Source organism: Bufo bufo, chromosome 9 (assembly GCF_905171765.1).
Source record: "Bufo bufo chromosome 9, aBufBuf1.1, whole genome shotgun sequence".
Classification (NCBI taxonomy): domain Eukaryota; kingdom Metazoa; phylum Chordata; class Amphibia; order Anura; family Bufonidae; genus Bufo; species Bufo bufo.
In genome coordinates, this window is record NC_053397.1 from 71891798 (window position 1) to 71963886 (window position 72089).

The 72089-nt window shown below is 45.1% G+C and overlaps 1 protein-coding gene across 1 annotated transcript; it reads right to left on the bottom strand.

Annotated features, from left to right (window-relative positions):
• Positions 1-5804: 5804 nt before the first annotated feature.
• Positions 5805-39402, bottom strand: LOC120979792 (the record flags this gene model as incomplete). Its single annotated transcript, XM_040408749.1, has 3 exons — positions 5805-6413; positions 37081-37701; positions 38137-39402. Coding segments are annotated over 3 exons (2496 nt in total), but the record flags the coding sequence as incomplete, so codon positions are not given.
• Between the last annotated feature and the right edge of the window lie 32687 nt (positions 39403-72089).

Sequence of the window (72089 nt, forward strand, 5' to 3'; positions counted from 1 at the left end):
TTACGGGACCTCTCTCCTCTGTCTGGGTGCCGGGGCCTAAATATGTGACAGTGGCCTGTTCCAGTGGTGGGTGACGTGAAGCCTGATTCTCTGCTATGACATGAAGACTGATTCTGTGCTGACATGAAGCCAGATTCTCTGTTACGGGACCTCTCTCCTCTGTCTGGGTGCCAGGGCCTAAATGTGTGACAGTGGCCTGTTCCAGTGGTGGGTGACGTGAAGCCTGATTCTCTGCTATGACATGAAGACTGATTCTGTGTTGACATGAAGCCAGATTCTCTGTTACGGGACCTCTCTCCTCTGTCTGGGTGCCTGGGTCTAAATATGTGACAGTGGCCTGTTCCAGTGGTGGGTGACGTGAAGCCTGATTCTCTGCTATGACATGAAGACTGATTCTCTGCTGACATGAAGCCTGAATCTCTGTTATGGAACCTCTCTCCTCTGCCTGGGTGCCTGGGCCTAAATATCTGACAGTGGCCTGTTCCAGTGGTGGGTGACGTGAAGCCTGATTCTCTGCTATGACATGAAGACTGATTCTCTGCTGACATGAAGCCTGAATCTCTGTTATGGGACCTCTCTCCTCTGCCTGGGTCTAAATATGTGACAGTGGCCTGTTCCAGTGGTGGGTGCCGTGAAGCCTGATTCTCTGCTATGACATGCAGACTGATTCTCTGCTGACATGAAGCCAGATTCTCTGTTACGGGACCTCTCTCCTCTGCCTGGGTGCCTGGGCCTAAATATCTGACAATGGACTGTTCCAGTGTTGGGTGACGTAAAGCCTGATTCTCTGCTATGGCATGCAGACTGATTCTCTGCTGACATGAAGCCAGATTCTCTGTTACGGGACCTCTCTCCTCTGCCTGGGTGCCGGGGCCTAAATATATGACAATGGACTGTTACAGTGGTGGGTGACGTGAAGCCAGATTCTCTGCTATGGCATGAAGACTGATTCTCTGCTGACGTGAAGCCAGATTCTCTGCTATGGGACCTCTCTCCAATTGATATTGGTTTATTTTTATATATTTTATTTTTATTTTAATTCATTTCCCTATCCACATTTGTTTGCAGGGGATTTACATACATGTTGCTGCCTTTTGCAGCCCTCTAGCTCTTTCCTGGGCTGTTTTACAGCCTTTTTAGTGCCGAAAAGTTCGGGTCCCCATTGACTTCAATGGGGTTCGGGTTCGGGTTCGGGACGAAGTTCGGGTCGGGTTCGGATCCCGAACCCGAACATTTCCGGGAAGTTCGGCCGAACTTCTCGAACCCGAACATCCAGGTGTTCGCTCAACTCTAATCACAAACCCGCCTCTCCAAAATCCAGGGGAGGGATAAACTAACATCATTGGTTGCTTCATTAGGTTGACACCCTTCACCTACACACATCTAATCAAGTAGTAGATGCCTTTCACACTGTGCAATGGTCTGATTCCAACTTTAACCCCTAAAGGTCTATATGACCTATAAGGAGAAATAAAATGTACATATATTTTCATGTTAAGCACATTACTGATAAATGTACATTAACTCATTTTTTTTAATTCAAACCAGCTGGGACCCTACTGTTCAGTCTGAAAATCCAAAACGCCTCCCGTAAGAGGAGTTTTTTTCGGTGGTCACCTCCTCTTGAGGGGGCAAAGACCCTCTCTATTGCAAAGGCAGTGAAACTTCTGACCCTACGGGCATGCACCTGCACAAAATGTCTCGCTGCATTTGAAATATTAATTGCATTGGGATTGCTAATATAGTTCAAATGCTCCAAGAGCCTACTTTTGAATTTCTGCATGGTACTACCTATATATATCAAATCACACTCAGTGTAGCGGACAATGTATACCACGCCTGTAGTATTACAATTGATGTAATTTTTTATTGGAAAACTAAAGGAGTGGTCCGAATTATCAAAGGATTGTATAGGGATCACATAATTGCAAGATTTACATGGATTACCTCCGCACTTTGTGAACCCTCTATAGCTGAGCCAATTTTGTCTTCTACCACTATTGTTAGCTCGTGTGTTGGATGCGAACATGGACGGTGACAGAGAGCAGGCCAGCGTGGAAGCCCTCCTTGGCACTATTTTACAGCCAGATTTCAGTGCATTATATAAAATCTCGTCATCATATAAGATCGGAAGGCACCCCTTTATAATGGAACATATTTTATTGAATTCCTTACTGTATGTTATAGACAAGATCGGACTGTTGTCCCGCCTCCTGTCCCTGTGCCCAATCACATCCTGCACATGGTTCATGGTATTCCTCTTTTCCTGTTTGGACCCAAAGAGCATATCAAATCAGTTTTTTTGCATCGCTATATTCCTACCTCTCTGCAACATCCAATCGGGGTAGTTCCTTGCTTTTAACCTTTTATCGACTGCACTGAATTCCTCCTTGAGGTACATAGGTGAACTGCAATTTCTTGCGGTCCGTATATACTCCCCCACAGGGATCGCTTTAATAACATGCAAAGGGTGGTGATTTCTTGCATTTAAGATTGAATTTCCCGCTATGTTTTTCCTATATGTTCGTGTGTGCACAATCTCACCAGGACATCCATGGAGTGTCAGATCCAAAAAATTGATCCTGGATTCATTGACTATGCATGTGCAGCACGCCAATCCTGCAGGGTATAGCGACAGTGAGGTCACGGTATGGGCAATCGAGGGTTACTCACTTTTCTGAGGAGAACCCTGGGCAGGCATGCGGCAGTGAATGGAGAGGCAGACACTAGTTCCTCTGGGGCACACTCTGTAGATAGGGACCAGGCCTGATGGTATGTGAGGTGCCCTGGGTGTTGTAGGTGTTTTGAGTGCCCTAGGTAAGGTCCCTTTAAGATTCGTGACGCCAGTGCCTGTAACGGTGGCACACCGATTTGTAGGAGGATTAAATGAGTACACAGTTGGTAAACCAAACGTTGCTTTACTTGGTGGAAAAATAGTCCAACTTTGTACAGACAGTTACAGTTGATAATGATGATGCAGTCCCTTGAACAATACTCCACAAGCAGGTTTTCTTTCAATAATGGCAGGTATTAATCATGCAAGATACTTGGAGGGCAAACAGTTAATGCTTTGCAGTGCAATGCTGCTCTATCCCCTTCAGCTATTCTAGCTGGCTGGATCCCAAGGCCCGGATGCCTAATTGCTGGCTTTAATCCTTGGTATATAAATCCTTCCTCCAGTATTGACCCTTGCTCTTTACTTTATAGTACTTCTGCCCATCAGGTTACTTATCTGAACTTGTATTATCCTTGCTTGGTAGGGAAGCTGCAGGTTTCTCCCAGGAGGTTCTGTCCTACTACTGGGGTATCTCCACTGAGCTATTCCTAGCCTCAGGAGCTTCAGGTTGACTAAGTGACTCCTCTAGTCCCCTGGAATACACTAACTTTCCCCTGTCTGGGCCTACCTATATATAACTAGGGCTCTCTAGCTCCCTCTAACACCTGGGAGGCTAAACTGCACCCTGACAGGCTTGACACCCAGATAACACAGGGAAATACAACACATGGCAGTAAATGCAATAGACAATGTTAACCTTGTGTAGCGCCCACCTTTACCTAGTGGGACACTACATACCCCCACGCTATGACGTTGCCCGTCCTCAGCGCAACATGGAGGGTCCGCCCATCTGGAAGCGGCAACCTGAAAGACAAATGAGAACATGCATACACAGCAATCACTACAGTAACAATATAAAAATCGACAAACAGTGTCACTGAAAGGAATGGTGAAAAGGGGCGTCGTTCTCTTCTCTCAGGATATGTAAGGGAACAGGGGCGCTGACCTGGTGAAGCGTATCAATAAACCAGGATAGTCCATAAAAATGTAAACAAACATAAGTCCTTGGAGGCTCAAAGGATCATGAGTCCGTACCCAGGCTTGCAAAGGGTTAAACAGGGGTTTCCCGTGAGGGGCTACCTGGGCCCATAATGTAGTCTCCAAACCTCACAGGTGGGTGTCCCCTGGTAGAACGGGTGGACCTCCTGACTGGCAGGGGTTCTTCCTTCCTGGACTCAGGAAGGTCAGAGGAGCCCACCGCCTTTGGGGCTACTTCAGGAGCTCTCTGGGGTAAGATGTCCTGAGGCGGAGGACTAACAGGAACGGGAGCAGGAACCATTAAATTCAACCAGGGCGTGAGGAACCAGTGGAGCGGCTCCTTGTCATGGATTAAGTTCTCCACAGCCTGCATAGGGTCCATAGGTGGAGCCGGCAACTCCGCTTCAGAAGGCTCAGGCTCCATATCCTCTACCGCTGGTTCTCCTTCTATACAAGGCTTGAGACAATTCCTATGAACGATTTGGGAACCTTTTCCATCTCTGGAGACTTGATAAATATGTGCTTCAGAATTGGGGATAGCAGAAATAATATAGGGAATCCTTTCCCATTTGCTGTCCAATTTGCTGGTCCGGTGGTTGTTTTTTAACCACACCTTGTCTCCAAGAGCCAGGGGTTCCGCATGGGCAGCCTGGTCATAGTCTTTTTGCTGCCTTTCTCGAACATTCTCCATGCGTTCATGGACGATCTCCTTAGCATTGAGGAGACGTCTTTAGTGTTCCACTACCCAATCCGTCCTTGGCAGTGGGTTGATCACATCCGGTACTTGCACACCCAGGGAGTGATCCGCAGGCAATCTCCCTTGTCGGCCAAACATCAAATAGAATGGGGTGTAACCGGTGGAACAATGAATGGTGTTGTTGTAAGTGTACATGAGCTGCGGCAACAGAGTAGGCCAATCACCCCTCGTCTCAGGGGGTACTGCGCTCAGCATTTCAATGAGAGTCTTATTCATTTTTTCGCAGAGTCCGTTACCTTGTGGATGGTAGGCAGTGGTCCGGACTTTCTGGCAGTTATGCAGCAGGCACATCTCATGGAACAGCTGTGACTCAAACGCAGACTCTTGGTCGGTGAGGATCCTTTCTGGGCAGCCGTAGGGCAGTAGAAAATGCTTCCAGAACGCCTCCGCTGTAGTCTTGGCTGTCAGGTCTTTCACAGGCACTGCTACGACAAACTTGGTGAAGTGATCAATAATAGTCATGGCATAAGTATACCCTGAGCGACTCGGCTCCAACTTCACATGGTCAATAGCAACAAGTTCTAAAGGAGTTTTACTTACGATAGGATGGAGAGGCGCCCTCTGGTCATGGCGTTCAGTTCGCCCCACAGCACAGGCAGTGCATTCTCGGCACCATTTCTCAATATCTTCTCTCATCCCAATCCAATAGAATCTTCTGCGAATGGTGGCCTCAGTCTTCTGCACACCGAAGTGTCCGGACTGGTTGTGATACATATCCAGCACCAGGCTGGCATCCCGACGTGGTAGGAGAATTTGATACACTCTATCACAGGACACTGGATCCAGACTCCTTCTGAGCAACAGGCCTCTTTGAAGGAATAGTTGGTGGCGATGTCTCCACAGTCTCGCTAGTTCTGGGTCTGCACTCTTCCTGCGGATTCTCTCAGGGATTTTCCCACTGGTAAGGAAGTCAAGCAGTTCACCGAGGACTCTACTTTCGGACTGGAGCTTAATCCATCTTTCTTGCTCGCCTCTGGACTCAGGACCATCTGATGAGGGAGGATCAGCAGCAGGGAGATCTTCAGTACGGATATTATCCTGCTGGGCAAATTTATTGTAGAACGCTGGCATTTCCACTTCTTCCCAGGCATCTTTTAGTTCATCTGGGGCCTCTGTAGTGGGAAGCCGCGACAGAGCATCAGCGTTATCATTGGAGCGGCCTGCCCGGTATTTCACAGTAAAGTCATAGTTGGCAAGGCGGGAGGCCCATCTTTGCTCCAGTGCCCCTAATTTGGCTGTATTCAGATGCGCCAGGGGATTATTGTCCGTGAAGGCAACAAAGGTTGTGGCAGCGAGATAGTCTTTGAACTTTTCGGTCACAGCCCACACTAAGGCAAGAAACTCCAGCTTGAAAGAACTGTAGTTCTGGTCGTTCTTTTCAGCTCCCTTCAGGGATCTGCTGGCGTAGGCAAATAACCTCTCTTTGTTATCTTGCACTTGAGCCAACACGGCCCCCAGGCCTCTTTTACTGGCATCCATGTAGAGGTGGAATGGCTTCTGATAATCTGGGTAACCCAGAACAGGGGGTTCAGTCAACTTCTTCTTTAGGAGTTGAAAGGCAATTTCCCGTTCTTCGTTCCATTCAACAGGAATAGGAGTTTTTGGGCTCTTCTTTGGATGCCCCCTCAGGAGTTCCTGGATGGGATCCGCAATTTGTGCGAAATGCGGGATGAAACGCCTGTAATACCCTGCAAAACTGAGAAAGCTTCTCACCTCTTTCACGGTCGTAGGAGTAGGCCAGTTGCGGACAGCAGCAAGTTTATCAGGATCAGGCTGTACTCCTTCGGCACTGACAACGTTCCCGAGGTATTTGACCGAGGTATTTGGTTTCAGCAGGTGGCACTTGGATGGCTTGATTTTGAGGCCATATTTAGTAAGAACTTGGAACACCTCACCCAGGTGTTCTAGGTGGTCCTCATACGTCTTGGAGTATATGATAACGTCATTCAGGTATAATAGAACAGTCTCAAAATTCCTATGGCCTAAACAACGTTCCATCAGCCTCTGGAACGTTCCTGGAGCGTTACACAGTCCAAACGGCATATAATTGAATTCAAACAGGCCCATAGGTGTAGTGAAAGCAGTCTTTTCTCGATCTTCTGGGGCCATGGGTACTTGCCAGTACCCACTGGTTAAGTCCAAGGTGGAGAAATAGGCTGATGACCCCAGGGCAGTCAAGGACTCTTCAATGCGTGGCAATGGATATGCATCTTTGTGGGTGATTATATTAATTTTTCTGTAATCCACGCAGAACCTTATGCTGCCATCTTTTTTTCGGACAAGAACTAGGGGCGCAGCCCAGGGACTATGACTGTCCCGGATTATATTAGAGTCTTTCATCTCTTGTATCATCTCTTTCACAGACTGATAGGTAGTAGGTGGTATGGGCCTGTATCTCTCCTTAATAGGAGGATGAGAGCCAGTGGGTATGGTGTGTTTGATTACACTGACCTCTCCGTAGTCCGTGGAGTGTTTGCTGAAAGCCTGGTGGTGCTCCTTCACCAGCTTCAGGACTCCCTCTATTTGTTCTTTTGGGGTGGATTCGTTCCCCACATGTAGTTCTTCCCACCAGGATGTCGTAGGGAGGCTGCTGCTCTGTGTGGTCTGGAACGCCTCCGTGGCAGGCAGACGGATCACATCCTGGAAAGACACTTGAAAAAGCTGAGCAACGGGGCAGTGTTTAAGGAGAGTAATGGGATGATCACCAAAGTTAATTAAACGGACAGGCACTTTACCTTGAGACACGGTCACCAGGCTCTTGGCTGTCCGTATGAAGGGATGATTTTCAATGGTAATAGGTTCCACTAGGGCTTGATAGTCCTGGCCCTGGATCCCTAACACAGCACGGCACCAAAGGATGATCTGGGAGTTTGGAGGCAGAATTACCGGCCGGTTATCCCGGATCCGGACAGTACAAATTTCTCCTTTTTTGTTGGCGAACCTTTGTTGAGCACACAGCACACTAATAGTCTTTTGAATAACTCTTCTGGAAGCAGGTGAGGCTGAAGATATAGTTTGATTTAATGCGTCAAGCACTTAGGAGTAACAATTTTTTAGAACGTCAGTCCCTAAGATCACAGGGTGTCCTCCTTTATCTCCTGCTTGTACCACAATCACGCCTTGCTGTGGCAGGGTGGCTTCTCCCACCTGAAGGGTAGGTTCCCAATACCCATGCACTTTCACTGGCTTACCGTTGCTGGCAATGATATCTAGCCAGGACTCTGGTGGCTGGGTGAGGAGACTTGGATCCCAGAACTTGTCAAAGGCAGGCCGTTGAATGGTAGTGACCTGTGACCCAGTGTCCAACAGGGCTTCAAAGGGTATCCCGTTGATACATATATAAATTTTTGGACGGGATCCTACATACTTAGGCATCCAGCTTGGATCCTTTGGACCTACTGTTCTACCTCCCGAGGGGCGGTCCTCTGCCTCAGGGGTTGCCCGTTTAACTGCCAGCACATTGATTCGGTATGTCCATATTTCTTACAATGGTGGCAGACAGGCTGTTTTCTACTTCTGGGCCGGTAACTCGGTCGCCCATCAGGTTCTTTTGGATATACATCCCAAAAGGCAGGTGGGAGCCTTGGAGGAAAAGGGCCTTCATCTTCCAGTAACAATGGTCTCTCCCACTCCTCGATTTTCTTACACACCTTCTCTAAGCTTAGAATAAGATGGTTCACTTGCTCCATTAGTGCTGCCACTACATCTGTGACTGGAGCCTGGGTGGCCTGACTGACTCCTGCAGGCCCCACATTAACAGTCTTTGGCTGACAAGCCTGAGGTTCAGGGAAGGCTGCTGGCCCTGGAGCAGGGTTCTGGCCTAGTATACTGATGGCCAATTCCTTAAAATCCAAAAATGTACAGTGGGGGTGTTGAGCTGACAACATCCGTAGCTGGCCCTTTAAATGCTCAGTACTTATGCCCGCAATGAACTGCTCTCTAAGAGTCCGGTCCTGGTCCTCAGCTTCTTTGGGATCCACTTGGACTACAGCTCTCAGTGTCTCTTGTAAGGACAGGGCAAAATCGCGGAGCGACTCTCCAGGCTGCTGCTTTCTGCTGAAGAAACGCATTTTAATTTCTGACACCGTTCTGGCCTCAAATGTGGTGCCCAAGCGATCAAAAATCTGTTCCAGGCTATTCTTCTCAGAGCGGGGCCATGACATGACTTCCCTGCGGGCGGCCCCTTCTAACTGAGCTAGGAGGATCTCCATTTGTTGTTCGGCAGTTATGGGATAAAGCCGGAACAAGGCCAGTATCTGCTCCCTAAAGTCCTTTAACTTGTGGGCTTCCCCTGAATAACGTGGGAACCAGGGGGCCCCAAAATAATACGGCATGGTTAACGGCATCAGGCTTGACGGTGCCGCGGCGGCAGGGGCCCTAGAGTCGGCTGTGGGTACTTCAGAAGGCACGACTGGGGACACCTGCCCGATTTTCTCAGGTGCGGACATGGCGTTAATATGTGGGTATGGCCCTTTAAATGTAGTGGAGCGGACCGGAGCGGCAATGGTAATAACTTTTTCTAAGTAAAGTCTTTGGTCACTAAAGGGATCCTCTCCGGTGCCCTGGCAGGGGTCGGGAATGTTCCAGTAAGGTAATCGGAAGAGCCGGCAAAAGTTTAAAGTCTGTACTTACTCCGGTGATGCTCGCTCCAGATCTCGCGAGATGCGTGGCTACGGGCGCTGAGCGTTCTGCGTACAGCGTCAGCAGGTGGGCGCGGTCTCTCGTAGCTCCGGGACTCAGGTAGGCGGCACATTTTCTTCCAGACAGGGCGGCGTTCTTCCTCCTTGTTCTTTTTCGCGCCAAAGTCCTCTTTTTCGCACCAAACGGTTCCACAAGGCGCACTTGTTATCCAACTCAGGTGAAGTGGGCAAAATCGCTGTCGATTCACTGACAGCAAGCGGTGGCTTTCGCAAACGGCAAACAGTCCAGACAAAAAGCACAGTTTCACACAGCGAATTATTACAGTTCTTTGGCCCAACAATTTTCAATAAAGCAATTAGGGCTTGGTCACTTTAAGGCATATAATAGCACACAGTTTTTGTATCCGCAATGGCGCAGGAATGATCGTATCCTGTTCGTGACGCCAATTTATGCAGCACGCCAGACCTGCAGGGTATAGCGACAGTGAGGTCACGGTATGGGCAATCGAGGGTTACTCACTTTTCTGAGGAGAACCCTGGGCAGGCATGCGGCAGTGAATGGAGAGGCAGACACTAGTTCCTCTGGGGCACACTCTGTAGATAGGGACCAGGCCTGATGGTATGTGAGGTGCCCTGGGTGTTGTAGGTGTTTTGAGTACCCTAGGTAAGGTCCCTTTAAGATTCGTGACGCCAGTGCCTGTAATGGTGGCACACCGATTTGTAGGAGGATTAAATGAGTACACAGTTGGTAAACCAAACGTTGCTTTACTTGGTGGAAAAATAGTCCAACTTTGTACAGACAGTTACAGTTGATAATGATGATGCAGTCCCTTGAACAATACTCCACAAGCAGGTTTTCTTTCAATAATGGCAGGTATTAATCATGCAAGATACTTGGAGGGCAAACAGTTAATGCTTTGCAGTGCAATGCTGCTCTATCCCCTTCAGCTATTCTAGCTGGCTGGATCCCAAGGCCCGGATGCCTAATTGCTGGCTTTAATCCTTGGTATATAAATCCTTCCTCCAGTATTGACCCTTGCTCTTTACTTTATAGTACTTCTGCCCATCAGGTTACTTATCTGAACTTGTATTATCCTTGCTTGGTAGGGAAGCTGCAGGTTTCTCCCAGGAGGTTCTGTCCTACTACTGGGGTATCTCCACTGAGCTATTCCTAGCCTCAGGAGCTTCAGGTTGACTAAGTGACTCCTCTAGTCCCCTGGAATACACTAACTTTCCCCTGTCTGGGCCTACCTATATATAACTAGGGCTCTCTAGCTCCCTCTAACACCTGGGAGGCTAAACTGCACCCTGACAGGCCTGACACCCAGATAACACAGGGAAATACAACACATGGCAGTAAATGCAATAGACAATGTTAACCTTGTGTAGCGCCCACCTTTACCTAGTGGGACACTACACATGTAAAGCGTAAGTTGTAATCATTATCATTTAAGTAGGCCTGGAGGTCTGGGACAGCAGACACATCGCCCGCCCATATCATGAGCAGGTCATCGATGTATCTGCCGTACCAGAGCAATCCAGAGCCAAATGGGTTGCCCAAATTATAAATATGTTTCTCCTCCCAATATGCCATAGTCAAATTAGCCAGTGAGGGCGAAAATTTGGCCCCCATTGACACTCCACGTGTCTGGAGATAGAGCACACCGTCGAACATAAAATAATTGTGTGTAAGCAGAAAAGCAGCAATCTCACATGCATAATCAATATAGCCATCATTAAACCCTGTATATTTCTGGAGGTGATATTCCATAGCTAATAAAGCGACCCTGTGGGGGATAGAGGGATACAGTGCCACTACATCCGCGGTGATCCATTTAAAACTAGCTTCCCATTTGAGATAGTACATGGCTCTTAAGACATCAACTGTGTCTTTAAGGAAACCTGGTGTGAGCCTGACCAATGGTTGTGAGATATTATCCAACCAATTGCCCGGGCGCTCGGTCAGGGATCCCATACCCGACACTATTGGGCGCAAAGGGGGGGGGGGTGGACCTCCTTGTGTATCTTGGGCAGGGCATGCATAATTGGAGTCACTGGTGCATCCATGCAAAGATACCTGAATTCGGTTTCGTCAAATAGACCCATGTCCCGACCTTTATGGATCAGTGACATATATCTAATATTAAACTCTGTTAATGGGTCCTTATATAATTTCCTATATGTGGATGCATCAGATAACATGTCCAACATTTGTGACTTATATACAGCACTGTCCAAGACTACCACCCTTTGTCCGCCATTTTGATTACAATCTCATCACACATTTGCAGCTCTGTGAGGGCCTGTATCTGAGAACGGGTTAGATTATCAAAACACCTGACCTCATTAGTCTCCTGTTGTAACCGTCTCAGTTCCTTTTCTAGTACCTCTTGGAAAATATCCATGCTGCCAGTGCGTGACATTACTGGATAAAACCGTGGATTACGTGTTTGTAATTTTCTCCCTGGTTTTGCTGTTTCCATGATTCCTTGCTCCTGCTGCAGCCCCGCAAGACAACACAGTGACACTTGTTCATTAAACAATAAATCTTTGTACACTGTGTGCAGAATTATTAGGCAAATGAGTATTTTGACCACATCATCCTCTTTATGCATGTTGTCTTACTCCAAGCTGTATAGGCTCGAAAGCCTACTACCAATTAAGCATATTAGGTGATGTGCATCTCTGTAATGAGAAGGGGTGTGGTCTAATGACATCAACACCCTATATTAGGTGTGCATAATTATTAGGCAACTTCCTTTTCTTTGGCAAAATGGGTCAAAAGAAGGACTTGACAGGCTCAGAAAAGTCAAAAATAGTGAGATATCTTGCAGAGGGATGCAGCACTCTTAAAATTGCAAAGCTTCTGAAGCGTGATCATCGAACAATCAAGCGTTTCATTCAAAATAGTCAACAGGGTCGCAAGAAGCGTGTGGAAAAACCAAGGTGAAAAATAACTGCCCATGAACTGAGAAAAGTCAAGCGTGCAGCTGCCAAGATGCCACTTGCCACCAGTTTGGCCATATTTCAGAGCTGCAACATCACTGGAGTGCCCAAAAGCACAAGGTATGCAATACTCAGAGACATGGCCAAGGTAAGAAAGGCTGAAAGACGACCACCACTGAACAAGACACACAAGCTGAAACGTCAAGACTGGGCCAAGAAATATCTCAAGACTGATTTTTCTAAGGTTTTATGGACTGATGAAATGAGAGTGAGTCTTGATGGGCCAGATGGATAGACCCGTGGCTGGATTGGTAAAGGGCAGAGAGCTCCAGTCCGACTCAGACGCCAGCAAAGTGGAGGTGAAGTACTGGTTTGGGCTGGTATCATCAAAGATGAGCTTGTGGGGCCTTTTCGGGTTGAGGATGGAGTCAAGCTCAACTCCCAGTCCTACTGCCAGTTTCTGGAAGACACCTTCTTCAAGCAGTGGTACAGGAAGAAGTCTGCATCCTTCAAGAAAAACATGATTTTCATGCAGGACAATGCTCCATCACACGCGTCCAAGTACTCCACAGCGTAGCTGGCAAGAAAGGGTATAAAAGAAGAAAATCTAATGACATGGCCTCCTTGTTCACCTGATCTGAACCCCATTGAGAACCTGTGGTCCATCATCAAATGTGAGATTTACAAGGAGGGAAAACAGTACACCTCTCTGAACAGTGTCTGGGAGGCTGTGGTTGCTGCTGCACGCAATGTTGATGGTGAACAGATCAAAACACTGACAGAATCCATGGATGGCAGGCTTTTGAGTGTCCTTGCAAAGAAAGGTGGCTATATTGGTCACTGATTTGTTTTTGTTTTGTTTTTGAATGTCAGAAATGTATATTTGTGAATGTTGAGATGTTATATTGGTTTCACTGGTAAAAATAAATAATTGAAATGGGTATATATTTGTTTTTTGTTAAGTTGCCTAATAATTATGCACAGTAATAGTCACCTGCACACACAGATATCCCCCTAAAATAGCTAAAACTAAAAACAAACTAAAAACTACTTCCAAAAATATTCAGCTTTGATATTAATGAGTTTTTTGGGTTCATTGAGAACATGGTTGTTGTTCAATAATAAAATTAATCCTCAAAAATACAACTTGCCTAATAATTCTGCACTCCCTGTATATATTCTCCTCGTGTAGACCTGTTTCTGTCAGCGGGGGGTCAGCAGGAGCAGGGATATCATGGAAATGCCTAGACACTGTCAAATTACGGACAAACTTGTTAATATCCAATATAGTATTAAAAATGTGCAGACGGCGCAAAATTAAGGCCTAATGATAAAACGAACTCTTGTTCTCTGCTCAATACTATATTAGATAAATTCAACACATTTAAAAAGTCATGCGTTACTTGGGTCTTGTCTGAAGTCGAGTAGCTCTTGGATACTGTTTTCTGATGTTTCCTTCCTGCTCTTGTTCTTAGTTTTTTGTCCCACCTTCCGCATTCTTTTTATCTTGATTTGTTTTATATTTTTTATAATAAGATGGCTTATTCATTTCACCCTGAGATGATGTAGGGGGGGAGGGCATAGATGGTTCATCCCCACTACCCCAGTTACATCCGAGCAGTCCGAAATATCAATGTCCAAAGAAAAACTGACCCTGGATGGCCTTTTTGGTAGTTTGAATTTAAAAAAAGAGTTAATGTACATTTATCAGTAATGTACTTAACATGAAAATATATGTACATTTTATTTCTCCTGATAGGTCATATGGATCCATATATTATGGAAATTCAATGGTATAGAAAGAGGTCATATTAGTAAATGTCACCATATGTTTTTATTTGTGGTATGCCATTCACACTATGCATTCCCCCCCCCCCCCTTGTACGGATTCAGAGCAAACTGCTTGTACAGACCTTTAGGGGTTAAAGTTAGAATCAGACCATTGCACAGTGGGAAAGGCATCTACTACTTGATTAGATGTGTGTAGGTGAAGGGTGTCAACCTAATGAAGCAACCAATGATGTTAGTTTATCCCTCCTCTGGATTTTGGAGAGGCGGGTTTGTGATACATTTAAATTCTTGTGCTTCATTATGAAATGCTATTACGACTCCGGACCCAGTGTCCGAAACGCGTCAACAAGTCTTGTATACCAGGTGGATGTGTCTGCTGTAAGCATTATATATGAATAAAGAAGAAGTTTTTAGAGGACCTCTATGTGAATCTGGAGCCGTTCTTTTCTATTTTCGAGCTGTCTTGCATTGAAATCTGCTGCAATGACCCGGTTACTGCGTTCACCAGACATCAACACAATTTCTATCCGCTCCTCACGTGTTAACCTCGGCGACATGTCAATGGCTGTAAACAAAGAGAAACTTGTAAATAACTCATGAAAGAATAAGTTTGATACAATGATTAGTATAGAAAAGTACATTAGAAAATTATGTTTAAAGAAATATTTCATCAAAAATCCTATATTAAATGGAGGTACCCCAATAGAAAGTCGAAAGTATGTACATACAGATGTGAAAAGCAAATCAGCCAAATACCCACGTCAAGAAATTGGTGAGGAGATGATGGCCTTTAGACAGGCTGTAGAATTTGATATTAGGAAAATAAAAATAAATCAAAGTAGAGATAATAATCTATCAAAAGCCGAAATACAGGCAATAAAACAACTGCAGAAGGATCAACAAATAATAATACGTCCGGCAGACAAAGGGGGAGCAATAGTGGTATGCAATAAAGATAACTATAATAAAGAATGTACCAGACAGTTGTCCGACACAATTACGTATAAGCGGTTACGTACTGACCCTACTGTAGAATTCCATAAACAATTGGTAACATTATGTGAACAAGGTCAAAAATCAGGTATTCTATCCCAACAAGAATTTCACTATATCACTAACAGCCAATGCAGATTGCCAGTATTTTACTGCATTCCTAAATTACATAAGGACCCTATAAATCCACCAGGGCAGCCAATAATTTCTGGTATTGGTTCGTTGACAGCAAATCTGTCACATTACATAGATAAACTATTGCAACCAGTAGTCAAAACAATTAAATCATATATAAAAGATACTACTTCAATAATAGATATGGTTGAGAATATACAATATAGTCCTGGATGGATTATAGGAACATTGGACGTGCAGTCCCTATATACCGTAATAAATCATAAACAAGGAATAAAAGCTATGGGACAGCAATTACAACAGAATAGCCAGGTACCTATAGAACAGATTGAATATTTGCAGACAGTTACCCAGTATATTCTAGACCATAACTATTTCTGGTTTGACTCAAATATATATCTGCAGATATGTGGTACTGCAATGGGCACCAGGTTTGCCCCCAGCTACGCCAATTTATTTATGGCGAATTGGGAACGAGAGGTTATTGACCCTAAGCTGGGGACAGACCTGGTACTCTGGAAAAGGTATATTGATGACGTCCTCTTTATATGGAAAAATGACCAGAAATCATTGGATAAATTTTTAGAAGACATAAATAAAAATGACTATAATCTACGGTTTGCAGGAAAGACCAGGCAAGAAATGGTGGAATTCCTAGATCTAGAAATTAAAATAGAGGAGTCCAAGTTGATCTGCAATACATTTCGGAAGCCAACATCAAAGAATAGCTAAATTTTGTATAGTAGCTGTCATTTGCCACAATGGCTCTTAAATGTACCGACAGGACAATTTAGAAGAATCAGGAGAAACTGTTCAAAATTGGAAGTTTTTGAAAAGGAAGCTGTAGACATGAAAAACCAGTTTTTGGAGAAACAATATCCAACAGAGGTTTTGGAAACAGCATTAAACAAGGTCAGACAATTAGACCGGCAATCTTTCTTTGATACAAAAATAAAAAAACAGAAAGATGAAAATATAAGAATAATTGTCCCGTTTAATACTCAACATAAACAAGTGAAGTATATACTGAATAAACATTGGCATTTTTTGAATAAAGATAAAATAATAGGCCAATTGATTCCGGACTTTCCACAAGTTATTTTCACCAAAGCCCCTAATTTAGCACTTATGGTAGCACCAACCATCCCAAAAACCAATAAAAATAAAGTAGATTCATCCATACAAAAATGGACAAATACTACAGGTTTTTTCGATGTGGAAAATGTATGGGATGCAAAAACACTATGTTCCCTAAAAAGAAATCGGCAGTGAAATCTACAACAAATAATCATCAACATACAATTAAAGATTTCCTTACATGCAATAGCTATAGTGTCATTTATGTTATACAATGTCCTTGCAAGAGACAATACGTGGGAAGAACAAAGAGACAATTGAAAGTTCGCATAGCAGAACATATCTCCAATATAAAGAAAGGTTACGTAAAACATACTCTGTCAAATCATTTTAAACTTATACATAACCAAGACCCTAGTGGACTGGTTTTTTCGGCTCTGGAAAAAAATAGAAACAGACTGGAGGGGTGGAGATCATATTAAGAAAATGTCAAGGGTTGAATCAAGATTCATCTTTGACTTTAATACTCTACTACCAGCAGGACTAAATGCTGAAATCGAAATATATGGATTTCTATAGCTATGTTCCAGGGGGGGGGGGGGGGGGTCCTTGACCGGGGAGAGACCCGTGAGTATTTTATATCTCCGAGTCTTCCCCCGGTGATGGACTCCCTCCTTTAATATTTACAAATGTTGAAGCTCTCCCCCGTGCAAACGAATTAAAATGAAGAATGAAAAATTACAAATAAATATAATTAATACTAAACTAATAAAATATCTATCTGTCCTATTTTAGTGATATATACAACTATTGAGTATTTTATTAATATATAAAAAATATTTTTAAATTTTTACTTTTACATTTTTAATATAACATATTTGTTTTATATAATTTGTTCTATATTAAGGTGATTCTATTGAACTGAACTGCCTATATAAGCTTGATAATGATTGATATCGAAATGATATTGAGTCAAAACAAAAACGCATTGAAACCGCAACACATAAAAATTGTAGCATTCAAACCGCACAAACACTGTGCGGTTTTCGATATTTTGATACTATTTGTATCTATTATTCTGTATCTACACCAGCATGAATGAACAGTATGAAATAGACTGGTATATGCAGAGTGAAGATGGAAAATATAAAATATAAAATAAAAAATAAGAAACAAAAAGTCATAACTTCTATAAGAATGTATTGTATTCTATGAAGGTGTTGCGGTTTCATTTATATGCGTATTTGTGTTTATATAAAAGTTAGTCATTTCCATGGAGATTTTAGCCACTGATGAAGGAGTCATAGCCAACTCCGAAACGCGTTTAGTAATTATCCCATGGAATAAAGTACAGTACCGGAGGACCGAAAGCGCTTAAAGAAAAAGAAAATAAAGAAGCAAAGGATCGGTGATTTTCCATCTTGAATAAGCAAAGAAAAGCCGGATACCTGTTTGTCTGGAGAGTCGGCTTTGTGGCTAAGTCCACTCCTGCTGAATATCTGTCTAAATGCAGAAGGAAGACACTACCGACTGATCTCCAACACAGTACGGCCATATAAGAACACCGAGGATCCTGAAAGTCGCATCATCTTTACATGCTGGTACCTGTGTAATAACTGCCTACCACACGTGGGATGCCACCTGTGACGCAGTAAAAGCCGACATCACTGCATCATAAACTGTGAGTACAATAGCTTCGGCTCTTCTCTATTAACAGGCAGCAACAGTGTAATACTTTAATACGGATAGCGACTATTGAGTCGCAACAGTCGCAAAGACATTGGTGACTATTTAAAAAGACTCTATTCAAATAACGGACTCACTCCCCACTTCATGTATTGGAGCATCGATTGGGTTAATTAACCCATTTGGAAGGACATTATTCATCTCCTTAACGCACCTTGGTATATATTTAGTAGAACTATTGGAACCTTTAGGCATAAAGTGTAGAAGTTATTTATACAATACTGCATATATTTATACACACATTATTGCAGATCTATTTATTGTATTTAATAGTTTTACTATTTACCATGTTTATATTGTATTTTTAAGAGTGCAATTTTTTATGAATTTTTTATGAATTTTATGACATTTCTATTAATTGTTATTGAATGGTTATTTAATAGTATATCACTAATAAAATAAAATATCGGTCTATTAATCATCCGTGTGGTACCTAATATTGGTGTGCCCTACCATTTTTCTCCTTGATTCTACCATTGCATTTAGAGGATTGGGTGAATCCTCTTGGTAGGTGCACCCTTTTCCACTCTTGATTATACAGGTGAGCCCTCTCTACGCATTTATTTTTAGTAATGTGCTTAACATGAAAATATATGTACATTTTATTTCTCCTGATAGGTCATATGGATTCATATATTATGGAAATTCAATGGTATAGAAAGAGGTCATATTAGTAAATGTCACCATATGTTTTTATTTGTGGTATGCCATTCACACTATGCATTCCCCCCCCCCCCCCCCTTGTACGGATTCAGAGCAAACTGCTTGTACAGACCTTTAGGGGTTAAAGTTGGAATCAGACCATTGCACAGTGTGAAAGGCATCTACTACTTGATTAGATGTGTGTAGGTGAAGGGTGTCAACCTAATGAAGCAACCAATGATGTTAGTTTATCCCTCCCCTGGATTTTGGAGAGGCGGGTTTGTGATACATTTAAATTCTTGTGCTTCACTATGAAATGTTATTACGACTAAGGACCCAGTGTCCGAAACGCGTCAACAAGTCTTGTATACCAGGTGGATGTGTCTGCTGTAAGCATTATATATGAATAAAGAGGTTTTTAGAGGACCTCTATGTGAATCTGGAGCTGTTCTTTTCTATTTTCGAGCTGTCTTGCATTGAAATCTGCTGCAATGACCCGGTTACTGCGTTCACCAGACATCAACACTATTTCTATCCGCTCCTCACGTGTTAACCTCGGCGACATGTCAATGGCTGTAAACAAAGAGAAACTTGTAAATAACTCATGAAAGAATAAAGTTACGTTAAAACCAAGCACACCATTGTTTTTCGTGTGAAATTCCCAATAAGTTTGATGTGTCACATGACCCTCTTCCTATTGAAAAAACAAAAGTTGGATTCAAAATGGCCAACTTCAAAATGGCCGCCATGGTCACCACCCATCTTGAAAAGTTTCCCCCCTCACATATACTAATGTGCCAAAAACAGGAAGTTAATATCACCAACCATTCCAATTTTATTAAGGTGTATCCATATAAATGGCCCACCCTGTAGATTATGATACTACATCGGGATGGAGATATTATCATGTAGACACAATTTGAATATACTGGAATGGCACCAATAGCATACTTAGACCCATGTACCTGATAATATAATAATAGCTGCACCCACATGGACATTTTATGGCTGATGTGTGTTGATATCTGTGAGGAATATGGATTAATATTTACTGTCAGCCATAACCTCACACCCCCATTTGCTAACAGATAGCAGAGGAGGGCCCTGCTTCAAGGCCCCAGCCCTGATTGTCATTTGATTCACCTCTTGACATGTTCATCAGTGTACATGCAAAATAAGTTTCCACCCCCCAGCCATCTGAGTGTCAGCTGGCAGGGAAGAAAGCCCCAGGGGTCCAGGCTTCAAGGATGCCCCAGGTGGATAGACTCACACCTCTTCCAGCAGCTAGGAGCCAGGTCAAGGTAACAGGAAGGATCTCTTAGTATGGGGTCCCAAACCTTCCCCAGTTCAATCAGATTAGCAGACATATTGGGGCCGGCGAGTTATAAGGAATTATGAATCGTCCATCCATCCCAGGCATAATTCGGTTATATTTTTGCGATCCTGGGGCAAAGCCAGACATCCACATAGTCCTGGCTTTAGACTAGGGTGCCCGGGAGGGGAGATATACTTATCTCCCCACAGAACCCAAATAACGGTACCATGCTTAGACTCTAGTTGTAGCCGGAACCCAGGCGGATCAATTGGGCCCGGAACCATCTTCCTGCGATATTCTGGTCTGGGGCTATGAGCCCTAAGGGGTTTTATTGGTCATTTGCTCCCAGAACCAGAGAAGCGGGGAGGGAGTGGACGGCTACAGGTCATAAGCCCATGCAAGCCAGAGGGCGGTGTCTTTCTCTGAAGAAGGGTCACATCGTGTAATGTGTTTAGAGGGACCCAGGAACTAGCTAAGATCACGGCCCTTCATGTGGACTCCAGCAAAGAACATCTCACAACCAAAAGGAACTTTCATCATACCCGGTAACTGACTTTTACTCTTCTTAACCCTGTTGTACCCATATAACCTGTATTTGTAACCTCAGACCACTGTATATATTCTCTGTGTATATTGTGTTAAATCTAGTGTGCCCTTACGGCGATTAAATATATAATTTAATCTTGTGCTATCTTGTATCTCGATCACGAATCCCCATGTCCATGTTTTGGCCTAGTTATAAGCTACCGCGGGTTGGTTTCTCACCCTATATAATCCCTTTAGCGGACCGGGCTTATTTCAAACGAGAAGCTGGTGGCAGATCTCCCAGGCTGAGACAGCGCTGTTTTCACTGCGGCAGTGAAAAGGCTCTCTCAGCTTGTTGCCTCTCTGTGCCAACGGGGACAGGAGGTGTGTGTGTAAACTGTACCAAGCGCATCTTACCTGCTCCTCTGGAGGGCGTAACATCACGTTTTTGGTAACCAGGGACAATACCGCGTCTCGTGAGCTCGACGTAGTTGACGTCAAGTGGGCACGAGGTGTGGTATTCGTCACAATATCTAAGTGGCTGTATTGTACTGAGACTTGCCACCCCATAGGGATATTTGACAGGATGACTAATAGACTTATGACATTACCTGTTATCCCATCACATAATGATGTTTGTCAATCCACACTAGGTCTCTAGTTGATATGAGACAAGACAAGATATTTGATTTGACAAAACCTTATATCGGGACGGATATTCATGATTAATATATTATTTACTGAAATGCCTTCATGACATAATCTCTTGACAGTGTTAAAAGTTTGCTTATATGTTACTTTATTTGTTACTGCAGTCTGAAGAAGGCCACCTGGCCGAAACGTTACACTAAAAGCCGCAGTAACCTGAAAATAATAAAATAACCATCTTTCTATACTACATGCTGGAGTCTTTGTATTACTAAGGTTAGATCATGTGGTATTTTTGTAGAGCAGGTTGTTACGGATGCGACAATACCAAATATGACCAAATATTTTTGTTGTTGTTTGATTCAGTTTTACTTTTTTGAAAAAAAAATGATTTTTTAGTATCGCCACATTCTAAAAGCCGTAGTTTTATTTATTTTTTGGGTGACTGTCTTGTGTAGGGTACTTTGGGTAGATTGGAATGGCTCACCCTCCAATAGGCAAGGAATGGGTGCTCCCCCTAAAAAGATAACCCCAATCTTTTAAAAGAGAAACAGATTAATTAAATAGATGAGAGGGGCACACCTGCATCCGAAAATCACATAGAGCAGTAGCCAATATATTACTATGAATAGTTTATTTGATGTGTCAAATATAAAATCAAGTGAACGGTACCTCAATTAATCACACTAAAATAGTCATTAAAATTACATAAAATACATATATAAAAAAATGTATTACAGCCAATCTAGAGAGTTAATATTGTGCGCAATGGTATTGGACAACGGTTACTGATTAGTGGTTCCTGAATCGTAGCCAATGATTAGCAAGTACAGTCTCAATATTTGTCCGCAATTGATTTGCGGATATTTGATGCGAAAAGTTCCAATATAGCCGGTATTTTATCGGTGGTTATAATGTCATTTCGATTTACTGAATGATTATCTTCATAGCTATAGCATGTTCATCTGCTAGTACACCGTAATTTAATTAAACAGGTTACTCACTTTTTGAGGAGGTGGAGTGTCCAAGTATTTGTGCTTAGCGTGGCGTCCCACGTGTTGCAGCACAGATGGACTTACCTCCGGTCGGCTCTTTAAGGTGAGTGAGTGGGCTTTCAGACTCGGAAACAGTCCGCTTTGACGCCGGGGTCAGTGGATGATTAGACCCTCTTTAGTATCCGGCGTTGCTTTGTGTCTATTTGTTCTAGACACTACAGGACTTTTGTTTCTTTCTATAGGATGTTCGGAAGCGCTTCCAAAGGTTCAAAGGCAGTGCGCAGGTTGTGTGCTGCGGTTTCTTCTTTTCTTTGAGACTTGTGTACACCAGACGTGTTTCGGAGTTAACAAAAGACTCCTTACTCAGTGGTCAAGTCTCGTCTGTTGTATGGCAGTAAATATAGGCCTGGGTCAATCTTCTCCTTTGGGATTGTTACGTCATCTCAGGGAAAACCAGAAACTCTGGATCTGGCTTACCCGGTCATTTATCCTCTAATTATTGTAATGTGAGTATAGAAAGTTACTTAAATTCTATAAATACGTTAAAACATGTTAAGAAATGTATATAAATAAGACAATAATAACAACAGTGGTGTCTATTATATATTGGCTGGGTTTGATCGCATATAGCTTTTCCATAACGGATCCTATATAAATAGGGTGTGACATTTGTCTGTTGTATAGTTTTGGGCAATATACTATGTGTATGTTTTAAAATCGCTCTGCATACAAATACTAATGCGGTTTTTGTATGTGTTTTTATTCTGTGCGATTTTTATGCGTTTAATTTAAATATATACTTTTTATAAAATTTTGTTCAAATGGAAAATAAAGATAAAAAGTGTCTATCAACGAGAAAAATGTAAAGATATAACAGTATAACAATATAAGAATAAAAACATAAAAATAGTTGGTCTGCATACATATATAATCTGACTATCTGGTTAAACATAGTATTAACCCTTGACATGAATCGTTATATAGACGATGTGTTGTTTATAGGGAGTAATGATCAAATATCACTTGATCTCTTCTTAGAAGACATCAATGATAACCCATTGAATCTACGTTTTTCAGCTATTATACATACAAGTATGTCCACCGTTGAGTTTTTGGATCTACAAATTAATATAGAAAATAAAAATGTAATATGTAGTACCTATCAAAAGCCGACATCCAAGAACAGCTATATATTATATAATAGCTGTCATTTACCACAATGGCTTGTAAATATACCGTCAGGTCAATTCAGACGTATTAAAAGGAATTGTTCCAAACAAGAAAAATTTGAAGAGGAAGCCATTGATTTAAGGGACCAATTTTTACAGAAAAAATATCCATTGGAAATATTAGAATCCTCTCTAGAAACAGTGCATAAATTAGATCGAAACACCTTTTTTTCGGATAAATTGGAAAAACCAAAACCTAGTATAAACGACAATGTAAGACTAATATTGCCATTTAATTCCCAATATAAAAAGATTAGATATATAATCAATAAACATTGGCACCACATTGTCAAGGATAGGACAATAGGACACATATTGCCCAACAAACCTCAAATCACCTTCACCAAGGCTCCAAATTTGGGTTTACTGGTGGCCACTACTATTATTAATAAGCCCCCCAAAAAATCATCAATTCAGAAATGGATGGGAATATCCGGCTTTTATAGATGTGGATCCTGTATGGGATGTAAATCCACCAAATTTCCCAAAAAAAACATTGAGGTTAAATCCACCAGTAATAACCATATACGGTACATAAAATCTGAGAATTCCTGACATGTAACACAGAAAGCGTTATATATATTATACAATGCCCATGTAAGAAACAGTACGTGGGCAGAACTAAGAAAAACTTTGAAAAAACGCATTGCTGAGCACATTGCAAACATTAAAAAGGGATATGACTAGGGATGAGCGAACCCGAACTGTATAGTTCGGGTTCGTACCGAATTTTGGGGTGTCTGTGACACGGACCCGAACCCGAACATTTTCGTAAAAGTCCGGGTTCGGTGTTCGGCGCTTTCTTGGCGCTTTTTGAAAGGCTGCAAGGCAGCCAATCAACAAGCGTCATACTACTTGCCCCAAGAGGCCATCACAGCCATGCCTACTATTGGCATGGCTGTGATTGGCCAGTGCAGCATGTGACCCAGCCTCTATATAAGCTTGGGTCACGTAGCGCTGCACGTCACTCTGCTGATACAAGTGTAGGGAGAGGTTGCAGCTGCGACGTTAGGGCGAGATTAGGCAGTGATTAACTCCTCCAAAAGACTTCATTCAGTGATCGATCTACAGCTCTGGACAGGGGCGTAGCTAGAAATGCATGGGCCCCATAGCAAAAAAAATTATGGGCCCCCCCCCGTGCCATCCACAGATCCCCCTCCCCTAAATAGTGCCATCCACAGATCCCCTCCCCTAAATAGTGCCATCCACAGATCCCCCTCCCCTAAATAGTGCCATCCACAGATCCCCCTCCCCTAAATAGTGCCATCCACAGATCCCTCTCCCCTAAATAGTGCCATCCACAGATCCCCCTCCCCTAAATAGTGCCATCCACAGATCCCCCTCCCCTAAATAGTGCCGTCCACAGATCCCCCTCCCCTAAATAGTGCCGTCCACAGATCCCCCTCCCCTAAATAGTGCCATCCACAGATCCTCCTCCCCTAAACAGTGCCATCAACAGAACCCCCTCCCCTAAACAGTGCCATACACAGATCCCCCTCCCCTAAACAGTGCCATACACAGATCCCCCTCCCCTAAACAGTGCCATCCACAGATCCCTCTCCCCTAAACAGTGCCATCCACAGATCCCTCTCCCCTAAACAGTGCCATCCACAGATCCCCCTCCCCTAAACAGTGCCATCCACAGATCCCCCTCCCCTAAATAGTGCCATCCACAGATCCCCCTCCCCTAAATAGTGCCATCCACAGATCCCCCTCCCCTAAATAGTGCCATCCACAGATCCCTCTCCCCTAAATAGTGCCATCCACAGATCCCCCTCCCCTAAATAGTGCCATCCACAGATCCCCCTCCCCTAAATAGTGCCATCCACAGATCCCCCTCCCCTAAATAGTGCCATCCACAGATCCCCCTCCCCTAAACAGTGCCACCCACAGATCCCCCTCCCCTAAACAGTGCCATCCACAGATCCCCCTCCCCTAAACAGTGCCATCCACAGATCCCTCTCCCCTAAACAGTGCCATCCACAGATCCCTCTCCCCTAAACAGTGCCATCCACAGATCCCCCTCCCCTAAACAGTGCCATCCACAGATCCCCCTCCCCTAAATAGTGCCATCCACAGATCCCCCTCCCCTAAATAGTGCCATCCACAGATCCCTCTCCCCTAAATAGTGCCATCCACAGATCCCCCTCCCCTAAATAGTGCCATCCACAGATCCCCCTCCCCTAAATAGTGCCATCCACAGATCCCCCTCCCCTAAACAGTGCCATCCACAGATCCCCCTCCCCTAAACAGTGCCATCCACAGATCCCCCTCCCCTAAATAGTGGCATCAACAGATCCCCCTCCCCTAAATAGTGCCATACACTGATCCTCCTCCCCTAAATAGTGCCATCCACAGATCCCTCTCCCCTAAATAGTGCCGTTCACAGATCCCCCTCCCCTAAACAGTGCCATCCACAGATCCCCCTCCCCTAAACAGTGCCATCCACAGATCCCTCTCCCCTAAATAGTGCCGTTCACAGATCCCCCTCCCCTAAACAGTGCCATCCACAGATCCCCCTCCCCTAAACAGTGCCATCCACAGTATCAGGTGCCTTCCCCCCCATGTGCCAGTCAGTATCAGGTAACAAACACACCCCCCCCCAGGTGCCAGTATCAGGTCAGGTACCAACCCCCTCCCCTAAACAGTGCCATCCACAGATCCCTCTCCCCTAAACAGTGCCATCCACAGATCCCTCTCCCCTAAACAGTGCCATCCACAGATCCCCCTCCCCTAAATAGTGCCATCCACAGATCCCCCTCCCCTAAATAGTGCCATCCACAGATCCCCCTCCCCTAAATAGTGCCATCCACAGATCCCTCTCCCCTAAATAGTGCCATCCACAGATCCCCCTCCCCTAAATAGTGCCATCCACAGATCCCCCTCCCCTAAACAGTGGAAAAAAAGGAGACAATGCGGCAGCACCCTGCAAATCAGACAAAGTACAACAATGCTTACAAAAATTATGGTGCTAATACTACGCTTAAAAAGCGAGATGCTTGGTCAATGCATTTTGTACAAAACCATCTAAGCCCGTATGCCAAACGTCAAGGCGATCTCTGTTACACGGGTCCTAACACTAAATACTACCTGTTATGCGCCATAATGACCGCCATAAAATTCAGGGAGTGTTGGACCCACATGCATGTTGGATCCACTCTGCCTTTTTCCGTTTTTTGTGCCAAAATGGCCTCCATTACAAGGGATGCAGGTACCAACATGCATGCTGAGCCCACTCTATACCCTTCCTGGTGCTAAACAGCTTCCAATGAATGTAGTGAGAGCAGGCCACAGCTTTATACTGAAAATAATTAAAATCAGCCTATGGGGCAGACAGGCTAATCAGGAGTGCACGACTCGCTGGAGTGCCACATCTCCAGCATTGTAAATCTGCAAAAAAAGAGGGTTAGTCAGCACCTCCCAGTGCGCAGGTGCACGCCGCCATGGCAAAGACCTAGAGGAAAAAAAGGAGACAATGCGGCAGCACCCTGCAAATCAGACAAAGTACAACAATGCTTACAAAAATTATGGTGCTAATACTACGCACTCCTGATTAGCCTGTCTGCCCCATAGGCTGATTTTAATTATTTTCAGTATAAAGCTGTGGCCTGCTCTCACTACATTCATTGGAAGCTGTTTAGCACCAGGAAGGGTATAGAGTGGGCTCAGCATGCATGTTGGTACCTGCATCCCTTATAATGGAGGCCATTTTGGCACAAAAAACGGAAAAAGGCAGAGTGGATCCAACATGCATGTGGGTCCAACACTCCCTGAATTTTATGGCGGTCATTATGGCGCATAACAGGTAGTATTTAGTGTTAGGACCCGTGTAACAGAGATCGCCTTGACGTTTGGCATACGGGCTTAGATGGTTTTGTACAAAATGCATTGACCAAGCATCTCGCTTTTTAAGCGTAGTATTAGCACCATAATTTTTGTAAGCATTGTTGTACTTTGTCTGATTTGCAGGGTGCTGCCGCATTGTCTCCTTTTTTTCCTCTAGGTCTTTGCCATGGCGGCGTGCACCTGCGCACTGGGAGGTGCTGACTAACCCTCTTTTTTTGCAGATTTACAATGCTGGAGATGTGGCACTCCAGCGAGTCGTGCACTCCTGATTAGCCTGTCTGCCCCATAGGCTGATTTTAATTATTTTCAGTATAAAGCTGTGGCCTGCTCTCACTACATTCATTGGAAGCTGTTTAGCACCAGGAAGGGTATAGAGTGGGCTCAGCATGCATGTTGGTACCTGCATCCCTTGTAATGGAGGCCATTTTGGCACAAAAAACGGAAAAAGGCAGAGTGGATCCAACATGCATGTGGGTCCAACACTCCCTGAATTTTATGGCGGTCATTATGGCGCATAACAGGTAGTATTTAGTGTTAGGACCCGTGTAACAGAGATCGCCTTGACGTTTGGCATACGGGCTTAGATGGTTTTGTACAAAATGCATTGACCAAGCATCTCGCTTTTTAAGCGTAGTATTAGCACCATAATTTTTGTAAGCATTGTTGTACTTTGTCTGATTTGCAGGGTGCTGCCGCATTGTCTCCTTTTTTTCCTCTAGGTCTTTGCCATGGCGGCGTGCACCTGCGCACTGGGAGGTGCTGACTAACCCTCTTTTTTTGCAGATTTACAATGCTGGAGATGTGGCACTCCAGCGAGTCGTGCACTCCTGATTAGCCTGTCTGCCCCATAGGCTGATTTTAATTATTTTCAGTATAAAGCTGTGGCCTGCTCTCACTACATTCATTGGAAGCTGTTTAGCACCAGGAAGGGTATAGAGTGGGCTCAGCATGCATGTTGGTACCTGCATCCCTTGTAATGGAGGCCATTTTGGCACAAAAAACGGAAAAAGGCAGAGTGGATCCAACATGCATGTGGGTCCAACACTCCCTGAATTTTATGGCGGTCATTATGGCGCATAACAGGTAGTATTTAGTGTTAGGACCCGTGTAACAGAGATCGCCTTGACGTTTGGCATACGGGCTTAGATGGTTTTGTACAAAATGCATTGACCAAGCATCTCGCTTTTTAAGCGTAGTATTAGCACCATAATTTTTGTAAGCATTGTTGTACTTTGTCTGATTTGCAGGGTGCTGCCGCATTGTCTCCTTTTTTTCCTCTAGGTCTTTGCCATGGCGGCGTGCACCTGCGCACTGGGAGGTGCTGACTAACCCTCCCCTAAACAGTGCCACCCACAGATCCCCCTCCCCTAAACAGTGCCATCCACAGATCCCCCTCCCCTAAACAGTGCCATCCACAGATCCCTCTCCCCTAAACAGTGCCATCCACAGATCCCTCTCCCCTAAACAGTGCCATCCACAGATCCCCCTCCCCTAAACAGTGCCATCCACAGATCCCCCTCCCCTAAATAGTGCCATCCACAGATCCCCCTCCCCTAAATAGTGCCATCCACAGATCCCTCTCCCCTAAATAGTGCCATCCACAGATCCCCCTCCCCTAAATAGTGCCATCCACAGATCCCCCTCCCCTAAATAGTGCCATCCACAGATCCCCCTCCCCTAAACAGTGCCATCCACAGATCCCCCTCCCCTAAACAGTGCCGTCCACAGATCCCCCTCCCCTAAATAGTGGCATCAACAGATCCCCCTCCCCTAAATAGTGCCATACACAGATCCTCCTCCCCTAAATAGTGCCATCCACAGATCCCTCTCCCCTAAATAGTGCCGTTCACAGATCCCCCTCCCCTAAATAGTGCCATCCACAGATCCCCCTCCCCTAAATAGTGCCATCCACAGATCCCCCTCCCCTAAACAGTGCCATCCACAGATCCCTCTCCCCTAAACAGTGCCGTCCACAGATCCCCCTCCCCTAAATAGTGCCATCAACAGATCCCCCTCCCCTAAATAGTGCCATACACAGATCCCCCTCCCCTAAATAGTGCCATCCACAGATCCCCCTCCCCTAAATAGTGCCATCCACAGATCCCTCTCCCCTAAACAGTGTCATCCACAGATCCCCCTCCCCTAAACAGTGCCATCCACAGTATCAGGTGCCTTCCCCCCCATGTGCCAGTCAGTATCAGGTAACAAACACACCCCCCCCAGGTGCCAGTATCAGGTCAGGTACCAACCCCCCTCCCCCATGTGCCAGTATCAAGTGCCCCCCCCCACTCCCCCCGCTCTTCCCGCTCCCCCCGCTCCCCGCTCCCCCTGCTCCCCCCGCTCCCCCTGCTCCCCGCTCCCCCTGCTCCCCCCATGGCAGTAACAGTCGGGTATTAAAAAAAAAAAAATAAACACTTCTACTTACCTCCATGTCAGCGATGCGATGCGATGCAGCCTCTTCCTGTGTCCCTCCCTGTATGTCCATATATGGAGTCAGTGCTTGTATTTCAGAAAAGGTTTCTGCTGGGATTTGAACCCACGACCTTCTGTATCAGAGGCAAAGCATCTAACCACAAGACCATAAGAGCAGCCTTGCTGCTGACTGAAAAATTATGAGACTTCTACTGTTATAGCTGGCTAAGTGTACATCTATACACATGACAGCTGCTCATATATAGAGATATAGCAGAGCTGAGTGTGCTGGGATAGCTGTCATATAGAGATATAGTAGTGCTGGGTGTGTTGGGGCAGCTGTCATATGTATAGATGTACACTTAGCCAGCTATAACTATCAGTTGTAATGCCTCCTTTATGGTTGTGAGGGTAAATGCTTTGCCTCTGATACACTCATACATTGGAGGTTGTGAGTTCGAATCCCAGACACATCAGGACTCAGGAGACTTTAATACAGTAAGATTATATCACATTAGCGAGGGGGCCTGAACATTAAGACTGCTGCTGTGAAGGGGGCCCTGAACATTAAGACATCGATATTTAACTAACTTGAAAATAAACTGTCGGGCCCCGAAGCAGCTGCTTCCCGGGTAGTTACGCCACCTCCTGGCTGTCTGTGTGTGTTAATAAAATTTTTTTTTTTTTTAAATGAATGCGGTCGGACGGGCCCCCAGTGGCGTAGGGCCCCATAGCTACTGCTATGGTTGCTATGGCGATCCCTACGCCACTGGCTGTGGATCGTTGAACTGCTGCTATTCAATTGCTCAGTGTTTTTAGGCTGCCCAGAGCGTTTTTCAGTCACTTTTTTCTAGGGTGATCGGCGGCCATTTTGTGGCTTGCTTGTGCGCCAGCACAAGCTGCCACCAAGTGCATTTAACCATCAATAGTGTGGTTATTTTTTGCTATATCCTACATCAGGGTCAAGCTTTCATCAAGTGCATTTAACCATCAATAGTTTGGTTATTTTTGGGCCATATACTACATCAGGGGCAAGCTGACCTTGTCACCCAAGTGCATTTAACCATCAATAGTGTGGTTATTTTTTGCTATATCCTACATCAGGGTCAAGCTTTCATCAAGTGCATTTAACCATCAATAGTGTGGTTATTTTTTGGCCATATACTACATCAGGGGCAAGCTGACCTTGTCACCCAAGTGCATTTAACCATCAATAGTGTGGTTATTTTTTGCTATATCCTACATCAGGGTCAAGCTTTCATCAAGTGCATTTAACCATCAATAGTGTGGTTATTTTTTGGCCATATACTACATCAGGGGCAAGCTGACCTTGTCACCCAAGTGCATTTAACCATCAATAGTGTGGTTATTTTTTGCTATATCCTACATCAGGGTCAAGCTTTCATTAAGTGCATTTAACCATCAATAGTGTGCTTATTTTTTGGCCATATACTACATCAGGGGCAAGTTGAGCCTGTCACAAAGTGCATTTAACCATCAATAGTGTGGTTATTTTTTGGCCATATACTACATCAGGGGCAAGTTGAGCCTGTCACCCAGCGCCTAAAAAATAGGCCTCACATTTATATTAATCCAAATCTGTCATTACTGCTTTAGCTGGTCAAGTTATTTAGTGTCCGTCAAAGCACAGTTTTTGTTCTGGGTTGAAAAACAATTCCCAAATTTGCAATTCTCAAAATTAGTGGTTTCTGCTGTATCAGGCCTACTTTAAATTTATCCCTAAAAGGGTATATTAGATTCAAGGTGCTGATAGGGTAATTCTCAAAAACTTAACACACACGCTACAGTGCAGATCCAAGTCTAATTCTGTGATTAAACGTATACCTGTCACCCAGCGCCTAAAAAATAGGCCTCACATTTATATTCATCCAAATCTGTACTGTTTTAGCTGGTCAAGTTATTTTTAGTGTCCGTCAAAGCACAGTTTTTGTTCTGGGTTGAAAAACAATTTCCAAATTTGCAATTCTCAAAATTAGTGGTTTCTGCTGTATCAGGCCTACTTTAAATCTATCCCTAAAAGGGTATATTAGATTCAAGGTGCTGATAGGGTAATTCTCAAGAACTTCACACACACGCTTCAGTGCAGATCCAAGTCTAATTCTGTCCGTAAACGTATACCTGTCACCCAGCGCCTAAATAATAGGCCTCAAATTTATATTCAGCTAAATCTGTCATTACTGGTGTGCCTGTATTAGTGTAATACGGTACCTAAATAGATAGCCAGATAGTGTTAGGTGTCTGTAAAATAAGGCCTGAATTTGAATTCAATACATTGGCCCGAATAATATTTTTCTTATTGTGGTGAACGGTAACAATGAGGAAAACATCTAGTAAGGGACGCGGACGCGGTCGTGGTGGTGTTAGTGGACCCTCTGGTGCTGGGAGAGGACGTGGCCGTTCTGCCACAGCCACACGTCCTAGTGTACCAACTACCTCAGGTCCCAGTAGCCGCCAGAATTTACAGCCATATTTGGTGGGGCCCAATGCCGTTCTAAGGATGCTAAGGCCTGAGCAGGTACAGGCATTAGTCAATTGGGTGGCCGACAGTGGATCCAGCACGTTCACATTATCTCCCACCCAGTCTTCTGCAGAAAGCGCACAGATGGCGCATGAAAACCAAGCCCATCAGTCTGTCACATCACCCCCATGCATATCAGGGAAACTGTCTGAGCCTCAAGTTATGCAGCAGTCTCTTATGCTGTTTGAAGACTCTGCTGCCAGGGTTTCCCAAGGGCATCCACCTAGCCCTTCCCCAGGGGTGGAAGAGATAGAATGCACTAACGCACAACCACTTATGTTTCCTGATGATGAGGACATGGGAATACCACCTCAGCACGTCTCTGATGATGACGAAACACAGGTGCCAACTGCTGCGTCTTTCTGCAGTGTGCAGACTGAACATGAGGTCAGGGATCAAGACTGGGTGGAAGACGATTCAGGGGACGATGAGGTCCTAGACCCCACATGGAATGAAGGTCGTGCCACTGACTTTCACAGTTCGGAGGAAGAGGCAGTGGTGAGACCGAGCCAACAGCGTAGCAAAAGACAAAGAGGGAGCAGTGGGCAAAAGCAGAACACCCGCCGCCAAGAGACTCCGCCTGCTACTGACCGCCGCCATCTGGGACCGAGCACTCCAAAGGCAGCTTCAAGGAGTTCCCTGGCATGGCACTTCTTCAAACAATGTGCTGATGACAAGACCCGAGTGGTTTGCACGCTGTGCCATCAGAGCCTGAAGCGAGGCATTAACGTTCTGAACCTTAGCACAACCTGCATGACCAGGCACCTCTTCCTCCGCCTCTGGAGGAACGTTGGCACCTGCCGCCCAGCAAACATGGGATGTACCACCAACACCACCACCTGCGTCACCAAGCATTTAACCATGTCACACGGCAGCGTTCAGCTCTCCATCTCACAAACATTTGAGAGAAAGCGTAAATTCCCACCTAGCCACCCTCGATCCCTGGCCCTGAATGCCAGCATTTCTAAACTACTGGCCTATGAAATGCTGTCATTTAGGCTGGTGGACACAGACAGCTTCAAACAGCTCATGTCGCTTGCTGTCCCACAGTATGTTGTTCCCAGCCGGCACTACTTCTCCAAGAGAGCCGTGCCTTGCCTGCACAACCAAGTATCCGATAAAATAAAGTATGCACTGCGCAACGCCATCTGTGGCAAGGTCCACCTAACCACAGATACGTGGACCAGTAAGCACGGCCAGGGACGCTATATCTTCCTAACTGCACACTGGGTAAATGTAGTGGCGGCTGGGCCCCAGGCGGAGAGCTGTTTGGCGCACGTCCTTCCGCCGCCAAGGATCGCAGGGCAACATTCTTTGCCTCCTGTCTCCTCATCCTCCTACTCAGCTTCCTCCTCCTCTTCTTCCACCTGCTCATCCAGTCAGCCACACACCTTCACCACCAACTTCAGCACAGCCCGGGGTAAACGTCAGCAGGCCGTTCTGAAACTCATATGTTTGGGGGACAGGCCCCACACCGCACAGGAGTTGTGGGGGGGTATAGAACAACAGACCGACGAGTGGTTGCTGCCGGTGAGCCTCAAGCCCGGCCTGGTGGTGTGCGATAATGGGCGAAATCTCGTTGCAGCTCTGGGACTAGCCGGTTTGACGCACATCCCTTGCCTGGCGCATGTGCTGAATTTGGTGGTGCAGAAGTTCATTCACAACTACCCTGACATGTCAGAGCTGCTGCATAAAGTGCGGGCCGTCTGTTCGCGCTTCCGGCGTTCACATCCTGCAGCTGCTCGCCTGTCTGCGCTACAGCGTAACTTCGGCCTTCCCGCTCACCGCCTCATATGCAACGTGCCCACCAGGTGGAACTCCACCTTGCACATGCTGGACAGACTGTGCGAGCAGCAGCAGGCCATAGTGGAGTTTCAGCTGCAGCACGCACGGGTCAGTCGCACTGCGGAACAGCACCACTTCACCACCAATTACTGGGCCTCCATGCGAGACCTGTGTGCCCTGTTGCGCTGTTTCGAGTACTCCACCAACATGGCCAGTGGCGATGACGCCGTTATCAGCGTTACAATACCACTTCTATGTCTCCTTGAGAAAACACTTAGGGCGATGATGGAAGAGGAGGTGGCCCAGGAGGAGGAGGAGGAAGAGGGGTCATTTTTAGCACTTTTAGGCCAGTCTCTTCGAAGTGACTCAGAGGGAGGTTTTTTGCAACAGCAGAGGCTAGGTACAAATGTGGCCAGACAGGGCCCACTACTGGAGGACGAGGTGGACGAGGATGAGGAGGAGGTGGAGGAGGATGAGGATGAAGCAGGTTCACAGCGGGCTGGCACCCAACGCAGCTCGGGCCCATCACTGGTGCGTGGCTGGGGGGAAACGCAGGACGATGACGATACGCCTCCCACAGAGGACAGCTTGTCCTTACCTCTGGGCAGCCTGGCACACATGAGCGACTACATGCTGCAGTGCCTGCGCAACGACAGCAGAGTTGCCCACATTTTAACGTGTGCGGACTACTGGGTTGCCACCCTGCTGGATCCACGGTACAAAGACAATGTGCCCACCTTACTTCATGCACTGGAGCGTGATAGGAAGATGCGCGAGTACAAGCGCACGTTGGTAGACGCGCTACTGAGAACATTCCCAAATGTCACAGGGGAACAAGTGGAAGCCCAAGGCGAAGGCAGAGGAGGAGCAAGAGGTCGCCAATGCACCTGTGTCACGGCCAGCTCCTCTGAGGGCAGGGTTAGCATGGCAGAGATGTGGAAAAGTTTTGTCACCATGCCACAGCTAACTGCACAACTACCTGATACGGAACGTGTTAGCAGGAGGCAACATTTCAATAACATGGTGGAACAGTACCTGTGCACACCCCTCCACGTACTGACTGATGGTTCGGCCCCATTCAACTTCTGGGTCTCCAAATTGTCCACGTGGCCAGAGTTAGCCTTTTATGCCTTGGAGGTGCTGGCCTGCCCGGCGGCCAGCGTTTTGTCTGAACGTGTATTCAGCACGGCAGGGGGCGTCATTACAGACAAACGCAGCCGCCTGTCTACAGCCAATGTGGACAAGCTGACGTTCATAAAAATGAACCAGGCATGGATCCCACAGGACCTGTCCATCCCTTGTGCAGATTAGACATTTGCAGTATCCCAGGGGGTCAGTAGCCGTTTTGGGTATGCGGGGAGTCGTAGTGCAGGGCAACCCACTAACCTGGGATTCACTGTCGTCTTCAATCTGGGTAAATACTGGAACAGGCAGTTCATAAATGTCGTGACGCCAGTGCCAATTGAACGGTGACACACCGTGTAGTGATAGGTGGAATAATGGAGGAGTCCAGGTATTCATACAACAGGTCAACTTTACTGCATGGATTTGTAGTAGGCTGAACAGCCAGAGAATACAGTTCCAAAGTTATTCCACACTTTACCATACAGTTAACAGTAGTGGTTCAGGCTTTTACTTACAACAAGGTTAACTTCGAGACAGGCCTCCTAGGTTCAGGGATTCCCTCTTATGCTACTTGCAGCAATATCCTCAAGGTCCGGACACCTAATTCCTGGTGATAACCCTTGAGCAAATAATTGGTAGAGGTCTTCTTCCCTCCTGATGGCAGACTCTATCTCTTGAGTTCTTCAGGTATAACTAACCTGGGAAGCTGGGTGGGTATGACCCTCCACACCAGTAGAGCAATCTCTGCACTCTTGACTGAGCCCTGAATCTCTCAGCACTCTCTCCAGAAACTTCTAACCACCCTCCTAGACTAGGCCCTAGCCTATTTATACTGAACTGGGGGCTCCCTCTGCTGGCTGTAATAATGATTGCCTGTGACAGGCCTAACTGGCTTAAAGGGAAATACACCTCACAATCTAGCAGTGTCGGGTAACCTACCCGTATGCTGCACACCCCCAGACTTTAACGTGAGTAAGGCCTCGTACTCACACACACCTTCCTGAACCGGCATAACATGGTACATAACATAAGCATTCTATTATAAATATAATAAATAATTATTTCACACAGAAAACATAACATTGGTAACTTCATGAACAAATGACGTAAGGAAAAGGGGCGTCTTCTTGCTTCTTTGGCACGGCCGCTGACCTGGCACAGCGGACTTAAGGTGAACCAGGTTAGTCCATTTTTCTTTGGTTGCAGTGTAGTAACGGACCTACCCAGGGGTTTCCTGTGGGTGTATAATAGGCAAGGGCTCACGTGGAGGAGTCCATTCTTGCGCACAAATGTCAAGCAAGGTATTACCAGTAGCAACTGCCCGGGAGGAGACACCACCAGTATAATCAAAGTCTCCTAAACGGACTGGGGGACGTCCCCTGGTCATCCGGGTGGACCTTCTCAACACAGGGGTCTCCTCCTCCCTTAGCAACGAGGTAGAAGAGAGAGGAGCAACAGGAGGGTCTCCATCAGTGAGACCTTGGTCAGGAACAACAGGAACAACAGGAACAACTAGATCCACTAGAGGGGAAACTGGATCCGGGGCATCTTGAACCGGCTCTTCTGGAGGTGAAGATACAGAAGGTGCCGGAGCAGGCACCAGCAAGTTCAACCATGGTGTCAGAAGCCAATGCATGGGATCAGCGTCATACCTTAGATTACTGACAGCCTGCATAGGATCCTCGGGCTGTATTGATGACTCTGACACAGGGGATTCAGATCTAGAACTCTCGGCACTGGGTTCTGGTGTCAGGCAGAGTTTTAACCGGTTTCTGTGTACAATTTGGGATCCCTTGTCTTCCCGGGTGATCTCATAAGTATGAGTCCCAACATTTGGGATTGCAGTGACAACTTTGCTCCCATTTACTGTCCAGTTTACTTGTACGATGGTTATTTTTTAACCATACCACAGCCCCTATTGACAAGGGTTCTGCATGGGCTGCCTGATCATAGTCTCTCTGCTGTCGGTCTCTAACATTGTCCATCCGTTCCTGAACAATGGCTTTGGCTGCATTCAATCGCCTTTGGTGCTCAGCAACCCAGTCGGTATTAGGTAATGGGTTGATGCAATCAGGTACATGTATGTCCAAGGAGTGATCAGCAGGCAATGTCCCTTGGCGCCCAAACATCAAATAAAAAGGGGTATACCCAGTGGAACAATGGATGGTATGATTGTACGTGAACATGAGCTGTGGCAACAGATTAGGCCAATCTCCTCTGGTTTCAGGAGGTACGGCCCTCAGCATCTCTATCAAGGTCTGATTCATTTTTTCACATAATCCATTACCTTGAGGATGGTAGGCCGTTGTCCGGATCTTCTTACAGTTGTGTAAGCGGCACAGTTCATGGAACAGATGGGACTCAAAAGCAGGTCCTTGATCGGTGAGGATCTTTTCTGGACATCCGTAGGGCAGGAGGAAATGCTTCCAGAACAGTTCGGCTGTAGTCTTGGCTGTCTGGTCTCTCACAGGCACCGCTACAACAAACTTAGTGAAATGGTCAATAATAGTCATGGCATAAGCATACCCTGAGCGACTAGGCTCCAGTTTCACATGGTCGATGGCGACAAGTTCAAGAGGACGGGTACTTACAATGGGTCTCAGTGGTGCCCTCTGATCATGGTGCTCACTTCGTTTTAAGGCACAGGCTACACACTCCCGACACCACTTCTCAATGTCTTCTCTCATGCCCACCCAGTAAAACCGCTGGCGGATATTAGCCTCAGTCTTTTGGACCCCAAAGTGACCGGATTGATTGTGGTACATCTCCAACACCATACCTGCATCTCGTCGGGGTATGAGAATCTGGTGTACTCTTTCGTTGGACACTGGGTCTAGGCTTCTCCGTAACAATAAGCCCTTTTGTATGAAGAGTTGATGGCGCTGTCTCCACAGTTTGATGAGCTCAGGATCTGCACTCTTACGCCGAATCCTCTCAGGGGCTCTGCCACTAGTAATGAAGTCCAACAACTCACCCAGCACTCTACTTTCAGACTGTAGTTTCACCCACCTTTCTTCTTTAGGTTCAGGCCTACTGGAGGGTGAAGGAACTGCAGCTCTGTCATTGGTAGCTCGAGCCTGATCCTGTTGAGCAAATTTGTTATAGAAGGCCGGCATCTCTACATCTTCCCAAGCATCTCGCACATCATCAGGAGCTGTCTCTGTGGGAAGCCTGGATAAAGCATCAGCATTATCATTAGTACGTCCAGCACGATATTTTACAGAGAAATCATAGTTGGCGAGGCGAGAGGCCCATCTCTGCTCCAAGGCCCCTAATTTAGCTGTATTTAGATGTGCCAGAGGGTTATTGTCAGTGAATGCAATGAACGGGGTGGCGGCTAGATAATCTTTGAATTTTTCCGTCACTGCCCACACTAATGCCAGGAAGTCTAGTTTGAAGGAACTATAATTCTGGTCATTTTTCTCAGCTCCTTTCAGGGAGCGGCTTGCATATGCTATCACTCTCTCTTTTCCCTCTTGGATTTGGGCTAACACAGCTCCCAGGCCTCGCTTGCTAGCATCGGTATAAAGATGGAAAGGCTTGCTATAATCTGGATAACCTAACACAGGAGGCTCGGTCAGTTTCTTTTTTAGCAATTGGAACGCTATCTCTCTTTCCTCATTCCACTCAATGGGCACAGGAGTTCTAGGACTTTTCTTGGGTTGCCCCCTCAAGAGTTCCTGGATAGGATCAGCTATTTGAGCAAAATGGGGGATAAACCGTCTATAGTAGCTTGCAAAACCAAGGAAACCCCTCACTTCCTTGACGGTAGTAGGAACCGGCCAATTACGGACAGCCGCTAGCTTATCAGGGTCAGGTTGCACGCCCTCTCCGCTTACCACATGCCCCAGGTATTTTACCGCAGGTTTGAGCAAGTGACACTTGGATGGTTTTACCTTCAAGCCATATTTGATAAGGATTTCAAATACTTCTGCTAAATGTTTCAGATGGTCTTCATATGTTTTTGAGTACACAATGACGTCATCTAGATACAGCAGCACTGTTTCGAAGTTTTTGTGACCCAAACACCGCTCCATTAGTCTCTGGAAAGTTCCTGGTGCATTACATAACCCGAACGGCATACAATTGAATTCGAACAGGCCCATGGGAGTGGTGAAAGCAGTCTTTTCCCTATCTGCAGGGGCCATGGGTACTTGCCAGTAGCCACTGGTCAAGTCCAATGTGGAGAAATAGGCAGAGGAGCCCAGAGCAGTTAGTGACTCCTCAATGCGGGGCAGTGGGTATGCATCTTTGTGGGTTATTTGATTAATTTTCCTATAATCCACACAGAAACGGATACCACCATCCTTCTTCTTTACAAGGACCAGGGGTGCCGCCCACGGGCTACGACTGTCCCGGATTACATTAGAGTCTTTCATCTCTTGGATCATTTCCTTTACAGTCTGATATGAAGTAGGCGGTAAAGGTCTGTACCTTTCCTTGATAGGAGGATGTGAGCCAGTAGGTATGGTGTGTTGTATGGCACTAACCTCTCCATAGTCAGTAGCATGCTTACTGAAGGCCTGGTGGTGCTCTTTGACAAGCTGTATAATCCCTTCTTGTTGTTGTTGGGGGGTAGTCTCGTCCCCGACATGGAGCTCTTCCCACCAGGGCACTTGTGGCTGGGTCACCGGCGAACATCCACTGACTGCAGCTGGCGGCTTTTCTGTCACTGGAAGACGAATGATGTCTTGGAAGGACACCTGGGACAGCTGAGCAACAGGGTAATGCTTAGTAAGCGCCACAGGATGATCACTCAGGTTAATCAGACGGACAGGTACTTTACCTTGGGAGACGTTCACCAGGCACTTGGCAGCTCTCACATAAGGATAGTTCTCCAACTGGATTGGTTCCACCAGGGCTGGATAATCTCGGCCTTGGACTCCCAGGACAGCACGACACCATAAAAGAGTTTGAGAATTAGGAGGCAAAGTCACAGGCTTAATATCACGGATCCTGGCAGTACAAATTTCTCCTTTCCCATTAGCAAACCTCTGCTGGGCACTTAACACAGTAATAGTCTTTTGAATCACCCTCTTGGATGCAGAGGAAGCAGTGGGCAAAGTCTGGTGTAATACGGCAAGTATTTCTGAATAACAGTTTTTGAAGACATTGGTGCCTAGAATGACAGGATGTCCTCCTCTGTCGCCGGCCTGTACTACTATCACCCCCTGTTGCGGTAAGGTTACTTCTCCCACCTGCAGGGTGGGTTCCCAGTATCCATGAATCTTTACTGGTTTGCCATTGCTGGCGATAATCTCTACCCAGGATTCAGGCGGCTGGATCAATTGGTCGGTGTCCCAGAACTTTTCAAATGCAGGCAGCTGAATGGTAGTGACCTGGGACCCAGTATCTAATAGGGCTTCAAAGGGGACCCCATTGATCTCTATATTGATTTTAGGATGGGATCCTACATACCGTGGCATCCAATTTGGATCTTTTGGACCTATTGTTCTACCTCCCGAGGGGTGGTCCTCAGCCTCAGGGGTTGCCCGTTTAACTGCCAGCACGTGGATTCTGTGTGTCCCACCTTTTTGCAGTATGTACACACGGGCCGCTTGCGATTTCTATTACGCCTCCCAGGATCCCTGGGGTGAGTCTCTTGGTATGGAGGTGGGAACGGCCTAGGAGGTGACAGGAGCTCTTCTTCTGACATTATGGGTTTTTCCCATTCCTCTATTTTTCTGCACACTCTCTCTAGACTTTTAGTGAGGTGATTTACTTGCTCTGTCAGCATGGCGATAGTATCGGTAGCTGAAGCTTGAACAGCTTGACCGGCCTGAGCTTGGTTAGTGATAAGCGGTTTTGGCCTGCAGGCTGATGACTCAGGTGGGGTGCTCAACTCCGTAGATACTGCTGACCCCAGAATTTTTATAGCCAGTTCTTTAAAGTCCAGAAAGGCACTGTTAGGGTGCTGGGCGGACAGCATCTTTAATTGGGTCCTTATTTGCTCACTAGACACCCCGGTGATAGATTGTTCCCTTAGGGTCTGGTCCTGATTATCAGCCTCTTTGGGATCTATCTGGATTACAGCCCCTAAAGCCTCCTGAAGTGATAGGGCATAGTCACGGAGGGACTCACCGGGCTTCTGTTTCTTGCCAAAGAAGTGCATCTTTATCTCTGAGGCAGTCCTGGTTCAAAAGTGGCCCTGAGGCGGGTGAATATCTGCTCTAGAGTACTCCGCTCAGCAGCAGGCCAGGATAATACTTCTCTGCGGGCAGCTCCCTCCAGTTGTGCTAGCAGGATTTCCATTTGCTGGTCGGCATTTATGGGGTACAGTTTGAATAATGCCAGCAGCTTTTCTTTAAAGTCTCTTAGGGTATGGGTCTCTCCTTTATAGCGGGGAAACCATGGAGCCCCAAAATAGTAAGGCATGGTAAAGGGCATCATGCTGGGGGCTATAGGATGATTAGGAGCCGCAAGCTCTCCCGGGGCCGGCTGCTCGGGAACTCCCGGTTCTGACATGTTAGCTTATTACGATGTGGCCGCTGGCGACTAAAGGGGCTGGAACAATCCCCTTCCCTCCGGTTACAAGTCCTTACCGGTATCGCCGGGTTTGCGCAGTCCAAATCTCGAGAGACTCCGGACGTCCTGAGTACGCGGTGACGTAGAAGAAGCAGGGCCGCGGCGGTGCGATGATGAAGAGGGGCGGGATTCTCTGTGTCTTTGAAGGGATCCGCCCACGAAATTCCTCAGCAGCGCGGGAAACTTTACTCCAGGCGGCCGGTGGCCATCTTGGTCACCATTCCCTGACAGCAAGCAGGGTTGTTGACAAGTGAATAAATTGTAATCCACAACACGATTTTCTTTTCCTGGGGGTAGCGCAACACAGCACAGCGCCTCCGAATCCTCCCAGGCACACTTGTAATCCCCCGACTTGGGAATAAAGGGTACAGTCCTTGCAATACGGTGGTGGAATAGTTAAAGCACACAGTTCACACTTCTCTGCACTCTAGAAGCATGCGGATCCTGTTCGTGACGCCAAAAAGAGCGATGCAGTATCCCAGGGGTTCAGTAGCCACTTTGGGTATGCGGGGAGTCGTAGTGCAGGGCAACCCACTAACCTGGGATTCACTGTCGTCTTCAATGTGGGTAAATACTGGAACAGGCAGTTCATAAATGTCGTGACGCCAGTGCCAATTGAACGGTGACACACCGTGTAGTGATAGGTGGAATAATGGAGGAGTCCAGGTATTCATACAACAGGTCAACTTTACTGCATGGATTTGTAGTAGGCTGAACAGCCAGAGAATACAGTTCCAAAGTTATTCCACACTTTACCATACAGTTAACAGTAGTGGTTCAGGCTTTTACTTACAACAAGGTTAACTTCGAGACAGGCCTCCTAGGTTCAGGGATTCCCTCTTATGCTACTTGCAGCAATATCCTCAAGGTCCGGACACCTAATTCCTGGTGATAACCCTTGAGCAAATAATTGGTAGAGGTCTTCTTCCCTCCTGATGGCAGGCTCTATCTCTTGAGTTCTTCAGGTATAACTAACCTGGGAATCTGGGTGGGTATGACCCTCCACACCAGTAGTGCAATCTCTGCACTCTTGACTGAGCCCTGAATCTCTCAGCACTCTCTCCAGAAACTTCTAACCACCCTCCTAGACTAGGCCCTAGCCTATTTATACTGAACTGGGGGCTCCCTCTGCTGGCTGTAATAATGATTGCCTGTGACAGGCCTAACTGGCTTAAAGGGAAATACACCTCACAATCTAGCAGTGTCGGGTAACCTACCCGTATGCTGCACATTAACTACCTCCCCTTAACAATATATTATTGTACTCCAGGGCACTTCCTCATTCAACCCTATTTTTATTTTAATTTTACCATTATATTGCGGGGCAACCCAAAGTTGAATGAACCTCTCCTCTGTCTGGGTGCCGGGGCCTAAAAATATGTGACAGTGGCCTGTTCCAGTGGTGGGTGACGTGAAGCCTGATTCTCTGCTATGACATGAAGACTGATTCTCTGCTGACATGAAGCCTGAATCTCTGTTATGGGACCTCTCTCTTCTGCCTGGGTGCCTGGGCCTAAATATGTGACAGTGGCCTGTTCCAGTGGTGGGTGACGTGAAGCCTGATCCTCTGCTATGACATGAAGACTGATTCTCTGCTGACATGAAGCCTGAATCTCTGTTATGGGACCTCTCTCCTCTGCCTGGGTGCCTGGGCCTAAATATGTGACAATGGACTGTTCCAGTGGTGGGTGACGTGAAGCCTGATTCTCTGCTATGACATGAAGACTGATTCTCTGATGACATGAAGCCAGATTCTCTGTTACGGGACCTCTCTTCTCTGCCTGGGTGCCTGGGCCTAAATATCTGACAATGGACTGTTCCAGTGTTGGGTGACGTAAAGCATGATTCTCTGCTATGACATGCAGACTGATTCTCTGCTGACATGAAGCCTGAATCTCTGTTATGGGACCTCTCTCCTCTGCCTGGGTGCCTGGGCCTAAATATCTGACAGTGGCCTGTTCCAGTGGTGGGTGACGTGAAGCCTGATTCTCTGCTATGACATGAAGACTGATTCTCTGCTGACATGAAGCCTGAATCTCTGTTATGGGACCTCTCTCCTCTGCCTGGGTGCCTGGGCCTATATATGTGACAATGGACTGTTCCAGTGGTGAGTGACGTGAAACCTGATTCTCTGCTATGACATGAAGACTGATTCTCTGCTGACATGAAGCCAGATTCTCTGTTACGGGACCTCTCTCCTCTGCCTGGGTGCCTGGGCCTAAATATCTGACAATGGACTGTTCCAGTGTTGGGTGACGTAAAGCATGATTCTCTGCTAGGACATTCAGACTGATTTTCTGCTGACATGAAGCCAGATTCTCTGTTACGGGACCTCTCTCCTCTGCCTGGGTGCCGGGGCCTAAATATATGACAATGGACTGTTACAGTGGTGGGTGACGTGAAGCCAGATTCTCTGCTATGGCATGAAGAGACTGATTCTCTGCTGACGTGAAGCCAGATTCTCTGCTATGGGACCTCTTTTCAATTGATATTGGTTAATTTTTATTTATTTTATTTTAATTTTAATTCATTTCCCTATCCACATTTGTTTGCAGGGGATTTACCTACATGTTGCTGCCTTTTGCAGCCCTCTAGCTCTTTCCTGGGCTTTTTTACAGCCTTTTTAGTGCCGAAAAGTTTGGGTCCCCATTGACTTCAATGGGGTTCGGGTTCGGGACGAAGTTCGGGTCGGGTTCGGATCCCGAACCCAAACATTTCCGGGAAGTTCGGCCGAATTTCTCGAACCCGAACATCCAGGTGTTCGCTCAACTCTAGATATGACAAATACACTCTGTCACTCCACTTTAAGATGTCACACAATCAGGATCCAAAAGGAATGACTTTTGCAGCCTTGGAAAAGGTGAACATACATTGGAGGGGAGGGGATCATATTAGTAAAATGTCAAGGCTGGAATCTAGAAAGATTTTTGAATTCAATTCCATCCTCCCCCAAGGATTAAATGCAGAAATGGAGGTATTTGGTTTTTTGTAGGATGTGGATGATTGGCAATAATATCTGTTTTCCACCTCTCATAAATTCATATTATTGACATAAGGCTAAATTTGCAACAAGTCAAGCCCGCATATATATATATACTTATTGCAACCAGACGAGTCACTGTCCTTCTATAAATGCAACATACCCTGTATAAGATATCAAGGGTTAATACCATGTTTAACCACATAGTCGGATTATATATGTATGCAGACCAACTATTTTTATGTTTTTATTCTTATATTGTTATACTGTTATATCTCTACATTTTTCTCGTTGATAGACACTTTTTATCTTTATTTTCCATTTGAACAAAATTTTGTAAAAAGTATATAGTTAAATTAAACGCATAAAAATCGCACAGAATAAAAACACATACAAAAACCGCATTAGTATTTGTATGCAGCGCGATTTTAAAACATACACATAGTATATTGCTCAAAACTATACAACATACAAATGTCACACCCTATTTATATAGGATCCGTTATGGAAAAGCTATATGCGATCAAACCCAGCCAATATATAATAGACACCACTGTTGTTATTATTGTCTTATTTATATACATTTCTTAACATGTTTTAACGTATTTATAGAATTTAAGTAACTTTCTATACTCACATTACAACAATTAGAGGATAAATGACCGGGTAAGGGCTCTTTCACACCTGCGTTCTTGTCTTCCGGCATAGAGTTCCGCCGTCGGGGCTCTATGCCGGAAGAATCCTGATCAGGATTATCCTAATGCATTCTGAATGGAGAGAAATCCGTTCAGGATGCATCAGGATGTCTTCAGTTCCGGAACGGAACGTTTTTTGGCCGGAGAAAATACCGCAGCATGCTGCGCTTTTTGCTCCGGCCAAAAATCCGGAACACTTGCCCCATTGAAAGGCATTGATCCGGATCCGGCCTTAAGCTAAACGTCGTTTCGGCGCATTGCCGGAGCCGACATTTAGCTTTTTCAGAGTGGTTACCATGGCTGCCGGGACGCTAAAGTCCTGGCAGCCATGGTAAAGTGTAGCGGGGAGCAGGGGAGCAGCATACTTACCGTCCGTGCGGCTCCCCGGGCGCTCCAGAGTGACGTCAGGGCGCCCCAAGCGCATGGATCATGTGATCACATGGATCACGTCATCCATGCGCATGGGGCGCTCTGACGTCATTCTGGAGCGCCCCGGGAGCCGCACGGACTGTAAGTATACCGCTCCCCCGATCCCCGCTCCTACTATGGCAACCAGGACTTTAATAGCGTCCTGGGTGCCATAGTAACACTGAAAGCATTTGGAAGACGGTTCCGTCTTCAAATGCTTTCAGTACACTTGCGTTTTTCCGGATCCGGAGTGTAATTCCGGCAAGTGGAGTACACGCCGGATCCGGACAACGCAAGTGTGAAAGAGGCCTAAGCCAGATCCAGAGTTTCTGGTTTTCCCTGAGATGACGTAACAATCCCAAAGGAGAAGATTGACCCAAGCCTATATAAACCGCCATACAACAGACGAGACTTGACCACTGAGGAAGGAGTCTTTTGTTAACTCCGAAACGCGTCTGGTGTACACAAGTCTCAAAGAAAAGAAGAAACCACAGCACACAACCTGCGCACTGCCTTTGAACCTTTGGAAGCGCTTCCGAACATCCTATAGGAAGAAATGAAAGTCCCGTAGTGTCTAGAACAAATAGACACAAAGCAACGCCGGATACTAAAGAGGGTTTAATCATCCACTGACCCCGGCGTCAAAGCGGACTGTTTCCGAGTCTGAAAGCCCACTCACTTACCTTAAAGAGCCGACCGGAGGTAAGTCCATCTGTGCTGCAACACGTGGGACGCCACGCTAAGCACAAATACTTGGACACTCCACCGCCTCAAAAAGTGAGTAACCTGTTTAATTAAATTACGGTGTACTAGCAGATGAACATGCTATAGCTATGAAGATAATCATTCAGTAAATCGAAATGACATTATACCCACCGATAAAATACCGGCTATATTGGAACTTTTCACATCAAATATCCGCAAACCAATTGCGGACAAATATTGAGACTGTACTTGCTAATCATTGGCTACAATTCAGGAACCACCAATCAGTAACTGTTGTCCAATACCATTGCGCACAATATTAACTCTCTAGATTGGCTGTAATACATTTTTTTATATATGTATTTTATGTAATTTTAATGACTATTTTAGTGTGATTAATTGAGGTACCATTCACTTGATTTTATATTTGACACATCAAATAAACTATTCACAGTAATATATTGGCTACTGCTCTATGTGATTTTCGGATGCAGGTGTGCCCCTCTCATCTATTTAATTAATATGTCTTGTGTAGGGGCTCATTTTGTTCAGGATGAGATGTCGGTTTGATTGGCACTATTTTGGTGTGCGTATGACTTTTTGATCGTTTGCTATTACACTTTTTGTGATGTAAGGTGACAAAAAATTGCTTTTTTGACACAGTTTTTTTACGGTATACACCTGAGGGGTTAGATCATGTGATATTTTTATAAAGCAGGTTCTTACGGATGCGGCGATACCTAATATGTCTACTTTCATTTATTTATATAAGTTTTACACAATAATATCATTTTTGAAACAAAAAAAAAATCATGTTTTAGTGTCTCTATATTCTGAGAGCCATAGTTTTTTCCGTTTTTTGGTGATTGTCTTAGCTAGAGTATGATTTTTGCGGGATGAGATGGTGGTTTGATTGGCACTATTTTGGGGTGCATATGACTTTTTGATCGCTTGCTATTACACTTTATGTGATGTAAGGTGACAAAAAAAATAGCTTTTTTGACAGTTTTTAATTACATTTTTTTACAATATTCATGTGATATTTTTATAGAGCAGGTTATTACAAACGTGGCGATAACTAATACGTATACCTTTTTTTATTTACTTACGTTTTACACAATAACAGCATTTTTGAAACAAAAAAACAATGTTTTAGTGTCTCCATATTCTGAGCCATAGTTTATTTTTATTTTTTGGGTGATTTTTTTCCCTATTTTTTTTTTTTATTCCCTTTATTTTGGCAAAAGGATATATATATATATATATATATATATATATACATACACTCACCTAAAGAATTATTAGGAACACCTGTTCTATTTCTCATTAATGCAATTATCTAGTCAACCAATCACATGGCAGTTGCTTCAATGCATGTAGGGTTGTGGTCCTGGTCAAGACAATCTCCTGAACTCCAAACTGAATGTCAGAATGGGAAAGAAAGGTGATTTAAGCAATTTTGAGTGTGGCATGGTTGTTGGTGCCAGACGGGCCGGTCTGAGTATTTCACAATCTGCTCAGTTACTGGGATTTTCACACACAACCATTTCTAGGGTTTACAAAGAATGGTGTGAAAAGGGAAAAACATCCAGTATGCGGCAGTCCTGTGGGCAAAAATGCCTTGTGGATGCTAGAGGTCAGAGGAGAATGGGCCGACTGATTCAAGCTGATAGAAGAGCAACGTTGACTGAAGTAACCACTCGTTACAACCGAGGTATGCAGCAAAGCATTTGTGAAGCCACAACACGCACAACCTTGAGGCGGATGGGTTACAACAGCAGAAGACCCCACCGGGTACCACTCATCTCCACTACAAATAGGAAAAAGAGGCTACAATTTGCACGAGCTCACCAAAATTGGACAGTTGAAGACTGGAAAAATGTTGCCTGGTCTGATGAGTCTCGATTTCTGTTGAGACATTCAAATGGTAGAATCCGAATTTGGCGTAAACAGAATGAGAACATGTATCCATCCTCTGATGGCTACTTCCAGCAGGATAATGCACCATGTCACAAAGCTCGAATAATTTCAAATTGGTTTCTTGAACATGACAATGTTCACTGTACTAAAATGGCCCCCACAGTCACCAGATCTCAACCCAATAGAGCATCTTTGGGATGTGGTGGAACGGGAGCTTCGTGCCCTGGATGTGCATCCCTCAAATCTCCATCAACTGCAAGATGCTATCCTATCAATATGGGCCAACATTTCTAAAGAATACTATCAGCACCTTGTTGAATCAATGCCACATAGAATTAAGGCAGTTCTAAAGGCAAACACCGTATTAGTATGGTGTTCCTAATAATTCTTTAGGTGAGTGTGTATATATATATATATATATATATATATATTTATTTTATTTTTTTACTTGAAACTTTTCATTTTTGGGGGGGAAAACTTTATTTTTTTAACTTTTTTTCACTTTATTTTTTGTCCCACTCTGGGATCTGTCCCACTTAGGGGTCTGATCCCCTTTACAATGCATCACAATACTTCTGTATTGTCATGCATTGGCTGTATGCGTATTACACACTGTAATACACTTACAGCCTTCCTGCCTATGAGATCCAGGGGGCTGGATCTCACAGGCTCTCCCGGAAGGCAGCCACGTGTGCAGGGGTTAATGCGCCTGCATCAGTGATTTCATGCAGCAGGGGTCCGGCTATTAGTGACTGCTGTACTCCTTGACATACATGTACTTCTCTGGTCCTTAAGTCACGGCCAGAGATGACGTACATATACGTCATGGGTCCTTAAGGGGTTAAAGGCATAGTAATCTTAGTGTATGTAAACTTTTGACATTGCAGAAAGTAATAAAAATGCCTTAAAACATTCTCTCTCACATTATTCTGGCATTTGGCCAATAATAATAATTATGGTAATCCTAACTGACCAAAAACATGAAAGGTTTATTCTGATTTCATTTCAGATATTGAGAAAAACATGCATATGTGTCTTTTTATATAGTGTATGTAAACTTCTGGTTTCTACTGTACTTAACTAATCCATTTGCTCGCGACAGGGCAGCCACCACCATCTTGAAGATCTGGCACTAAATGTTGTGCGGCCCATGATGACATAATAATATGTCACCGTGCACAAGATTTAGAGAGAGTTCTTAAATTAAGATGGTGGCGACTGAGCAAATGGATGAGGTAAGTATGATTTGTTTAGTTTTTTGCACCATTTCAGAGAAAATCAATTAGCTACCACGAAGCACAAAGAAATTCGGCTTCGTGGTGAATCGAATTTTCCATGAAATTCGGATCCAAGTCCACTTCGTGGACTCCGATTTGCTTAACACTAGTGATTATGTGCCTGTTTGTTTGAACAGACTCTTGGATTGTGAGGAACTTGCATAGTCCACTGCTAGTTCTGGAGATCCCCCTGTTTGGGAGACTCAATGACTTTCCAGACATGTTGTTAACTATGCTGCAATATAATGAGTACTTTGAGCAAAGGAAAGTGACATACAGTGACAGGTGTGGATAGCGTGGCACCACTGGTATGATGGAACCACCAAGATCAGAGTGGCTGGCGTGCACTGCCATCAGCTCTATTATTATCAGCAGGATGCCGATACAGTTGATGCTTGTGGCAGAGCATGGAGCGACAAACTTCCTACTGTGCCATTCTGCATCTTGTAAGCCACGGGTCACCTTAGACCTGCAGTCTACATGACATCAAAACACACACAGGACATCAGTGTCAAAGCTCAGGTGAAGCGATCATGTCACTTCATCTCTCCACCTATGTCAGGACGCCAGTGTCCCATGTTGTGTTCTGAATCCTGTAGGCCGCAAGCCTGAAGAGACCTGTGGCCTACAGGATGGCAGAACACAGTGCCAGGACACCAGCAGTGCTAATCAGGGGATTGAGGAAAGGAGAGTGCAAGGTTATTTTTTTATTCTGGCAATTGACTGTGGGGCACAAGGGCATTATTATTATTTATTCACGCGACAGAAGGAGTACAAAGGGCCTTAAATATTTTTGCCCATCTCACACATTGAAGGCATAGCGTTAGATAGGTGCAGATCCCACCTCTGGGACCCACATCCCTCTCTAGAATGGAGCCCCCAAAGTGAAAGCACAAGGGGGCACAATTTATTCAGGGGGCACAATCGCCATTAACATTTATTGAAGGGGCATCAACATTTATTCAAGTGGCACAAGGGGCATTTTTATGTACTCAGGGGGCACAAGGGACATTTATATTAAGGACTTGTTCAAGCTTTAAGGTTACTTCTTATTATTTCTCCAATGTATAAATCAAAACCGCAAAATATCACGCATGGAACAATACCATGGACTCCTATAAATACATTAGACACCACACAAAATAATAAAAAAGAAACTTTATTGATGAACAAACATCAAGACAATTATATAAATAATAAAAACATATGCTGAAGAAGTGTAAGAATGTGAGGAAAAGATCCCTCCAACCACGGAAATAAGTGCAAATCAGTGGTCCAGCTCAGCAGCTTTAGTGGTATAATACCACACGCCCATAGTATAGAGCGTAAACGGTACCAACAGCATCCATGAACTACATAACATTAGGAACAACTGCAGTAACTCCTAGTAGCTACAGGGTTCAACAATTATGGCTGAGAGCTATGATGTAAATGTATAGTACATACCCGGGTTCGAGGGAACGGCCCAACGTCCGTTTCGCTGTCACGCTTTGTCAAGGACACAACCCACCTATCTCCCACCCCTCCTATATACCCATAGCTCGTACCGCAAGCCAATGGACATTACCGCTTGGCCGTAACTCCTCCTTCGTCATCATCGCGCGGTCTCACAATGCCACGGCTCATCCCGTGGGAGGACTTATTATTTCTGATTCTGGTATCAAAACATTATCAGTAAAGATTTATTCAGCTATAAAGTCCATCACCATCTGCATGAGAAGGTCATGGACAAGGAAAAACCTGACCAAATATCATCAGACTTCCTTTCAACCACCTTCAAGAAACATAAGCTTGGTTCATTGTAATGTCAACTTTTGGATTCCATTTCACGAGTGCGTAACCAGAACAAAACTACAGCTACAATGACACAGCAAATACTAAATATAGATATTCAACTGTACAAACAGAACATCTACATACTGTAATACTGTGAGATCATTCTTCTTCTTACTGAATGTTGAAATGTGAGTCTGATGCTGAAAAACAGTTTCAGATAATAAGACAAAAGTGGAAAAACATGACTTCTGACATTTAAAATCATGACAGACAGCCTGGGCCATCAGCACGCAGGGAGGTGCCCTTGCAGAACGAGCATTCTGTCTTGGACTGTGAATGAGAATGGATGGGTGTAGCAGTGCGTGACTGACTGAACCGTCACTGGGGCTGCTGGAGAGGCCTGAGGGCTAGCCTCCTTCCTATGAACTATGGACCCAGAACTATGAAGACCCCCCCCCCCTTCCCCCGGCTCATTATTCTACAAAGGGAAAAATGGGTAGTTTCTGCCTGTGAGTGATTACGTTATCCCATTATGTTGGTTAATTGCATCACATGTGTGTGTTTTCTGCCCGTAGCTGCATGAGATTGGTTTATGTAAAAACTGTCTCAGTCTTCCACAAGGTCCCCATGGGGAGTATCCCTTGCTGGAATACCTGCATAAAAGGCTGGCATGTAGTCTCATTAAATGTCCTGTTCTACCCTTTATGAAGTCTGGGCTCATGTTTGGGGGATTGGAGAACTACACTCTGGGGATTGCTATAATCATTATACTCTCCAGAGTATAATCCCTAGCTCTTGTAAAAGCTTGTTCCTGTATCGCTCTCTGAAGGAAGAGAGGGTCACCCACTGGAACCTGGAAACCTTGTCGTAGGTCCAGGGTGGGTAGAAGAGGATGAGATCACAACCAAACCGTGGGGTCGGCAGTGCTTACAGTGTTGAGCGGAGTGCTTGGAGCCCTCGTGAAGCACTAGGAGCATCCATCAACGGAGGTACCCAGTCAGGGGGCCAGGAGATCCGTTACGCAGTGTCTAACAGAAAACATCTTAGGGACATTCTTATTCTTACTGAATGTTGATATGTGAGTCTGATGCTGAAAAACAGTTTCTGGTAATGAGATAAAAGTGGAACAAAAGTGGACTTTTGACTTCATGATCTTTTTATTGAATACTGTGGAAGATATTATGTTCTGCCCATATTGTGCATAATAAATGTATGTAATGTGCTGTAAAGATTATACTGCATTGTTATGTTTGACGTTGCTGCCATCTAGTGGTCAAAGTTAGTTACTACTTTGCCAGAACTTTACAGGAAGTGTATTTTTCCCAGAGTCAGAGGCAGTAACCTTTAACCTAGAACTGTATTTCCTCCATTTCATGACTGCTCCTGGATCTAGCAGGCTGCATGCAGAGGAGCTCTTGATCTATTCCTGGACTTATGATGGAATTGTCTGTGAGTACTCTCACTGATGGAGTGAGGCTGTTGTATTATGTTTAATGTATTGATACATATGTTTTGTTTATGTTTATGTTGTAGTTTTACAAAGTTATTCAGAAAAAAGAATACATACAGATCTGATGTCTCACATTTCTTGACTTCTGAATTATTGTTAAGCTGTCTGACTAGTGTTACAAGAGTCAATAACGTGAAGCAGAACAGTAAAAAGACAACTCACGTGGAGGTCTGGAATAGCAGTAAAAAGACACCCACGTGGTGGTCTGGAATAAACTGAGACGCCATAACTGCAGCATGAGTCTAAGATCAGGAACAAAGTACCAGGCTGATGACACGCTACCGCCGACCCAGCAAGGCAAGGAGAACATTCCCAGTGCCCAGCAAGATGATGCACAGTCGCATGTGTCCAGATCTTCATGGGCTAGCAAGATGTCCTCAGCAAGTTCCTCAGCAGACCAGTTAGAGCTTGTGCCAAGGCAGAAGCTGCCCGCGTCCAGCTATAGTACACAGAAAAAGAAGCCATGATGATGCAGGAGCTTTGAAGCCTTCGTCCAGCACCTCAACCAGAACCAGATAGGTATGCACTTTACCTGTGAATCGCATCCCATGAGTCTACCATTCCTGGATATAAAAATTTCCAGGAATAATAGGGGTGAACTTGACACTTCCATCTACAGGAAGGCTAGCTCCACGAATTCCCTCCTGAGGTGGGAGAGTAACCATCCTCTCCCACTCAGGAGAGGAATCCCTAGGGGCCAATACTTGCGACTCAGACGCAATTGCTCAGACAAGCATGATTTCATCAACCAGGCAGTTGATCTGAGGATGAGATTTTTGTCTAGGGGTTACCCTGACCATGTTTTGAGATCGGCATGCCAGACTGCTCTGTCCCGACCAAGATCTTCCCTACTCACTCCAAATCAATCTCCCACCCCGCAAACTAAAGTTATGAGAATTATCACCAATTTTGACAGAGGGTCCAAACAAGTTAAGCACATCATACAACGTCATTGGGAGGTCCTAAAAATGGACCCTGATCTGAAAGATGTGCTGGGTGATCAACCACAAATCACCTATAGAAGGGGGCCTAATCTACGTGATAAACTCGTGCATAGTCATTATGCACCTGATCGCACAAAGTCCACCTGGTTGCGGTCCAAGATTGTGGGCTGTCACAAATGTGGCAATTGTATAGCATGCAAATGCATACAGACCACAAAATCATTTGTAAGCCACATGACAGGTAAAACATATTCAATCTAACACTTCATTAACTGTAAGTCCAGAGGGGTTATATACCGTATCCAGTGTGAATGTGGGATGGAATATGTAGGGAAGACGATACGAGAATTTAGGAGGCGGATAGGGGAACATCTGGGGGACATCTCACATAAACGGGATACCCCACTATCGAAACATGTACATACTGACCACAATGGCATAGCCTCTTTGAGATTTATGGGTATTGATCTTGTAAAGCCTCCCATCAGAGGGGGTGATTGGGACAAATGTCTCCTCCAACGTGAATCTCGCTGGATCTTCTGTCTTAAAACGTCTGCACCCCTGGGCCTTAATGAAAGGCTAGACTTTGGGTGCTTTATATAAATTGTGGTGAGGAGCCTTGTTTTACATCTAGGTGTCTCCTATATAATCGGCGTTATCTCATTTAAACTGATGGGAGGAGCCTGTATGATATACCTAATTGTCCCATATACACTCAGCATCATGTTCAGTGTTCTCTGTGACTTATCTTGTTTCCTATACTCCTGCAAGAAATGTCAGTCTAATCTTGCTATGATTTTGTGTCATAGCGCCACCATAGACGCCTCTATCAGGAGACGTACTGTGCGGTTACTTATCTGTTGACATGGTCTCTAAGGTAACCGACTAAGCCCTCCGCCTCCTCAAATGATTGGCCGCCGCTATCATGTGGTATAAGCGCCGGCGTCTGGCGTGATGTCAGACGCCGACGCGGATGCTCACAGGGCGGTCTTCCAAGGAGAGGCGCATATGGGCTCTATTTAAACTCCATGAAGGTATGTATCAGTGTGGCTGGTATTTGTTGAGGAACCCCCTGAACTATAGGAACATTACCTTAAGTGAGGACCACCATATCCTCACACACCAACGAGCAGAGGAACATCTATCCTTCTGCAGCACGGCACTCCTGCACCAGGGGTGTCAGTTCATAGGCTCTCACTTCAGTTATTAGAGCCTCATTTTTGTAACCATATGACTGCAGTGTTTCTCTCTTTTTCACCTGCGGTTGCATATGGTGCATATTGTCTTTTCCTACATGTATTAATTTCCCCTGAGGAGTCGACACGACAGAAACGTGCCACGTCAGGAGGACTGTAGAATCTGTATTTTTTATTAGTGCTAGTGATCAGGTCCATAACTAGGGACAGGTATCCTGACGGGGTCGCCCTTTCTAGGGCGAGTGCTCTGTGTAGACAGGCAGTATGGGAGCAGCCCCCTTCCCCCAAGTATCTAGGGTGAGATAGGGCACAGCATCACCACTCCCTTGACTGCACATCTATACAAGACTCCGTCCGGTCCAGGCATCACCAAAGCCACGCTGAACATAGCCACCTGGTTGGTTGGGTAAGACTGTTTGCATCCACACAGGCGCGACAGTTTCTTTTCTTACCTTTGCTCTACCAGCAGTGGGGTATCTATTATTGAACCCCTTACATGTTTATATGTCTGTTATGTTGATGCATCCTCTGGTGTATTGTATTTTATTGCATATCTTATAAAAGTTATATTTTAATAAGGATATTTCCCCACATCTTCCATAGTGGGCCCTTGTCAAATGATGCAGGAGTTAGCAGCAAAGAAAGCTGCCCTGGCACAAGAGGAGGCAGCTAAGGAAGCTGTCATAGCACAAGAGAAAGCAGCTAGGGAAGCTGCCCTAGAACAAGAGTGAGCAGCTAGGGAAGCTGCCCTAGCACAAGAGAGAGCAGCTAGGGAAGCTGCCCTAGCTCAAGAGAGAGCAGCTAAGCAAGCTGCCATAGCACAAGAAGAAGAGGAATTAGAATCAAAATTGCTCATCCTGCAGCGACAGACTGCAGCTGCAGTTGCTGAAGCAGAGGCCGCTGCCTACATGGGAACAAGTCGGTCAGGAAGTGAAAAATCATATAAAGACTCAGAGGTTCCAGAAAAACCTCTATTCTCTGCATATCGTACAAGTGAGTACATCCAGAACCTTACTGGTGCGCATACAAAGAAACAGTCTCTTAAACCTGAAGCAAAGGAATTCAGGCCAGATCAACATACCACCTGAGCAGGCCCAATCAACCACATTAGGTCAGCGGCTGCCAGCAAACCAAGAATGAAGCACCAGAAACCCCTAAGAACAAAAAACAAGCATTCCCATCACCTCAACCTATAGATTACATGCGCGAACAACAATGTGCAGTGGATGTCACCAAATATCTCATCCGCAAAGAAATGGTTAGCTCAGGCTTTCTCCAATTTGATGACTGTCCTGAAAACTATTGGGCATGGAAATCTTCCTTTCTGCATGCCACTGAAGGTCTGAACTTATCTCCAGCAGAAATGCTTAATGATAAAATGGCTTGGTACTGAGTCAGCAGAGCATGCTAAGAGGATGAGAAGAGCAAACCTGTTCAACCCTGCAGCAGGACTCAACATGACCTTGAGAAGACTAGAAGAAACGTATGGATCCCCAGAGGTAATAGAAGGAGCACTGTTGAAAAAACTTGAAGTCTTTCCCAAGGTGGGTTACAGAGACAACATGCGGCTACAAGAACTAAGTGATCTTCTACTAGAGATAGAATATGCCAAAGAGGATGGCTACTTGCAAGGACTTTCGTATCTAGATACAGCTAGAGGCACTAATCCCATAGTAGAGAAACTACCCTCAAATCTGCAAGACAAGTGGATGTCTGTGGGAGGTAAATTCAAAGAAGATTATGGAGTCGCTTTTCCCCCTTTCTCTGTGTTTTCTAGGTTTGTCCGACAGCAAGCGAAAATCCGAAGTGATCCCAGTTTCGCCTTCACCACCAGCGGCAATCAATCACACAGACCTGAGAGACCTCACAGACCTCACGGTAAGACCTATGTATCCACACACAAAACAGCTGTACCTTCAGAAGTCACAGACTACCAAAGCACCCACAAGGTACACACCATAGAAAACTCTGATAGACATTGCCCAATACACAAAAAAACACATCCACTAAAGAAATGCAAATGCTTTAGAAGCAAACCCATTGCAGAGCGGATGTCCTTCTTTAAACAAAATGGCATCTGTTTCAAGTGCTGCGGCCCTGACCTAAACTGCTAGGTGTCCTCATGCGCTTCAGAAAAGAGCTTGTTGCTTTCACAGCAGATGTGCAACAAATGTTTTATTGTTTTCTTGTCAGAGAAGACCACAGAGACTTTTTACGTTTTCTCTGGTACAAAGGCAATGACATAGACAAAGAAATTGTCGAGTACAGAATGAAAGTGCACATATTTGGCAATAGCCCCTCTCCTGCCGTCGCTATATACTGCATGCAAAAGGCTGCACAGAAAAATGCAGAGTGCTATGGACAAGAAGCCAAACACTTTGTATTGAGACATTTCTATGTAGATGATGGACTCGCTTCTACTAGCACACCTCAGTAAAGCAAAGAAAATGCTGGCGGAATCCAATCTGCATAAAATCGCTTCCAACAGCCAAAAAGTAATGGAAGCCTTCCCTGTAGCAGACAGAGCTAAGGACCTTAAAGATCTTTGCCTAGGTACAGACACCCTTCCACTGCAGAAAAGCCTAGGCCTGAGTTGGGATCTAGAAACAGATAGTTTTGTTTTCAGAGTTTCCTCAGAGGAAAAGCACTTTACACGTAGAGGCATTCTATCCACCGTTAATAGCCTCTATGATCCCCTAGGGTTTGTATCATCTGTGACAATAAGAGGTAAGGCCTTAGTTTGTGAACTGTCATCTGGGAAAGTGAATGGGATGCATTGCTTCCACAAGAGAAACTAAGTGAGTGGGTTCAATGGACAGAATCCTTGCAAGCGTTAGAGCACCTAAAGATAGACAGATGCTATGTGCCCGTATCTCTATCATCAGCTTGCAGGAAAGAACTATGCATCTTCTCAGACGCATGCACCACAGCTATAGGTGCAGTAGCTTACTTGAAAGAAATTGATGCAGAAAACGTGTGTCATGTTGGATTTGTCATTGGAAAGTCCAAATTAAGCCCTAAACCAGCCCACACGATTCCTCGTTTAGAGTTGTGTGCTGCCGTACTTGCAGTCAAAATGTCTGAGCTAATCACAGATGAACTAGACACTGACTTTGACGCTATGAAATTCTTCACTGATAGCAAGACTGTCCTAGGGTACATTTGCAACACCACTAGGAGGTTCTATCTGTATGTCTCCAACAGAGTGAATAGAATCAGGCAATCTACACACCCAGATCAGTGGTTATATGTATCTACAGAGAAAAACCCTGCAGATTATGCCACTAGGCCTACTCAAGTAGCATGCCTTCAGAACTCTATATGGTTCTCAGGCCCATCCTTTCTGTACCAACCACACTGTGAGCAGATAGACACTGCTAATGTTTATCCACTCATAGAGCCCGAAGCTGACCCTGAAATCAGATCTGAAATTACAAGCTTCAGCACCAGAGCTTCTGAAGCCACACTTCACTCCCATTGTTTTGATAGATTCTCTTGCTGGAAGATATTAGTTAAAACCCTAGCCAGACTCATCCATGTCGCTAAAGCCTTCCGGAGGGAAACCAGCAGCAATCAGGTCAGAAGGTGGGAAAGTTTCCATGAACAAGTCAATCTAGAAGCACTTGCTCAGGCAAAGTCTGTTATAATCTCTTCTGTTCAAAACAAACATTTCCAGAAGGAAATTGACTGCATCAAAAAACAAAAGACATTCCCAAAACAAAGCCGTCTTGGGAAGTTAGCCCCTTTTTAGATAAAAATGGGTTGTTGAGAGTATGTGGATGTTTGTCTCTTGCTGAACTTTCAGAGGAAGAGAAACAGCCTGTCATTATACCTTATGATCACCACATTGCGACACTGCTTGTTAGATACTATCATGGACAAGTAGTTCACCAAGGGCGACACATCACAGAGGGTGCAATTAGATCCGCAGGTTTCTGGATTCTTGGTGGCAAACGCTTGGTATCAGCTGTTATACACAAATGTGTCATCTGTCGCAAACTGCGAGGAAGATTACAAAGTCAAAAGATGGCAGAGCTACCAGAGGACAGAGTAATTGCTCAACCACCTTTCACCAATGTGGGCTTAGATGTATTTGGTCCGTGGTCTGTTTTAACCCGTCGCACTAGAGGAGGCAGCGTGGACAGTAAACGATGGGCAGTCCTTTTCACTTGTTTGTCCACCCGAGCTGTACACATAGAGCTACTTGAAACCATGTCAACATCAAGCTTCGTTAATGCCTTGAGGAAATTCTTCTCAATTCGTGGCCCAGCAAAACTGCTCCGTTCTGACAGAGGAACAAACTTTGTGGGAGCCTGCAAGGAACTTAACATTTGTGCCAGCGAATCACAAGACTTTCTCCAAGACAGAGGATGTACGTGGGTCTTTAATCCTCCACACTCCTCACACATGGGTGGTGTCTGGGAGAGACTTCTAGGTATTGCCAGGCAAATCTTGGACGCTATGTTGCTACAAACCAAATCTGCTCGTTTGACCCATGGCAGTAGTTATTTAAGTAGTGACATAATAAATTATGCCAGACAGGGAGTGTTCTGCCCATATTGTGCATAATAAATGTATGTAATGGAAGGACCCCGTACATTATGGAGGGGGACACATGGCCATACTGGCAATGCCTGATGGCTGTCTTGTCCCTGAGGCTGAGGTGTTCTGCCCGGTGACAAGGAGGTTATTTTTAAGAGCCCAGTTTTGGAGGGAAAAGGTTTCCCGCTCTTGTGGGATCACTGGGCAGAAGTTTAATTCTGCCCGGTGATTTTTCTCTCAATTGGCTGGGCAAGTAGCCTATGAGGTCCCAGGGTCTTGGGGAAGGTTAGCGGAGCCCTGGAGACAGTAATTGTTGGTGGTGGTGGGAGGTTTTGGGGCTATGAGTGTCCGAGCTCCGCAGGCTGGGCTTGCCTTTTATCTGCACCTGCCGGATTCTTTGTGCCTGCATCGCCGGATTCGCTGTTACCTCGCAATGGATGTCCTGATGGATGAGCTCTCCTCCCGTGCTTCTGAAGTTGGTGCCCCGGAATGGATCCAGGATTGCCTTCTTCAACTTCGGGCCCCCTTGTTCCAGCCAGCGGACGATCCATCGGTGACAGCTATCGGGTTGTCCCAGGATGTGGGAGAAGCTGCTGACGGTGTCCTGGTCGGAGCGGTGGTGAGCGGAGGTCCAGAACAGCTACAAGAGTTGCGCAGGGAGGTGGTGACGCCGGGATCCCGCAAGAGAAGCCGAAGGCAGAGGACCCAAAAAAGAAAGTTCTCCCCTCCACGTTTGAGCATGCGCAGCCGCGGCAACAGGATAGGAGAGGTGCCAGTGCTGGTCTCGTGAGAGGTCGCCACGAGATTACGCCGGGAACGTCGGGTCAAGGTTCGGCAGCGGCAGGGGACATCAGGAAGATCAGCGCAACGGTTTCTGACCCCTACCTGCGGACCTGTGGTATCGGGTCGCAGGGCCTGGGGGGACCGGCTGGACATATGGGGAGCATTCTTCAGGGACAGCAAGGTTTCTTGTCCGGATCGCAGGATGGAGCGTCTTCAAATGCTGCTTCAGCGCCTCAGCCTGGATCGGTTCCTATGTCGGGTGAGTGGTCGGCTGCACAGCTTGCCCCTGTAATGTCTTCTTTGTCTAAAGTGTTGTCCTCTCTTGAGCTACTAATCCCTCGGTCCTCAGCTACCCCCCCTCCTCAGGTCCCTGCTTCTGAGCCTGTTCTACATAATGTTGCTTCTGTTTGGCTCGCAGCTGAGGGGGCTGGGGGTGGAGAGGCTGACAGCATTATTAAGCCGCTTTCAGTACAATGTTTACCAGTTTTAGATAAGGCAAAAGGTATTGCTGAAAATTGTTTTAAAGAAGTTCTGCCTTGTGCCGTGTCTCCTTTAGGTTTTCATTTATCTACAGCTGTCAAGGAGAAAATCTGGAATGGTGATTATGTCGATATCTTATCTCTCCTCCCGGTCTCTAAGGAATTTGTTCCTTTTTTTGCAGGTGTTTTAGGTGAGCGATGTCCTGAGAAATGCTCTGGGCTGTTTCAGCATGTGGATATACAGGAAGTGCAGAATTATTAGGCAAGTTGTATTTTTGAGGATTAATTTTATTATTGAACAACAACCATGTTCTCAATGAACCCAAAAAACTCATTAATATCAAAGCTGAATTTTTTTGGAAGTAGTTTTTAGTTTGTTTTTAGTTTTAGCTATTTTAGGGGGATATCTGTGTGTGCAGGTGACTATTACTGTGCATAATTATTAGGCAACTTAACAAAAAACAAATATATACCCATTTCAATTATTTATTTTTACCAGTGAAACCAATATAACATCTCAACATTCACAAATATACATTTCTGACATTCAAAAACAAAACAAAAACAAATCAGTGACCAATATAGCCACCTTTCTTTGCAAGGACACTCAAAAGCCTGCCATCCATGGATTCTGTCAGTGTTTTGATCTGTTCACCATCAACATTGCGTGCAGCAGCAACCACAGCCTCCCAGACACTGTTCAGAGAGGTGTACTGTTTTCCCTCCTTGTAAATCTCACACTTCTTTTATACCCTTTCTTGCCAGCCACGCTGTGGAGTACTTGGACGCGTGTGATGGAGCATTGTCCTGCATGAAAATCATGTTTTTCTTGAAGGATGCAGACTTCTTCCTGTACCACTGCTTGAAGAAGGTGTCTTCCAGAAACTGGCAGTAGGACTGGGAGTTGAGCTTGACTCCATCCTCAACCCGAAAAGGCCCCACAAGCTCATCTTTGATGATACCAGCCCAAACCAGTACTTCACCTCCACCTTGCTGGCGTCTGAGTCGGACTGGAGCTCTCTGCCCTTTACCAATCCAGCCACGGGCCCATCCATCTGGCCCATCAAGACTCACTCTCATTTCATCAGTCCATAAAACCTTAGAAAAATCAGTCTTGAGATATTTCTTGGCCCAGTCTTGACGTTTCAGCTTGTGTGTCTTGTTCAGTGGTGGTCGTCTTTCAGCCTTTCTTACCTTGGCCATGTCTCTGAGTATTGCACACCTTGTGCTTTTGGGCACTCCAGTGATGTTGCAGCTCTGAAATATGGCCAAACTGGTGGCAAGTGGCATCTTGGCAGCTGCACGCTTGACTTTTCTCAGTTCATGGGCAGTTATTTTGCGCCTTGGTTTTTCCACACGCTTCTTGCGACCCTGTTGACTATTTTGAATGAAACGCTTGATTGTTCGATGATCACGCTTCAGAAGCTTTGCAATTTTAAGAGTGCTGCATCCCTCTGCAAGATATCTCACTATTTTTGACTTTTCTGAGCCTGTCAAGTCCTTCTTTTGACCCATTTTGCCAAAGGAAAGGAAGTTGCCTAATAATTATGCACACCTAATATAGGGTGTTGATGTCATTAGACCACACCCCTTCTCATTACAGAGATGCACATCACCTAATATGCTTAATTGGTAGTAGGCTTTCAAGCCTATACAGCTTGGAGTAAGACAACATGCATAAAGAGGATGATGTGGTCAAAATACTCACTTGCCTAATAATTCTGCACTCCCTGTAGTGTTAGAAGCTTATAGGAATTTTGGAGGCTTAGGCTGGTTTCAGTATGACGAGAATTTCAGACAGAAGTTGGCGGTTTATCCGCAGTTACAGTGGGGCACCAAGGATGTTGGCTTGTGGCTGAATCTATTGGTGCCCCAGTTCACCAGCTACAGTAGGCTGCAAGTGTGAGGCTCACAAGGTAATATGTCTGCATTGACCAGTAGTTCACCTTCATGTCTATCAAACAGTGTTCAACATCACTGAAAGACATGTATGAAGAATCCAAATGATGTTTCTGTCATAGCTGAATCCTTGTATTCATGATCAAACAGCAGGTGAAAAGAGTTCAACAGGAGATGTGAACAGTAAGTGAATGACATGAAAAATGGCATTTATGCACAGGAAGAAGGAAATTGTTGATCACATTAGAGCCAGGCTACAGGAAGATAGCAGGGACAAACCCCCTGCAAGAAAACATCCTGCAATAATAGATAGTGAATATAACCATGACACATGACGAAGTTTTATAATGCTTCTCTTTTTCTTTTCTGAATCACAGGATTGTTCTATTCAAAATCAGTATGGTTGGCAAGTATGAAGCCTCAATGAAAATCAAGAACACTCCTGCGCTCCCATACAAAAAAATCCACCAGCCTCCAGTTGGAGGTCCGCTGCACAGTGTATATGATGGGCTTTGCTGCTGCGGCCCAGGATACAAAATTGATTAAATGTTAATTACCTTACGGTACAAGTTTACACTGGCGCTGGTAGGTAGAAATATGACAAATCGAGTACAGTGGCTAAATGAATGTTCCGCTAAATAGAAAATAAGTATCAATTCACGATGCGATAAAATAAACACCGCGGTGGTAGTTACCTTTTCTTTAGGTGTAAGCTGGCAAAACAATCCAGGTTCTTTGAATGCCTCAATGTCAAACAAGACCAAAACAGCAAATAGTGTATGTAGCACAGAAGACCACAGTGTCCATAGGTCTAAAGTAGAGATAAGTGAATTGGTTCATAAAAACCAGGTTTATTACGAAATTCACAAAAATGTATCCACAAGGGGGGGGGGGGGGGGGCGTGGCTTGCCGATGACCTGCATGGCCGCACGTTATAGGAGCTCCGACATCACCTCCGATTTTATGCAGAATATCATCCTCTTTCTGCCCCATTCTGTGGATAAATAATCTGGTGATAAACCACTTGATGACCAGAGGAAGAAAGACGAGCAAGGCGCAAGGCAAACTGGACTTTTATTTCGAAAAAGACCGGGAGCAGTCCGGAGCGCTAATGGAGGAAGACACGAACCTACTCATCACACAGCAGAAGCCGGCTCACACAGTGGGAAACGCTGTTGCCGACGCAAAGACAGCGGATCCAGATTTTCCCCACTGACATGGGAGGCTACAGGAGGAGAAGGAGACTCAGTGGAGAGGGAGGCGTCATCTTCGCCAGCCGAGATTCCCGCCACACAACGATCCATGGCGGCAGCACCAGACTCCATCAATGAGGTAAATGCATCATACTCACTTACCTCTGTACTCCCTGACGCCCTCACAGATACTCTCTCCTCCATAGAGACTTCAGATGAGCCTGCGTCTGGCTCGTTAATTAAGAATCTGCTGCTAGCGCTTAATAAATTGCTGCATCAAGAAATCACCAAGCTGTATACCCCTCTTCACACACAGCTACAAGATGTCTCCAGCAGAGTGGATCACATCGAGCATAAGATGGGGGAATATGCTAACTCCCACAATCAGCTTATCGATTCTCATTATGGGCTCACAGAAGAAGTAGAAGCACTAAGGGAAAAAGTCACTGACTTGGAAGACAGATCAAGAAGAAATAATATAAAGTTTAGAGGCATTGCAGAAGAAGTCCCATCTGCTGATCTGTCTGCATTTCAACCGGCTTTATTAAAAAAGCTGCTTCCAAGCTGTGAACCAAGGGAGCTGGTGATTGACCGTGCGCACCGCATAGTTTAACCTAAGCATATTCCAGACTCCGTACCCAGGGATGTGCTGGCGCGAATTCATTTTTTCCACGTCAAAGAAAGGACCATGGCGGCTGCCAGGTCTCTGAAAGAACTTCCCTCACCATATCACCAAATCAAAATGTTTGCAGATCTCTCTGCCACTACTCTTCGCATGAGAAGGCAGCTACTACCTGTTACTTCTGCTCTATGAGATAACAATATCGCCAACCGCTGGGGATTCCCAGTGAAGTTGCAAATAACTCGAAATGGAAAACTACACAGCATCTCCTCTGTCACAGAAGGGACACGCTTGTTGTTTGAATGGGGAATCTCAATTTCCACCACCCACCGTCCAGCAAGGAATGAGAAACAAAAGCATATGTCTGCGGAGTGGAAAACGGCGTCTAAACCACGCTGACAGGCGAACGAGGACATTACTCATACTCACCTTTACACCTGAGGTGGTCAGTGGTTGCCACCTGAGAGACTTCCTATGACAGGTTCCTGTTGATTGCTTATTCTCTAATATGTTTGCTCCTTTATCTTGTAAGGTGCAATTGTTTTCTGTTGTTTTTCTCTTTCACTTCTGTCCTTTTCACTTCAGCACATTCTTTTAAGTACATCCACCGTCGCCGGTACTCACCTGCATATGTAACGTTGACTCTATATTGCACTCGGGCACAAAGGTACTATCCCCCAAATCTTTTGATGAAGGTACATGTAACATCCCCTAGCAAACTGTGCCAATATCATGCCGCTTAAACTCGCATCCATTAACGTTAAGGGTCTGAATAGCCCACTCAAGCGCTCATTGATGTGGAAGGAGGCCATTTCCCAAAGATCTGACGTTTTCTGTGCGTCGGAGACTCATCTTGTGGCCTCTGACGCTCACAGAATGCACCATCCTAAATTTCCGCACATCTTCCAAGCAAATTACGCAAAAAAGCAAAGGGGAGTGTTATTGGCTATTAAAGACACAGTCGCCTTTAACCACACGGAGATTGCCATAGACCCAGGAGGCAGGTTCATAATACTTGTGGGCAGGGCTTTTTTTCTCAGAGAAAAGGTGGTGGAACTCACCCCCCTCCCCTGGCCACACCCCTACCCACCCCTAGGACCGCCCCCTAAAACCGCCCCTTTAGAGAACAGGGATGCAAGTAAAATTTGGGGGGCTATAAAAGTCCATCCCAGCAAAGAAACCCCCCAGATGGGGATGGCACTGTTAATGGGGGATCTGGGGATGGCACTGTTATGGGGTGGAGGATCTGTGGACGGCACTGTTATGGGGGATCTGTGGATGGCATCCACAGATCCCCCATCCTATAACAGTGCCATCCACAGACCCCCCCCCCCACCCCATAACAGTGCCATCCACAGACCCCCCCACCCCATAACAGTGCCATCCACAGACCCCCCCACCCCATAACAGTGCCATCCACAGACCCCCCCACCCCATAACAGTGCCATCCAAAGACCCCCCCCGCCTTCACAGTGCCATACACAGACCCCCCCACCCCATAACAGTGCCATCCACAGAACCCCCCCAACCCCATAACAGTGCCATCCACAGACCCCCCCACACCCCTTAACAGTGTCATCCACAGACCCCCCATTGCCGCTCCAGTACAGTTATAAAATGTGTAATTCAATTAATAATGATTCATGCTGCCCCCTCTGTAGTATAACATTCAATATATTCTACTCACAGGGCTACTGTTATATCGTAATGCAGGCCGGCCGGGCAGACGAGCGGCAGCGCGACTGACGTCACGTGCCTGCCCGGCCTACTTTATGAATGAAGCAGGCGGCACAGGCTTGTGACGTCAGTCAGTCACGCTGCCACTCGTCTGCCCGGCCGGCCTGCATTACGATATAACAGTAGCCCTGTGAGTAGGATATATTGAATGTTATACTACAGAGGAGGCAGCATGAATCATTATTAATTGAATTACACATTTTATAACTGTACTGGAGCTGCGGGGCCGGAGCACATTGAACGCACCGGCCCCCAGCTCCTCCTCCCAGTCCCTCCCCGCTGATACATCGCAGCCTGCGATGCTGGAGCATGGCAGGCTGCGATGTCAAAAGGTGGCGGAATGCCGTTCCGGTGCGTTCCGCCAGAAAAAAAGCCCTGCTTGTGGGTACCATTAACAATGTACAGTATACAATTGTGGCAATTTATGCACCGCATAGGCATCAGGTGTCCTTTTTTAATAAGCTTATGACCAAGATTGTCAAATTTAGAAGGGCACATCTGGTGATTTGTGGAGATTTCAATACAATACATGACTGCCAATGGAATACTACCTCCTCATCCACCTGGAGATCCCATTCTCTAGCGAAATTCCTATGTAAGCAGGATTTGTATGATATTTGGCGCATCCTCCATGAATCTGAAAGAGATTATACGTTTTTCTCCCCTAGACATAATATGTATTCTAGAATTGATCTGTTTTTAATTTCCAGGTCTCTCCTGTCATGCTCCATCTCCGCATCCATAGATACTATCACATGGTCGGACCATGCTACAATCAATTTAACACTTACAGAAAAATTTGAGCCCTCGGTGTCTCCCCAGTGGCGGAACAATGAATATCTCATGACACATAAAAGGTACCAATCCGAATTCTCTAAAGAATTACAGAAGTTCTTCACTCTAAACGCGGGCTCTGTGAAGGATTCAGCTATCTTATGGAATGCCCACAAAGCATTCATCAGGGGTATTTTTATCAAGCTAGGTAGCCGCTTCAAAAAAGAAAGAGAAAAAAGATTCACAGATCTCATGTCCGAGATTAGACGCATTGAGTCACTCAATAAGAGAGATATCTCACCCTCTCTAATAGACAAACTAAGACAGCTGCGTGCCCAGCTAAATGAGTGTCTTTTGCTTAATTATGAAAAGAGTATGAGATCTCTGAAGGTTCAATATTATTCGCAGGATAACAAAGCCAGCAAACTTCTAGCCCGTAGATTAAAAGCCAGAACGTACAAAACCAAAATCCCTTTCCTGATAAAGGATGCCACAGGAGCAACAATATATATGACCCTAAAAGCATAGCCAACAAATTCAGGGATACTATTTCTCTTTGTATAACCTAGCTTCCTCCAATGTTCACATCCCCTCCCAAGAAGAGGTTAACAGGTTTTTAGACTCGGTATCTCTGCCTCGTATGTCTGAAGATCAAGCAAGATCTACAGTATATCTATACCTTTCTCCAACGAGGAAATAAAGAACACCATTAAAGCACTTCCCTCTCACAAAGCTCCAGGTCCAGATGGACTATCTACCCAATACTATAAAACATTTATGTCTGAGCTGATACCCCACCTGCGTAACACATTAGAAGATATTCGTTCTACAGGCCACCTTCCAAAGGAAATGCTAAACGCTACAATAGTGACCCTCCCTAAACCGGGAAAAGACCCCATTTATCCCCAAAATTTCCGTCCCATATCCCTCTTAAACACCGACACTAAACTTTCCGCCAAACTTTTAGTAAACAGATTGACCTCGATCATCCCACAACTAGTAACAATTGATCAAGTTGGCTTCGTCCAGGGCAGATGTGGCTCTGACAATACGAGACGGATAGTAAATATCCTGGATTTTGTAAACAAGCAGAAACTACCATCAGCGCTAGTGGCCTTAGATGCAGAAAAGGCTTTCGACCGTGTTAGCTGGTCCTTTGCATTTTCAGTGTTGGGCAGAATGGGTTTTACGGCGGAAATTATCTCCATGATAAAAGCATTATACACAGAGCCTACTGCAAGAGTCCTTGTCAATGGCACTATGTCTGACGAATTTGCCATAACAAATGGAACCAGGCAAGGCTGCCCCTTATCTCCCATCATCTTTATTCTCACTATAGAACCTTTAGCACAGGCGATAAGACAGAGCCCACACATTCAAGGGGTGAACATAGGAGGGTTAGACCACCGCATATCCTTGTATGCAGATGACATTATAATGACTGACCCCCCAAATTCCCTAACCACGGCACTGAAAATCATAGAAAACTTTGGCAACCTCTCTTATTACAAACTTAATCTAGATAAGTCTCAAGTCTTACCCCTACAAATTCCGGACGAAACCCGGAAACAAATGAAACAGCAATTTCCACTAGACTGGCAAGACCATAAAATCAAATACCTAGGGATATATATCATCACACAGACTGGGTCTCTCTACACTACTAATTACACCCCATTACTAGCGAATCTGGATGCGGAGATGGATCAATTAGCCAAATGTGAAGTATCTTGGCTGGGGAGAATCGCATCATATAAGATGCTCATACTTCCGAAATTGTTGTACCTATTCAGGAACCTTCCGATCACTTTACCACAGATCTTCTTCCACAAAGCGCATCTGGCCCTGAAAAACTTTGTCTGGAATAAAAGAAAACCCCGTATAGCCTATAGCATCCTGGTAAGAGGTAGGAAAGCTGGAGGCTTGGGTCTTCCTAATATCAAACACTACTATCTTGCCACCCAGATCTCACAACTGAGACACTGGTGGGCGAATACCCAAGCATACCCTTGGGTGTCTATTGAATCTGTCTTGTCCCCATCTCACAATCTAAAAGCCTTTCTCCTAGCTACCTTATGCACATCTTTTAGAATACCCAAAGATATACCATGCAGCGTCTCAGCTTCCCTGATCAACTGGAAAGAGTATCACGCAGAAGGGTCAGATGGGAAAAGATCAATATGCAAGTGGGCCCCCATAGAATCCCTAGAGCTATGCATAGCAGATATAGACCTGTCCTCATAGAGGAAAAAAGGGCTAAATAAGATTTCTGACTTGTATATGGGTGATCAATTGTGCAGTTTCGAACACATCCACCAATCATATGATATTTCCAATCATGATTTTTATAAATACCTCCGCATTAGACACTTCCTGACTTCCAATGCCTCGCTTGTTGTAGAAGCTGATCATCAGATATTTAAATCCTGATCCCAAGCACATCCAGCAAAGGAAGGCATAAAACCCTTCTATGCCGCACTAGGAAATAAAGAGGAATTCATAAAAACCACCCCTTTTAAATCATGGGAGCTTAAAATACACTGCTCAAAAAAATAAAGGGAACACAAAAATAACACATCCTAGATCTGAGTTAATTAAATATTCTTCCGAAATACTTTGTTTTTTACATAGTTGAATGTGCTGACAACAAAATCACACAAAAATTGAAAAATGGAAATCAAAATTTTCAACCCATGGAGGTCTGGATTTGGAGTCACACTCAAAATTAAAGTGGAAAAACACACTACAGGCTGATCCAACTTTGATGTAATGTCCTTAAAACAAGTCAAAATGAGGCTCAGTAGTGTGTGTGGCCTCCACGTGCCTGTATGACCTCCCTACAATGCCTGTGCATGCTCCTGATGAGGTGGCGGACGGTCTCCTGAGGGATCTCCTCACAGACCTGGACTAAAGCATCTGCCAACTCCTGGACAGTCTGTGGTGCAACGTGACGTTGGTGGATAGAGCGAGACATGATGTCCCAGATGTCCTCAATTGGATTCAGGTCTGGGGAATGGGCGGGCCAGTCCATGGCATCAATGCCTTCGTCTTGCAGGAACTGCTGACACACTCCAGCCACATGAAGTCTAGCATTGTCTTGCATTAGGAGGAACCCAGGGCCAACCGCACCAGCATATGGTCTCACAAGGGGTCTGAGGATCTCATCTCGGTACCTAATGGCAGTCAGGCTACCTCTGGCGAGCACTTGGGGGGTTCGCATTGATGTGCCATCCTGGATAAGCTGCACTACCTGAGCCACTTGTGTGGGTTGTAGACTCCGTCTCATGCTACCACTAGAGTGAAAGCACCGCCAGCATCTAAAAGTGACCAAAACATCAGCCAGGAAGCATAGGAACTGAGAAGTGATCTGTGGTCACCACCTGCAGAACCACACCTTTATTGGGGGTGTCTTGCTAATTGCCTATAATTTCCACCTGTCGTCTATCCTATTTGCACAACAGCATGTGAAATTGATTGTCACTCAGTGTTGCTTCCTAAGTGGACAGTTTGATTTCACAGAAGTGTGATTGACTTGGAGTTACATTGTGTTGTTTAACCACCTGCCATCTGGGCCATTTGCCCCCTTCCTGACCAGGCCAAATTTTGCAAAACTGACATATCTCACTTTATGTGGTAATAACTTTGGAACGCCTTTATTTATCCAAGTCATTCAGAGATTGTTTTCTCGTGACACATTGTACTTCATGATAGTCATAAATTTGAGTCAAAATATTTCACCTTTATTTATGAAAAAATCCCAAATTTACCCAAAAATTTGAAAAATTCGCAATTTTCTAAATTTCAATTTCTCTGTGTTTAAAACAATTCTTCAAATTTTTAAGAAAATTGCCAAAACCCACTTTTTAAGTCACTTTGTGGGGCCTACATAGTGGATACCCCCATAAATGACCCCATTGTAGAAACTACACCCCTCAAGGTATTCAAAACCGATTTTATAAACTTTGTTAACCCTTTAGGCGTTCCACAAGAATTAAAGGAAAATGGAGATCAAATTTTTAAATTTCACCGTTTTGGCAGATTTTCCATTTTAATCAATTTTTTTCTTTAACACATCGATGGTTAACAGCCAAACAAAACTCATTATTTATTACCCAGATTCTGCGGTTTACAGAAACACCCCACATGTGGTCATAAACTGCTGTATGGGCACACGGCAGGGCGCAGAAGAAAAGGAACTCCACATGGTTTTTAGATGCCATGTCCCATTTGAAGCCCCCTGATGCACCCTTACAGTAGAAACTCCCAAAAAGTGACCCCATTTTGGAAACTAGGGGATAAGGTGCCAGTTTTATTAGTACTTTTTTTGGGTACATAGGATTTTTTGATCATTCATTATAACACTTTATGGGGCAAGGTGACCAAAAAATTGGTTGTTTTAGCACAGTTTCTATTTATTTATTTTTACAGAGTTCACCTGAGGGGTTAGGTCATGTGACAGTTTTATAGAGCAGATCGTTACGGACGTGGCGATACCTAATATGTATACTTTTTCTCATTTATTAAAGTTTTACACAATAATAGCATTTTTGAAACAAAAAAATTATGTTTTAATGTGTCCATGTTCTGAGAGCTATAGTTTTTTTATTTTTTGAGAGATTTTCTTATGTAGGGGCTCTTTTTTTGCGGGATGAGGTGACTGTTTTATTGGTACTATTTTGTGGGACATACGCGTTTTTGATCACTTGGTGTTGCACCTTTTGTGATGCAAGGTGACAAAAATTGCTTGTTTTGACACAGTTTTTTTTTTTTTTTTTTTTACGGTGTTCATCTGAGGGGTTAGTTCATGTGATATTTTTATAGAGCTGGTTTTTACGGACGCGGCAATACCTAATATGTATACTTTTTTTTATTTGTTTCACTTTAACACAATAATAGCATTTTTGAAACCCAAAAAATGATGTTTTAGTGTCTCCATGTTCTAAGAGCTATAGTTTTTTTATTTTTTGAGAGATTTTCTTATGTAGGCGCTCATTTTTTGCGGGATGAGGTGACGGTTTTATTGGTACCATTTTGTGGGACATACGCATTTTTGATCACTTGGTGTTGCACCTTTTGTGATGCAAGGTGACAAAAATTGCTTGTTTTGACACCGTTTTTTTTTTTTTTTACGGTGTTCACCCGAGGGGTTAGATCATGTGATATT